Here is a 72,089-nt window from a genome sequence, read left to right as displayed (position 1 = left end):
GCATCTCGTCTAGACCCGCCACACCCTTCCTTGCTAACCTGATGGTAAGAGACACAGGACCACCCTTGCGGTTCAGGTTTCTCAATTCTTGAGTGAGGGATGCAGTGCTTAGAAAATGCTAAGCGCTATCAAAGCTGACTAGGGTTTATTTGACTAACTTAAACTTAAAACAAAACCTAATAAACAAACTAAGAATAAAACTTAGGGAAACCAAGCTTAGCCTAGTTCCCTTGAAACCTATTACAATACATCAAATACTTAAATGATAAGAAAAGAGAGATATATATACACACACACACACACACAAGCAAGCAGGTTAGTCCTATAGGCTACAGTAGCTGTTCTTTGTCATGGGGAGAGAGTTCTCCTGGCGACAAAATAAAACCATTCCCAACAAAGGGCAGTAGCTTCATCGACAGGAGAGAGGCTCCCACCAACGAAGCGCTGTCCACACCGGCGCTTTTCGTCATTAAAACTTTTGTCATTCAGGGTCGTGGGTTTTTTTTTTGTTTTTCATACCCCTGAGTGACAAAAGTTTTAATGATGAAAGTGCCAGTGTTGACAAAGCCTCAATCTCTCCTTAGTGTATTTATTTTTTTACACATGCTGAACAGGAGGGATGACAAAATGGAGTGCTGTAGAATCTTGCAGTGTATGGGCCCTTTGGAAGGATGAATTATGTGCAAAGTGCTTCCACCTTTAAAGAGCACCATCTCTTCCTTCCACCATGCATTTGCAGTATGCACAAAAACTTCCCATTTTCTCCTTTTTTGGAGGGGAAACTGTCAGGACCTTACTCAATCATCCCAGTGTCTCTTGTGCAACTGCTTGTGCTGAACAGTGCTCTGAGCACATGTAAGCAAGCACAAGGCAACATTAGGAATGTACAGCAGAATTCTTTTGACCCAGTAACCATGACAGACAATGAAAGAGATGGAAAGACGTTGAAGCCCCCAGAATAAAAACATAATTTCTTGCCTTTTGTGGTTTAGTTAATGGAATTTGTAATTTACAACTAAAGTTTAAAAAAAAAAAAGAAAAATAGAAATGTAAGAAAGTAAAATTCTTATGAAAACAATCAGTGTAATTTTTCTAACATTTCTAGAGCTGCCCTTCAGAACACACTGAATACTTACCAGCAATTAGCTTTGTACTGATTGCAGTAACATTTTCTACATATCTGGACTATACTGATTATAGAGTACTCTCTGCTGTAGTCTTTGCTGAGAGAAAGGGCCATCTATTGTGTCAGTCATGCTCCTCGTTAGCTGTCCATCCCCACCACTGCACCTGCACAAGGACTCTCTCTCTCTTTTTTCTTATGTTATGTCTTAATTTCCTTATGTGTAAAATAGTAACATCAACAAGTTGGATGCCTGGCTTGGAGTTTCACTTGATGTTACATGATTCATTCTTTTTAGCATTAGATGCTACAGATCCTATCTTTAAATAAACTAGCTCCTTTCATTTCTCTGTCCTGGTGCACTTCTTGAACACTAATACACTGGCTAAGTAGGGGGCCAGCTACCTCTTACCCTTTTGAAGCACTTCCATATGTGCAAAATGCTAATGTAGTATGATTAAAAGGGTGGACACAGTTGTTCCCCCCCCCCCTCTGCATTGTCTCATTATTGTCTCAACATGACACTCCTCTCCTGGACATATTTCACATGTAAATGTCAACTCTCATCCACCTTCTTTCTTCTTGATTACTTAAGACAATTAGCAGCTTCATTATTTATTCAGTTGCCCTCATTTCCCCTCACTTTAAATTCATCACTGCTTTGAACTTGGTTTGGCTAGCCTGGAGATCTTGAAGAATTTAAAGCTTATTTCTTCTTTTTAAATGGCAAGTTTGCTCACCAGGTGGACTTGTTTGAGTCCTCCCAGGTCCTAAATATACTGGAATGTACAGTTTCCATCCAATGGTAGCTTTAGCAAGGGTATGTTCTATGAAAGGGGAGGGGATTCTGCTACACACATCACCCCCCATTTAAATGAATGTTAAAGATGGGGATGTTCATCAACAGAAGGAACCCCACAATTCTAATGCAGTGGTTAGTGGCTCTAGGTCTTTCCTTTTAACAGACAGCTTGTATTTGAGTGCCAAAAGTAAGGCCTGATTACTGAAAATAATAGAATCATAGAAATGTAGGGCTGGCAGGGACCTCTAGAGGGCACTGAGGTAGGACCAAGTAATTTAGGCTATCCCTGACAGGTGTTTGTCCAACCTGTTATTAAAAAAACCTTCAATGATGGGGATTCCACAACCTCTCTGGAAGCCAGTTCTAGTGTTTAACTATCCTTACAATGAGAGTTTCTTCCTAATATGTAACCTAAATCTCCCTAGCTGTAGATTAAGCCAATTATTGGTCCTGCCTTCAGTGGACATAGAGAACAAGTGTCTTCTGGACTCTCGCAAATTTATCCACATTTTCCCTCAAGTGCGACACTCAGAATTGGCACAGTAGTTCAGCTGAGGCCTCACCAGTGCTCAGTAGTGGGACAGTTACTATACCCCAGAATGCTATTAGCCTTTTTCAGAGCTGCATCACACTGACTCATTCAATTTGTGATCCACTATAACCACCAGATTCTCTTTAGCTGTATTACCATGTTGCCAATTAGTCACCATTTTGTAGTGGTGCCTTTGATGTTTCCTTCCTAAGCGTAGTCTTTATTGACTTTCCTTTTGTTGATTTAAGAACAATGCTCTAACTTGTCAAGGTGATTTTGTATTCTAATCCTGTCCTCCAAAATGCTTCCAACCCCTCCCAGTTTGGTGTCACTTGAAAATTTTATAAGCATATTTTCTACTCCATTAACCAAGTCATAAACAAAACTATTGAATAGTAGTAAACCCAGGACTGACCCCTGCAGATACATTCCCCAGAGTCTGACAGTGAACAACTGATAATTACACTTTGAGTAGGATCTTTCAACCAGTTATGCACCCACCCATCTTATCATAATTTCATCTAGACCAGTGATTCTCAAAGCCGGTCTGCCGCTTGTTCAGGGAAAGTCCCCGGTGGGCCGGGCTGGTTTGTTTACCTGCTGCATCCACAGGTTTGGCCGATTGTGGCTCCCACTGGCCGCGATTCGCCACTCCAGGCCAATGGGGGCTGCGGGAAGTGGCGCGGGCTGAGGGATGTGCTGGCTGCCCTTCCCACAGCCTCCATTGGTCTGGAGCAGTGAACTGCGGCCAGTGGGAGCCGCGATCAGATGAACCTGCAGACGCAGCAGGTAAACAAACCGGCCCGGCCCACCAGGGGCTTTCCCTGAACAAATGGCAGACCAGCTTTGAGAACCACTGATTTAGGCCACATTTTCCTAGTTTGCTAATGAGAATTTCATGTGGGACTGTCAAATTCCTTACTAAATATCAAGTTATCACATCTATGGCTCCCTCCCCACCTCCATCCACTAAGCCAGTAAACCTGTCAAAGAAGGAAATTAGGTTGGTGTGGCACGATTTATTCTTGACAAATCCTTGCTGGCTATTCCTTTAACCCGATTATCCTCTAAGTGCTTACATACTGATTGATAATTTGTTCCACTCAATATCTTTCCAGGTGTCAAAGTTAGGCTGACTGGTCCAAATCCCTGAGTCCTTTGTTCTCTTTTGTAAAGATAAATACTACGTTTGCCTTTTTCCAGTCCTTCTGGTACCTCACCCATTCATGAGTTCTCAACGATAATTGCTAATAGTTTCAACATACCCTAGGATGAATTTCATGAGGCTCTGCTGACCTGAACGTATCTAATATCTTTAACTTGTTCTTTGTCTTTGCATTCCTTCCCCTTTTTAATATTAATTGCATTGAGGATCTGGTAACTATTTATCTTTTTATTGAAGACTGAAGCAAAATGGGCATTAAATACCTCAGCTTTCTTGATATCAATTATTAGTTCTTCTTCTCTGCTAAATAGAGAATAAACACTTTCCTTTGTCTTTCTCATACTCCTAATGTATTTAAAGAACCTCTTTTTATTGCCTCTACATCCCTTTCTAAGTGTAACTCATTTTGACACTACATGCTGGTGCTATTCTCTTGTATTCCTCTTTAGCAATTCATCCATGGTTTTCACTTTTTGTATGATTCCCTTTTGATTTTCAGGTCATTAAAGAATATCATTCAGTATCTGACCTGTTTACTTTCAGTTTGACTGACACATGAACCAATGTTAAATACTTATGCAATGTAGTTTTGTGGTGAGGGCATAATATTCAATCTAATAGGAAATCTTCTGTTCTCTTGCAGGAGTTGCATTTGCTAAGTAACATGAATAAACTCCTATTTGACTTCAGTGGGGTGAGGATTACAACCTATGAGACCTAGTCCTGAGGTCCTTACTCAGAAAAACTCATATTGAAATAAAGTGGACTTCTGCCTGCATAGGGACTGGTTGAAGGCTGATGTGTGACTCTAAGATTTGGCCCATGCTTACTAGATATGTGGGTATGAGAAGTTTTTAAAATTTAGGACTAAATCCTGCTTCCACTGTAGTCAAGTTGAAAACTCCTATTGACTACAGTGGCACAGATTAGACCCTTATTCCCATTGTCCAAAGCCAGACAAGAACGAACTAAATACCACAAATAGAAGAAATTAACGTTCATTCTGTTTCAATTTCTCAGATCAAATTAATTTTTTTAAAATTTTGGTTTTGTTTATTCTGGTTTCTGAGCCCTAAATCTCTTCATTAGAGACCTGAAATGTTATCATCCTAGAGGTCCTTTTCATCTTATGAAGTATCACCATATTGAAGCACTACAAATTGTAGTAATTAAGATTGGAAAGGAATGTCTTATCAAAGAATGAATCCCAGGTTAAATGCTGCTCCAACACGCTTAGGACAAGTCAACGTGTACTCATACTTCATGACAAGTTGCAGTGTAAATCCACAGTGCTCCACTGTCCTGCACGCTAAGTGCCCGTGAGGACCCTGCTGATGCACCCTAAAAGTTCCTAGCTTGCTTTGACATACAGCTGTTTGAATCAGCAGTACATCAGCACTGTAGATTTTGCCATGCAGTAAGTGTACATGAAGACATGCCCTTATTTGAATTCATGAACATGCAATGACAAAAATAGGGGACATATCTATTATTGCTTCTGCTGCTGTAAAAATCAAAACACTGAATATTCAAGTTCAGTCTGAGACAATACTCCTAGTGGTTTCTTTTTATTTTATTCTTATGAAGTATTAGATAAATAATGTGAATAATAACACAAATCAGCTATTCCATTTCAGTAGGATGTCTTTACTAGGCCACATCACAGCATGATGCACACAATTTTAATCCAGGGTATTCTTTTAAATGTATAGTATAGCAAACTGTGCTATTGTTTGTGAGAGATATGTATAAATCTGGAATCTTAATTTTTTTTAAAGCTGGGAATTTAGTTATTTAAAAGGAAGCCTATTTTGAAAGGTTTAATTTTTTTGTTATACTGACTTTCTATTACAAGCAAACTACATTTCGCAGTCACAAATTTTAGTTACAATGAATCAATGTACTCTAAATAACTGATTTTTATAAAAAGGAGAAAAAAAAAAAAAAAAAAACTACCCAGGGACCCATTCAGTGCTCAGAGGTCTTATTCTAGCTCACACTGCCAGGTGTTTTGTTAGACACAACCAGCTTGTCCTTCTGTATCAATGATTGCCAGAGGCACTGTTTGCACTTGAGTGGCTTGATTCCAAAGTAAGCTGTAAAACAAAGTTGAGAAGTTCACTCCCATAAATTATAAGCAAGACTTTACCACCTGGTGGGTCTTTTCTGGGTTGTCCCTGGGGAATTCAAGAAACCTGCCTCAGATAGGTGGTGAGGGGAAGGCAGCATTTCTAAAATAATGTAATTCAAACTCAGGTCTACAGGTTATCCAACACTCTGAGCATCTTTTCCTAATAGGATATAGGTTATCTTATACAGCGATCCCTGGCCTACTGTTGTTAGTTACTATTTTAATTTCACGGTGTGACACTCTGTATCTCGAGGGAACACAATGTTCATCCTTATAATATGATTATATGGTATCCAATGCAAAGTTTGTCATGTCGGGTGTCCTTCGGAAGGCTCATGATGCACTGAGCATTGTTGTTATAGTAATGTTATAGATTGTAATTTCATGTATATAGTCATGAGGCTGAAAATGTGTCTTCATGGCTTAAAACAAGCCCAGGCAAAACTCTCCAGGAACAGACGGGCAGTTCACACCTCATCAGGGCATGTATGGGACAAACACAGCCCAGCCTCACAGGAACAAAGGACACTGGCCTAGGCAGCAACAAAGGATCTGCTGGACACTTGAGTGAGTCACCCACCTTCCCTTGGTCAGTTTGGGACTACGATGAGGTAATGCTCATCTGATCCTGAAGGGTTGGGGGACAAAGCCAAGATGGAAGAAAGAACATGATAAAAAGAAGAGATGTTTGCTATGCTCTTCCTCTCTCTTCCACTTCCATCTACAGACACCACCACCAAGCGACTGAAGCATTGATCAAAGGGGAGAGCCTGGCTGAAGGGTAACCAGCCAGCCTGCAGTGAGAAGCATCTAAGTTTGTAAGGGCACCGAAAGTGTTAAGATCGGCTTAGAATGCGTTTTGCTTTTATTTCATTTGACCAAATCTGACTTCTTGTACTTAGATTTTAAGTGATTATAAGTCAATCTTTTGTAGTTAATAAATTGGTTTTATTCTACCTGAAGCAGTGCGTTTGGTTTGAAGCATGTCAGAGACTCCCCTTGGGCTAATAAGCCTGGTACATATCAATTTCTTTGTTAAATTGACTAACTCATATAAGCTTGCAGCATCCAGCAGGCATAACTGGACACTGCACGATGGAGGTTTCTAGGGTTGTGTCTGGGACTGGAGATATTGGCTAGTGTCATTTGGTTGCACAATAGCTGGGAGCAGCTTACATGCCAGAGGCTGTGCACGAACAGCCCGGGAGTGGGGGTTCTCACAGCAGAGCAGGGTAAGGCTGGCTCCCAGAGCCGAGGATTGGAATGGCCTAGCAGATCACTGGTCCAAATAACATCAGGGGAATGTCACACATGGGTTCAATAATGCTTAGCTAGGGGTTGCCTGAAGTTTATCATCAGGTAACAAATAAAGTTCCATTTAATCTATTTGCTTGCTCATGAAACAGAGAAGCCCAATGCAGAATTCCTGCTGATTTCAACGGTTGCCAGTTAGGCCCGCCACCACCATTTCCAAGAATGTGGGAGAAGAGGATTCTGATATTAATCTAATGTGGAATTTCAGGACACATGGAAATTTTTCCACCAGTCTCTGCTTTGGAGATCATGGGTGTGAAACAGCTATCAGAATGTTCACAATTACTAATGTGTGGAACATCACATTTTCCTTTTGCCTTAGGTTGGAAATATTGGTTCTGTCTGTAAAATATCTTCTGTGCTCTTCTTCAAAGATTTGTAATTTATGTACAAAGTTTCTGCTTCTCAGAAACATTGAGGCAGATGCTTCACAAAAGCACATCAATTTTACCAGAATTTTGTTTAGGAGGAAAACTTGGGGGGAAAAAAGTTACAGCAGTGTTAAAATGTCCTGTTTCGACATTTTTTGGAACAAAACTTCTTTTGATTTTTGTTTGTTTCGAAATGATTCTCCTCACAGCTAGTGTTAGGCTGTCCACATGAATTTGCTGAATCACTGCATCACTCAGACATACACCTTTCACATATTGCAGCTCTTCACAGCCATGTGGGACTTCCTGTTTTTAAAATGTGAAAGCTGAGATTCTGATGTAATCACCTGACTCCAGGAACTGGACCCTATGCTGGAGCTGTAGTGCCTCTGGCCTAATCCATCTGTGCAGTCCCTCAAGTCCCTTTGGATTTGGAAGGACCAGTGGCCCTCCCCATTAGAAAATAGAAGATGTTGGAAGCAGCCCAGCTGTAATACTCTTCAGGATTAATACCAAAAGCAGTGGGAGGGGATAAGGCTGTTGGCTCTTCCCTGAAAGATGGCAATAGGAAGTATACGGTCTGGATCTTGGTGAGCAGTGGTAGAGAGAGGAAGAAGAGAGAGAATGGGGGACTTTGCAAAGAAAGGTGTGAGATGCTCCACTGGAGGTGTGTTTAAGAAATTCACACTACTGGAATAGCAGGGTTCAAGCTTGTAAATGCTGCCACCAATCGCACCCTGCAAAGTTCACACTGCTCTACTCCTGAATCCCATAGGTTGTAGCTCTAACTGCTTAATACCAATTCTCCCTTTTCAAATTTATTGATAACTCCGATGGTAATGGTGCAATTACCATGTCAGCTGTAAAGCTGTTAATTGTTGACGAAAGCTTGTAAATTAAAAAGCTTTGAATTCTACAGCTTGTATCAATAGCAATATGAATTAACATGATAGCTAATTAAACCACAGTACTTCAGCATGGTACTGAGTAGTGGATTCATTACCAGATTCTTAACTAAGACTTTGGATAATCCTCACTAAACATATGAGGAAACAAGCATAACTGCACTGCGATTTTTTTTTTATTGCTACCACTCTGACATTAGCATCTATTGAAATTTATGGGGACAATTTTAATAGGCCACCAGATGTCAGTATGACCTTTTGTAATGTAAAGTAATAAAATTAACTCACTTTCCATCAGGCACAACTGGGGAGTTTGTACATACCACCCAGTGTTTTATGAAAAGTCCTATTTTCTGTGAATGAGAACAGCACATATCATCCATTGTTAAATGCATCCTCCAGCTGCCAGCAAGACTTTTAGTTTATGCAGAAGGAAGGGCAAAGAATAAGGCTATGTCTACACTTATGGCAGCGTGTAGAGTACAATGGACGGCAGGCTGCATCCCATACTTGTCACGGAAGTGTGTAGCAACACACTGCTGTGAAAGGCTCTGGCAGGGGGAAGGCAGTGGAGAAATTATGAAATTCTCATTCACTCATTTCAAGAAGCTGGGATATAAAGTAAAATATTTGCTATCTCAAGCTCTGCAATGAAGTCATGAGAGGAGGCCACACTGCTAGAGTTCCAGTATGTAGGAAGCTGTGACATAAGTTGATTCTACAGATAACCTCAGTCTCTTTCTCCCAGTCAGGAAGTGGGAAGTAGTACACTTGCAACCATAATGCCTTGTGTTGAGATGCCATAATCACTTACAAACTAAGTAGACTCTGGCCAAATAAGGAGACATAAAAACAAAATCTAGAATCAGCAAAAGGAATATTGGGGATTTAGTAGGTGGCACTCTTTTAGCAAAGTCATTATTAAACTGGTCACACTTTTTATATTAAGGTTCCATTTATGTGTGGCTTAAAAGTTAGAGATGTTGTAAGCATGGTGTAGACATGAGTAGTGCATGTTTTAGATGATAAGTATGTCAATAGGAGTTTATAGGTGGTTATAAGCTGTGGTTAAAAGCAACCCATTGATCTGTTGGAATCTATAACAATTGATTAACCATTTATTAAAACATCTATTAATAATGTATTAACCCTCCACAATGGTTAAGTATAACCATTAAACCACATTCCCTAGAATCTAATTAGGAAGAACATAAGAATGGCGATACTGTGTCAGACCAAAGGTCCATCTGGCCCAGTATCCTGTCTACTGACAGTGACCAATGCCAGGTGTCCCAGAGGGAGTGAAACTAACAGGTAATGATCAAGTGATCTCTTTCCTGCCATCCATCACCACCGTCTGACAAACAGAGGCTAGGGACAGCCTTCCTTATCCATCCTGGCTAATAGTCATTAATGGACTTAACTTTCATGAATTTATCTAGTTCTCTTTTAAACCCTGTTATAGTCCTAGCCTTCACAACCTCCTCAGGCAAGGAGTTCCACAGGTTGACTGTGCGCTGTCTGAAGAACTTCCTTTTATTTGTTTTAAACCTGCTGCCCATTAATTTCATTTGGTGGCCTCTAGTTCTAATATTATGGGAACAAGTAAATAACTTTTCCTTATTTACTTTCTCTACACCACTCATGATTTTATCTACCTCTATCATATCCCCCCTTATTCTCCTCTTTTCCAAGCTGAAAAGTCCTAGCCTCTTTAATCTCTCCTCATATGGGACCCGTTCCAAACCCCTAATCATTTTAGTTGCCCTTCTCTGAACCTTTTCTAATGCCAGTATATCTTTTTTGAGATGAGGAGATCACATCTGTATGCAGTATGCAAAATGTGGGCGTACCATGGATTTATATAAGGGCAATAAGATATTGTCCATCTTATTCTCTATCCCTTTTTAAATGATTCCTAACATCCTGTTTGCTTTTTTGACTGCCACTGCACACTGCGTGGACGTCTTCAGAGAACTATCCATGATGACTCCAAGGCTTGGTCTACACTACCCCCCTAATTCGAACTAAGGTACGCAACTTCAGCTACGTGAATAACGTAGCTGAAGTCGAAGTACCTTAGTTCGAACTTACCTTGGTCCACACGCGGCAGGCAGGCTCCCCCGTCGACTCCGCGGTACTCCTCTCGCCGAGCTGGAGTACCGCAGTCGACGGCAAGCACTTCCGGGTTCGACTTATCGCGTCCAGACTAGACGCGATAAGTCGAACCCAGAACTTCGATTTCCAGCCGTCGAACTAGCTGGTAAGTGTAGCCAAGGCCCAAGATCTCTTTCCTGATTAGTTGTAGCTAAATTAACCCCTATCATATTGTAGGTATAGTTGGGGTTATTTTTTCCAATGTACATTACTTTGCATTTATGTAAAGGCAATGCACTGCTGGAGGAGCCCTTATTTAGATGAGGGGTCACATTTTCAAAAGGGCTAAAGTGCCTTAGGAGTGTCGGGAGCCTCAGTTATAACAATTTACACTTTCTGTGGATGTGCTCCTGAATCCCATTGAAACTGAGGTCCTGAACACTGGTTAAAAAACCCACTGTTTCCACAAGAGGAATGTTTTTTAACCAACTTCAGGTTCCAGCACAGAACTGTATTCTCCTATCAACACTTCCTCTCCTCTCCACCTACAACATATCTTGACTGGATACAGTATCCTTCACACTTTGTTGTCTTCATTAGGAACTGAGGATGCTCTACATAGGACTGTGCCAATTTTGACTAATATTAGTTAATGACTGTACAGCATTTTCAAAATGTAGTACACTATATATAGGTGCCAAGTATTCATTATTATGGAGAGGCAGTAGCTTCTCCACTAGAGATGTTCAGAGGGTGGAAATACCATTTTATGAAGGATTTCAAGATCTTGAAACTGGGTTTTGTTCCAAATCAGAATAAAACCTGACAACTGCAAAATTCCCTGTGAAGGAAAATTTAAAGTCATTTTGGGTTTGTTTCCTATTTTGGGCACTGGCCTCTCTATCGGGATTTTCAAAAGCATTCAGAGACATCTGGGGTTTTTTTTTTTTGTATGTGTGTCTCCTTACTTGGTCAGAATCTGTCTAGTTTGTGGGACATGATGGTATCTCTACGTGAGACGTTATGACTGCAAATGTAGTACTTCCTACTTCTGACTGGGAGACATCTGCTACATACCAGAATTCTATTTTATTACGAAATCTTGCAATTTTTGATGTTTTACTTTAAATCCCAGCTGCTGGAGACAAGCGAATATGAGAATCTGTTTTCATTGTTTTTAAAAAAGTAAGTTTCTAGCATTCCTGGTTTCAGAAAAAGACTTGAAAATGCACCCAGACGACTCAAAACCCAGAAACAAATAAGAACTCCAAATGTATTATCTTTGGCTTAAAAATAAAAAATATTAATCTTATGATTTTGGGGGCATTGACCTATAACTTCTTGTTTTGTGTCAACAAAATTGAAATGTTTCATTTTGACTTTTGTATTATATCCTTTCTTTGACAGGATAACAAGCCTTGTGGATGGGGGGAAGTGGTAGACGTGGTATATCTTGACTTTAGTAAAGCTTTTGATACTGTCTCGTATGACCTTCTCATAAATAAACTGGGGAAATGCAACCTAGATGGAGCTACTATAAGGTGGGTGAAAAATTGGTTGGAAAACTGTTCCCAGAATGTAGTTATCAGTGGTTCACAGTCATGCTGGAAGGACATAATGAGTGGGGTCCCGCAGAGATCAGTTATGGTTATGGTTCTGTTCAATATCTTCACCAATGATTTAGATAATGGCATAGAGAGTACACTTATAAAGTTTGAGAATGATACTAAGCTGAGAGAGGTTGCAAGTGATTTGGAGGATAGGATTAAAATTCAAAATGATCTGGACAAACTGGAGAAATGGTCCAAAGAAAATAGGATGAAATTCTATAAGGACAAATGCAAAGTACTCTACTTAGAAAGGAACAATCAGTTGCACACATACAAAATGGGAAATGACTGCCTAGGAAGACGTACTGCGGAAAGGGATCTGGGGGTCATAGTGGACCACAAGCTAAATATGAGTCAACAGTGTAACGCTGTTGCAAAAAAAGCAAACATCATTCTGGGATGTATTAGCAGGAGTGTTGTAAGCAAGACACAAGAAATAATTCTTCTGCACCACTCCGCAGCTGATTAGGCCTCAACTGGAGTATTGTGTCCAGTTTTGGGCACCATATTTCAGGAAGGATGTGGATAAATTGGAGAGAATCAAGAGAAGAGCGACAAAAATGATTAAAGGAATAGAAAACATGACCTATGAGGGAAGATTGAAAAAAAAAGATTTTGTTTAGTCTGGAAAAGAGAGGACTGAGGGGGAACATAACAGTTTTTAAGTACGTAAAAGGTTGTTACAAGGAGGAGGGAGAAAAATTGTTTTTCTTAAACTCCGATTATAGGACAAGAAACAATGGGCTTAAATTTCAACAAGGGAGATTTAGGTTGGACATTAGGAAAAAATTCCTAACTGTCAGTGTGGTTAAGCACCTAAATTGCCTAGGGAGTTTGTGGAATCTCCATCATTGGAGATTTTTAAGAGCAGGTCAGACAAACACCTATCAGGGATGGTCTAGATCAGTGGTTCTCAAAGCCGGTCTGCCTTTTGTTCAGGGAAAGCCCCTGTCGGGTTGGTCCGGTTTGTTTACCTGCTGCGTCCGCAGGTTCGGCTGATCGTGGCTCCCACTGGCCGTGGTTCGCGTCTGCAGGTTCAGCACACGTCACTTCCCGCAGCCCCCATTGGCCTGGAGCGGTGAACCGCGGCCAGTTGGAGCCGCAACCAGCTGAACCTGGGGATGTGGCAGGTAAACAAACCGGCCTGGTCCGCCAGGGGCTTTCCCTGAACAAGCGGCGGACTGGCTTTGAGAACCACTGGTCTAGATAATACTTAGTCCTGCCATTAGAGCAGGGGACTGGTCTAGATGATTTCTCGAGGTCCCTTCCAGTCCTATTATTCTAATATATAGGATTATAATAATAATACAAATCATTTATGGCTTTAACTTTAATGTATGCTTACTTTTGACCAACTTAAACAATAGCTGAATAGTACTACTCACCATTGATGTGACGGATGAGGTTGTTCAAGCAAACCAAACACAATGTTTAGAGTGATAGATGTCAAAATCTTGACAGCTCTGTCTGACAATTCGGGCAACTCTGCTCGCGTTTGGATCCAAAACTCAATCAACTGCTTTTGTCGGAATTTGGTCTTGAGTCTGCCATCAATTGAGATGTCCAGAAGATTCTCTTGTTTTTTTATTGACAAGTCTTGTGGCATGGATACTGCAGAAAAATTTGTGGAAGGGTACGGACCCATCTGTTTGCATTTCCCATTGATGGGAAAGTACTCACGTAATTGCCTTGTCAGTTCAGTGAGATGTTGCTTGATGTCACCTTTAACATTGTCCTGCAACTGTAGTTCATTTGTCAGGAATTTATGCATGTTTTGGAAAATTTCAGTGTTTGCCTTCACATAGTGAGCCCAGGATTCCAGCTTTTTTATCATCGCTGTCGAACGCTTTTTCATAATCAATGAAGGCAATGCATAAAGGGAATTTGTGTTCCTTTGAGTGCTCCAATAGGTGGTTTATAGTGAAGATATGGTCCAATGTACTGAAATTCCTTTGAAAACCTGCCTTCTCTCTCCGTTGCTGCTCGTCCAGATTCTGTGAGAGTCGATTTGTTATTATTTTGGTAAATAGCTTGTAGATATATGAGAGAAGTCATATTGGATGATAATTCTTTAGATCTTCGCAATCGCTTTGTTTGTACAGCAAAATGGTGTTGGACTCCTTCCAGTTGGATGGTATCTTCTGCATTTCCAAGTAATGGCTAAACCTCTGCACAAGGGTTTTCCAGAGGTCATGGCCTCCAGCTCTTATAATTTCAGTTGTCAGTCCATCTTTTCCTGGAGCTTTTCCTTCCTTCATTTGGTAAATTGCATGTCAAACTTTGCTGACGAGGACCAGGAGTACGCACTCATTGGTCTGTTGAAGTGTTGGTAGTGGGACATTTATCTGAGACACAATCAGCTTGGTGTAGAAATCTTTGCAAACAGCTTACATCCCTGTTCTATCACTTACTACTTTTCTGTCCCTGTTCTTCAGCGCCATTATTGTCAACCTGTACAGCGTCAATTCCTGTTTGCATTTTTGAGGCTTCTGTGATCTTCAGCTATCTTTAAGAGCCTTTCATTTTGGTACTTCTTGAAGTCCTCCCTTTAGTCTTCTTCTTATCAGCTTGCAGAGGAGGGAGTACTCAAGTTTGTTGCCATCATTTCACTTCATATTCCTCTGCTTCTGTAGCAAATTCCTCGTTTCCGCCAAGATTCTTCCCTTTGCTCTTTTTGTTTTTTCTTTCTTGGCTAATTTCACACATTGCCTCAACTTATCAGCGAAGTTTTTGTAGTCCTCATCACAGTTATCTATGAGACTCCAGTCTTCCTTGGAAATGTTCACTTTCAGGATTGCCTCGTTGAATATTTTCGGCCGCTGTCTTTGATTTGGCATCTGCAGTGCTTTCTTCTCCACCTTTATGTTGAAGTTAAGCCTCACTCTCAGCAAGCGATGGTCACTACCAGTGTTGAATTGTGGCATTACTGAGATGTCTTGTATGATGCGCTGCTTGTCAGTCAATCTTGTTCTTGTTCTTCGCATTGGGCATGATCCATGTCCACCTTCTCTTAGCGTTTTTCTTAAACCAGGTGTTGCCAATGAACATTTCTTTTGTCTCTTCTAGAGTTTCCAGTCATTCTTGTGAATTCTGTTTGCTGATGCCACACCTTCCAATGAACTTTTTGCCTTCTTTCTCTCTTCCAAACTTGGCATTAAAGTCTCCCATCACAATCGTATATGTGAATTTTTGAGTGAGGGTTTCCTCAAGCTCCTGATAGAATTCTTCTACATCATCATCTTCACTTGTGCTTGTGGAAGCCTAGATCTGGATAATCTTGAGGGTACTGTTCTTGTTCAGTTGGAGGTACAGCACTCTGATGCGTGATGACTTGAACTTGCAGGAGATGATTTTTAAAGACCATTCCTTGTTGATGATAAAACCAATTCCTCCAACGGTTCTCGTGCCTTCTCCTTTTCCCAGCATGATGGTGCTTCCGTCTCTCCACTTCATTTCCATTTCCTTTCTTTGTCGTGTTTTGTAGAGACCAAGGACATCACAGGCTCTCCTGGCCCTCTCCTCCATTAGATGGGTGATCGAGTAGTCCCTCGTCAGTGTCCTGCAGTTGTAGGTACACACTGAGAGGGCAGTCCTTTTTCTGGCCCCTGAGATTCTTAGCAACCTCTCATCGATTGAACTCCACGCTGCCACAGAATGGATCAAGGGACATGCAAGGAACTGGGGCCCATTTATTCATGTTATTTTAGCCATTTCTTCAGCCACCCACTGGCTATGCTGTCAGTGACACGTTTACCTCCTCAACGTAGCTAGCACCCAACCTCAAGAAGGAGGACAACTGTCCCCTCCCTGGTTTGGCAGTTTGACACCTTAATAGCATGGCAGGAGCTACTGGAGAATACACTCTGCTATCATCACTGTCAGAAAAGCCAGGGTCACTGCTGCATCACTTTGAGGTATTGAGGTAGGATTTTGCAGCAGGAGGGCACAGAGGAGGGAATCTCTTCAGTGACACTAGGTAGGACAAAGAATGTGTTGCCTATGAGATCTTTTGTTTCCAGACTTCTGAACATATTTGGTTATTTCCCCTATTCTGTATTGCCCGATTCTGCTTATACATGGTAATCAGGAGAAAGTTCCATGTGAGATGGGTACATAATATATATATATTTATATAAGGTATGGAAGGAATCTAATTTGTAAATAGAAATCAAATCTACCTGAGACTGAAGCTGGCAGAGCAGCTGCAGAAAACAGCTGGTGCAGAGGAGGTGAGGGGATGAAATGGGGCTTAGCTGGGGCCAACCTTCCCCTGCAGTACCCCTTGAACACAGAACTGTGCAGGCTAGGAACCCCACCCTACTCCCAGCTGGTATCCATGTGGTGTCCCTCCCTGCCCCCCAGTCTTTTATAAAGGAGGAGCCAGACGGACTGAAGCTGGCAGAGCAGGTGCAGAAAGTATTTTTGAACAGGGATTGAAGGATACAGACTGATTTTTTGCAGTTTTCACTGAGTATTCTCTCCCATGTGCTGACTGGCTGTTTGATCAACCTCTTCTGCCCTCTCAACCCCAGTCTCCAAGCCCTCCTGCCTTCTCCTTCAGTCTACTCTTCCCTCCTGCCTTTCTCTCTTTCCACCTAGCTCATGTCCTCCTAACCTGACTCCTCCAAAATGATTTAAATAAAACAAAATAAAAAAAACCCTGTGTCACAAACATGACACTTCCAGCCATGGCGTCATTCACTATACACTGTTCCCCTATCCTTTGTCTATCTTGTCTATTTCGATTGTTTGCTCCTTGGGGTGCAAGGTCCTAGCCTTTGTTGGCCCTTAACACAGTACTGCAATAAATATGAGAAAATAATAATATTACCTAATATATTCATTCTTGTAGCCACATGTTTTTAATATCTGTCTGTAAAGTAAAACTTAAACTTTAAATTGTCCATTAATGGTTCTGAATACGGAATCTGATACATTTGAATTGGTGAGTGCCTTAAGTTGGTGTAATATACCCCAGGATGTACTGAAAACAAGATTTTCTCAAGGGTACTGGTAACTGTGCAAGGTATGGTAATATTAGTCTGCAATGCACCAAATGGAGTTAAGTCATTTTTCTATGCTGAGAGAACCATTTTACAGTTAGGCAAATGTGAAAGGCTAAGCAATATAGGTCCCATCCGAAAAAGTGGGCTGTAGCCCAAGAAAGCTTATGCTCTAATAAATTTGTTAGTCTCTAAGGTGCCACAAGTACTCCTGTTCTTTTTGCAATATAGGTCCAAATCTTGGAAACCCATTCCCTCTTTCTTCCAGGCTCTCATTAGTTTGCGGTGGTAGAAGCTTACCTGTCTTTGCTTCCCTGCATCCCTCCCAAACAAAACTCAAAATGCTTTTATTTAAGCATTTAAAGGTAGTGGGAGAAAATATCATAGGTAACATTCCCATTAAGTATGTTTATTTCCTGTGTTCATATCTGTAGTTTCAGTGTAGCTCAAAAGACGGGTTGTTCAAATTCTTTTCATAATTTAAAAAGATCATCTCAAATAACATCACACAATTTTACTTCTTGATACATGATTTCTGTCCATGTTCGATGGAAAAATGTTGGCACTGGGTGGAAGCTGGTCTTTTTCACTATGTCTATTAAATTAAATGTGGTCCAATTAACTTTAAGTAAATGTCCAAATTTCATGATTAGATTATAAAGTAGAGGAATAGATGTAGACTGCTTCTAACATATTACTATACCATAAAAATAAATGTTTATTTATATCACTGTAAATGAGTAGAATTAGGTCCAATGTATATGTTCTTAAACTATGTTAGGAACAATGAAACAATTATACAGAGAATCACTGTCATATTTATCCAGTCCCACAGTGTGCTTAATATCCCTGGACAAGGTAAAGATTATTCACTAAAGAGTCATTTGGTTAAGAAAAATGCTGAATGCTGAAAATCTCTGCGTGGTCCTACCTGCATTAATTTTTGGAATTGTACTATTTGCCTATACAAAAAACCAAAACAACAAAAATGTTATATTTTAACACTTAGGCTGTGTACCTGGTGGGAGTATGTGCTCTTTTCGAGGGTCGCACAGAGATTTTTGGGGTCCCTGGGTAAAATCTGAAACTGAGGCCTCCCACCCTTCCAAAAATCAGGGGTGCAAAAAACTCCGAGGTGAGGCCCTGGGGAGGCTGGAGAGTGAGCCTGCCCCATAGTCACCCTATTGTAGTGAGTCCTGTCCCACAAGTCTGGGCCTGGTTCCCCACTCCAGACATTGCGACCTGGCACATGGGGTCACGGCACCAAACCTGAATGACTGTTGGTGCTGTCAGTATTTCTATTACAGTAGCACATAGATATCGTAACAGAGAATGGGGCTTCATTATGGTAGGCAGTGCAGAAACACAGTAAGAGACAGACCCTGCTCCCAAAAGATTTTGCGCTCTAATTATCCAATAGATAAAGGATGAGAGGAAGGTAGTGTTATGCCCATTATACAGGTGAAGAACTGAGGCTCCGAGACCAAAGGCTGGATTATTGAAGGCATTTGGGTGTCGAGTGGGATTTTCAAGAGGGCTTAGGTGCCTAACTCACATTGAAATCATTTGAAGTTAGGCACCTTGGTGCTTTTGAAAATCCCATTAGACACCCACTTGTATCTTTAGGCACCTAAATGCCTTCAACAATCTGGATCTGAGTGACTTGTCTAAAATCACACAGGAAACTTATGGCAGGGCCAGAAATTGACCCAAGGACTCCTGAGTCCCAATTCAATGCCTTTACCACAAGACCATCCTTTTTAAAAATTCGATGTGTTGATGTATCCTCATTTGTGGACATACAAGGTACAGGAACTAGGAAAGTGCACAAACCTCTTATCCTATTAAAAATACATAGGACTAGATTATGACTTTGGAACCACAGCTCTGAGTAGCTAGTGGAGGGGAGCAGCACCTCCCAGGAAGACACTATCTTTCTGGTGCTGTTCCTTTAGCATGGGCTGCACAGTTGGAGAAGACTGTCCGCCACAGAGTGTTAACCCCACTCTGCAGACCAGCATGGAAGATGGGCACTTCCCTGACCCAGTCCTCTGCTCTCACTTTCCTCTTCACCCACTCTTTGGCAGCCAGGAGGAATAGGCGCAAGCAATCTCTCAACATCCAAGAATTCAGGGACTGAAACTGTGAGAAACCTCTGGGCAGCCATGCAAAGGGGAGCTTCTAGTTCTCTCCCTCTGGGCAGGGACACTCAGTCTGGCCTTAGAGTGCCATTAACCTGGACAACTTACCTACAAGAGATACACAATCAGGTGTAAATCATTCTGTAGATAACATCATACTAAAGCACAACAATTCGAATTACAGGTGCAAACTGAATTCAACTCCAAATTCCCCTTTATGTGTTAAAATATTGTCTGGGCTCATTCTACTCTGCAGCCCTAACTTCATAACAACCTACCCCAATGTGCTTTTCCAGACTATGTGTCCCTTCTTAACTCTTGGTTCCCCTCCCATTTACTCCCCAGGATTAATAATCACTCGTGCACTTCATAAGTCCTATAGGGAACTTCCCCCTCCTGCTCCAAGAGTCACTTCCCTTCTTTAAATCACTCCTTAAAAGCTTTCTTATCTCTTTAGCACAGGATTGACTGTGTCTGTAAAAGCATTTTGTGATCCCATGTATGAAGGCCACTATATACAAATACATTGTTACTGTGTCTGAAATGATATTTATTACTTGACCAGTTCGCCACACAACTGAACAGTAGTGCAGGGTCTGAGTTGTGTGGAGATGGCACATTACATAGATTAACAGCAAGGTATCAGGTTGAGTATGAGTTTGAAATGCAGGAATACTACTAATAGGGTACTAAGTCAGTGCATGATTAGAAAGCTCAGCTTGGAAGCTGATACAGCCAACTGTATTAAAAATTGAACTCTCTTTTCTATGCTTCATGAACACTTTGTCCTTTTGGATTTCTTCCACTGAATTTAATAAGGGCTAACTTTTCCCTATTCTGTCACTTCAGTAGGAATGTAATTGACATATTTTGTCAGATAAGCCCATAATCAAAGCAGGTTGGCATACTTTAATATTTTTGGATTTAAATAATATTTCCCAGCTTGACTCCAAATTATGTTTCTGCAGAATGGAATCTTGCAAAAGTTCCAAGTAACAGCACCATGTACATCAGAGGGAAAAGAGCAGAATCATGCAACCAGAAATAAAAACCACAAAGCAATTCAGTGTCCAGTAATGGAGTAAAATTAATGGGAAAATTTCTCCTACAAGATGTATCTAGTAGTTCTCCACTCCAGTATTTTGCTCTTCCTATATCTACCAAACTCTTATTCCTCTGTGATGCAGTGTTATGTTGCAACCTTCGAGCAAGGGTACTTAGATTAAAAACAAACTTTCTGTGTATATGCACATAAATTAGACCAAAAGGTGCAGCTTGCATCTATCAGGTACCCATGTATCATGGTGATGAACATGGTATAAGACTCACTGAAGTTAATAGGTGTCTTTCCATTGGCTTCAGTGGCCATTGAATCAGGTCCTAAATGCTGAAATAATTACACAATTGTGAGTGGGAGATGTGGACATGAAGAGAGTACGTGATATCAGAGCAGAGAGATTCCAGAGGAGAGGTTCTCTTTAGCAATCCCTGTGACAGATAGGGCAATATCCTGGACAAACATTATTGAATTAAGTTTATGTATCATTGTGGGCCAAGGATTGTACGTAATTTCATGGGAGAACAGGACCATAGCCCTCAAGAAACTAAGAACAGTAGGAGGTGATAGGCATATGCACTCAGGTTGTAACTCCTCCAGAGAGCTACCACTACCTGGAGAGAGGCTCAGATATATTGGTCCAAACTGAATTCTCCAGGGACCAAGAGACAAAGAAAGGGCTTTTGGTTAAATAGCTTGAGTTAAAATTGACTCTGCCTTTGATCTGATCCAAACTTCTATCCAAAGGGCCCCCCAATCCTTCCTTGGAATGGTAAGAAGGACTTGGCCCAGTCTGAGCCAAAGTGGTTGTGAACTGGTAAGCATAGAGAAAACTCTCACTGTGATTTGAAGAACTGCTCACTAGTCAGAGCCTGGAGTTTCAATGATCTCTGGTAAGCTTATTAGCATGCATGTGTAACCTACACCAAGGAAAGTAAGTCAAGTTACTTAGCAACTCTGTGCTATAGAATTCCTCTGACAAAATATTTGCAGAGACCATTAATTCATATTCTTGCAAGAGACTACAGCTGTTATTTTCTATAGGAATCCTCTAAATACTAAAAGCAGAAAATTATAATAGGAGTTACTTTCTTGTTTTTTCTTCTGGAATCCATAAGACAGTCTCTCTCACTCACTCTCACTTACACACACTTAGCAATTTCAAATATCTTTTTACTGACTAACACTCCAAAGATTACAGCACAGTATTTACAATGAACCCCAGCTAGACTAACAACACCAATTAGAGATTTGTTGTTTCTCATTTACAATAAAACAAAACAAAACAAAAACCCCACAGGGCCTAAGCCTTAAATATCTATCTATCTATCTATCTATAGATATTTAAACCTCACAAAATAAGTACACGAATTGGGACTTCTGACAATTGGAGATCTTCTGCTTTCACGCAGGCTTACCCAGGGTTTTATACTGGCAATTAGATAAAACATTTAGTTGTATCACATAACCAGGTGTTTCTGCATCCACAATATTGAGCACAAACACAGCTTTAAATATGAAAATCTGACAATTACTTTAGCTGCTAGGCTCCCACACTCTGGTTCAATGATGTAATACAGCTCACATTTGGCTTCCAGTCTGTGATTCCTCCTTATGGTGTTTTCCAAGTCTCAACCCCACTGACTTCTGTAAAATGACAGGAAACTGTACTGAGATCCAACCCACAGGTTCAGTCTGAGTTACCCCTGGCAGCTCTATGTTCTCCATGAACAAATTTGCACAAATACAAGTGTCCTACTTACTAAATCCTAAGCTTTTTTTAGACGAACAGGGTAAGAAAGCAGACTTTTAGGCAAGTGGCAAACGTCACTGTCCCCTTAACTATAACACACCGTGTATGTGTATCTGCATGTATTCTCTATATCTATCTATCTATTGCTATATAAAATAAAATTTAAATAAAATAATTTTTCTTCTTGAGAAGGAGGACTTGACAGATACCTTAACATATAACTGCTGCAGACCAATAAAGTCCAACTAACCTATACAATTATAGGAAACTGCATTGAGATCCAATGCATTGATTCAGTTTGGGATACTCCTGGCAGCTCTATCTTCTCCTTGCTGGGCTGGTCAGGATCTGACTGGTGCTCAGAATGGTTGCCAGTTTTGTATTACTCATCAGTCAGCAGCTTCCAGCTCCTAAGGAAGGGGGTATGTGTGTACATGCAGGAATGCCTGCCCTTAATGAAGCCTTCAACTCCAGCTTCAGAACAGCTACTGAGCATGTTTAACAGCTTCCCTTACTTCCTTTAGTGTGCTGAAAAAGCAACTACTTCTTTGCAGTCATTCAAGCCTATATACTGCCACCTTGTCTTGGAATCATAGGACTGGAAGGCACCTCAAGAGGTCATCTAGTCAAGCCCCCTGCACTCATGGCAGGATTATGTAATAACTAGACCATTCCTGACAGATGTTTGTCTAATCTGTTCTTAAAAACCTCCAATGATGGAGATTCAACAGCCTCCCTAGGTAATTTGTTTCGAATGTTTCCATATCGACTCAGAACAAGTAGAAACAGCAGCTATAATTTCACCAGTGAAGTTTTTGGCTGAATACCAAAAAATAAGGGGAAAAAAGAGAGAAAAGGGGATTACATGTTGTCATAACTATAAAGGGAAGGGTAACAGCTGTCCTGTGTACAGTACTATAAAATCCCTCCTGGCCAGAGACTCCAAAATCCTTTTCCCTGTAAAGGGTTAAGAAGCTCAGGTTACCTGGCTGGCATCTGACCTAAAGGACCAATAAGGGGACAAGATACTTTCAAATCTTTGGGGGGGAAGGCTTTTGTTTGTGTTCTTTGTTTGGGAGTGTGTTCGCTCTCGGGACTGAGAGGGACCAGACATCAATCCAGGTTCTCCACATCTTTCTAAACAAGTCTCTCCTATTTCAAACTTGTAAGTAAATAGCCAGGCAAGGCGTCTTAGTTTTCCTTTGTTTTCTCAACTTGTAAATGTACCTTTTACTAGAGTGTTTATCTTTGTTTGCTGTACTTTGAACCTGAGACTAGAGGGGAGTCCTCTGAGCTCTTTAAGTTTGATTACCCTGTAAGGTTAATTTCCATACTGATTTTACAGAGATGATTTTTACTTTTTTTCTTTAATTAAAAGCCTTCTTTTTAAGAACCTGATTGATTTTTCCTTGTTTTAAGATCCAAGGAGTTTGGATCTTGATTCACCAGGAGTTGGTGGGAGGAAGGAGGGGGGATGGTTAATTTCTCCTTGTTTTAAGATCCAAGGGGTTTGGATCTGTATTCACCAGGGAATTGGTGAAGGTTTTTCAAGGCTTCCCAGGGAGGGAATCCATTGAAATGGTGGCAGCGGAACCAGAGCTAAGCTGGTAGTTAAGCTTAGAAGTTTTCATGCAGGCCCCTACATTTGTACCCTAAAGTTCAAAGTGGGGATACAGCCTTGACACATGTATAGGTTCTAGTTGTTATTATTTCAGTGTTTTTTTTTCTGTAGTGTTTTTATCATATGAATAAACAGGCTTGCTTAGAAAGAGCTGTGTGGTAACGTAACTGTGGGCATTACACTGTTTACCATCTCTGAGATGAAAAGTAAAACAGGCTTGTTAAGGCACTCTGACTTGGTTGGGGAATTCACAGTGTAGGCAGCCTGAAAATACCTTAGTCAGCAGGGAAAGAGATGTGTGTCTCCACCTGATAGGTGACTGCTGGGAAGCAGGAAGCCTAAGAGTGGGTGCCCTTGCTAGACCATTTTTCCTCATTTTTTTTGCAGACAATAAAATCCATCTTTGGATATCTATTCTATTAAGTAAGTAAGTCCTGAAATAAGGACTGCAGCATCCTTTCTTGTGACCAAAGTACTCATATTATGGTGATGAGGGCCATGTGAGTCACAAGCTAGAGAAACTTTTTATTGTCCTATCTACGTTTTATGTTACTTAAACACTGAAATGGGTGTTGCAATGTCAGACTTGTAACAAGTCTGGGATCTGGACTGTGTTGACAACTTCTAATTATTATTCTTCCTGTGCCAGCTTCTCAATATAAGACCAGAACTTGCACTTGGGCTCTCTCTCTTTGACTCCCTGGTGGCTGTGACTCTTTAGCTGCTAATACTTTCCATGGAATTGCTTTAACACACAGCAGCACCTGCTGCCTGTACATGTCAGTGAATTGATAGGCCTCCTTTATGAGTTTCTCAGCCATCAGCTGTAATCTATCTTGAGGTTTTTTGGCAGCTGTGAGTACCCCCAAATGACCAAGTCATCTTTTATTTATTCCGTTTGTCCTATACATGTTCACAACCAGGATCAAAGAGGCTTGTAGCACCAGTGTGATACTGCTGTCACAGAGGAATGAATTCTTGCAGATGAGCTGGTCGGTGTGATGTTATATAGACTCCTGCCTAAGCCCCTCTCTGCCTGGCTCCTCTGCCCTTGTACAACTGGCATGCTACTTTGTCAAGGGGCACAATGCCATCCTAACAGATGGACATGAATGTATGTAGCTGCGAGAACATGTTTGGTTGTCAAATGTATTTGTTGCAAGCAGCATTTCACAGCCAGAAATATTATAACAGCCATTCAACCTGAGCTTCTGTACTTATGGTGAAGACTGACAGTCCAATCAGAGCTGCATTAACTTCCAAATTATTTTTTTTAAGTTTGTATTTCCTGCTAATGTGAGATTTTTGGCTCTGGAGAATTAACATTTGTATTTCTTAGAGGGTAGGTATGGGGAAGGAGTAGTATAACTAAGGGCACGTCTACACTGCAGCCCTTACAGTGCCCCAGCTGTACCGCTACAGCTGAGCTGCTGTAAGGTCTCCCATGTAGCTGCTCTATGCTGGCAGGAGAGAACTCTCCTGTAGGCAGAATTAAAACACCCCCAATGAGCACTGGTAGCTATGTCAGTGGGAGAGCATCTCCCGCCAACTTAGTGCTGTCCACACTAGCACTTTTGTTGTTGAAACTTATTCCAGTCAGGGGTGTGTGTTATTTTTCACACCCCGGACTGACAAAAGTTTTACTGACAAAAGTGCTGGTGTAGACAAAGCCTTAGTCTTCAGCTCCTGGGTCTATTTCTAAAAGACTTCTGTGAAGCAGATTAGTAAAATGTCTCAGTGTAGGGACCAAACTACATTGAACAGGTAAGAAGATGGTGAGGAAGCCTGTTCCATTGTAACATTTCACCTGAATAGAGACCATTGTCCTTATAGAGCAAATCATTAAATTTTATTATATTTTTAATTTTGTATCTTGGACTCAATCAGCTATATTTAGCGGAAGCTGGAATCTGGCTTATTTGTTGAGATATCACGAGATATGCATTAATCAGTATTTTTAACTGTTTTTCCATCTCTGCTCCAGCAGAGAATGAGTCACAGGAATAAAACTTCTGTTTGCTCCTATTAGACTGCACATGCTTAATAATTAGCTCTAAATGTTACGATTCTCCTACATGAAATACTTAATCTGTGAATTTTGCTACAAAGTGTTGCACTACATGATATTAAACAAGATGGTTAGCTATATTGATTAGATGTGGGGTGAAAAGTTGCTCCTGCTAGGTGTTAATGTCTTGGATATTTCCTATAACCTATTTATTTCAGCTTGCTGAAATATTTATTACTAAGCTGTGGAAAACCTATTGGAAGTGTACAGTTAAACTGCATGTTAAGCGACTTTGCGCGTATTCTGTGATAATCTTTCCCCCCTAATCAGAGTCTCTCTCTCTCCTCCTCCTCCCACTCCTTTTTCCCAGGATCTTTTTGAAGAAGGTTTTTAATGAAGTAGGGATGTGTGGGACAGAAGATCATTGTCCCATGCTGAGTAATTTGTCCTTAGAATCAGATTCCAGAATAAGGCTAAATATAGTCCCTCTTACTCACAGATGATTGTTTTATTACTTCCAACAGTTGTTATGCAAAAGAAACAATGTTATGTTGTTCAATGGTCAGAGTACGTCCACTTTGCACAGAGTATTTCCCTGTGACAAATTAGCAGGCACATAATTAATGAGGGTTCCCATAATAAAATGTTGGTAACTATTTTTTAACCTGAGCATCTTTACTATGGAAAGAATACTTGTGTATTGCTGCAATTGTAAGTAGAAGATTCATTCCTTTCAACCAGTTAACAGCCTCTCCAACTGGTTACTCAGTTAAATGTCGAAGTCTGAAAATATTTTGGCATCTGTTATAGAAAGACAAAAGTCCATAGCTTTTACCTTTTTGATAACCTAGTATTTATTTACTTTTAGGGTTATTTTTCATCCTGGGTAAAACCTTAGGGTCCAGGTCAGCTAGGGTGACCAGACGTCCCGATAAAATTGGGACCGTCCCGATATTTAAGTGTTTGTCCCGTGTCCCGATCGATCTTCGGTCGGGACGCTGCACTCCCCTTTTTTTTTTTTTTCTCCACTGGCAGCACTTGGCTATTCTCGGCTTTTTTTTTTTTTTCCCCCTGCAGCACTCAGCTGTTCTCGGTTGGTTTCCCCCCTGCCCTCCTGAAAACCAGAGGCTGAAGGTATACATAGTAGCTAAGGGAGGGTGCATAATCTCCTGTGACTGCCCGCAGCACTCGGCTGTTCTCGGCTTCCCCCTGCCCCCCACTGCCAGCAGCACTGGGCTACAATAGGGAATTGGGAGCGGGAGCTGTTTGTGTCGTTACACCGGCAGCACTCGATTTTTGTTTTTTTTGCTCCGCCGGTGACCCCCCCCCCTTGTGTCCCGATATTTTATTCCTGTCATCTCGTCACCCTAAGGTCAGCAAGGTATTTGGCACATGTGTAACTTTGAGAATGTGAGTACTCCCATTGAAGCTGCCAGAAGCTGGGAGTGGATGACTTGATAATTGCCCAGTTCTGTTCATTCTTTTTGAAGCATCTGGTATTAGCCACTGTTGGAAGACGGGATAGTGGGCTAGATGGACCATTGGTTTGACCCACTATAACTGTTCTTATGTTCTTAAGTTGATCGGACTACTTGTACTTAAAATTAGGCACATGCTTCACCACCTTGATGAATCAAAGATATTGTCATAAATATGAATCTCAATATTTTTGACTGATATTATTGTTCTTGAATTCTGGAGTCATGAGGGCTAGTCAACATTTCTAGATCTTACTTTCCTACCTCAAGCAGTAAGTTGTAATGTTTTGAATTATAGACAGGCATATGAACCCCATTCTCCTAGCACAGCAGTTCTCAAACTGAGGGTCCTGACCCAAAAGGGGTCATGATACTATTGTGGGGGGTGGGGTTGCAAGAGTAGTGGCCGCTGTCTGGGTGCCCAGCTCTGAAGGCAGCACCCGCCACCAGCAGCGGAGTAGAAGTAAGGGTGGCATGGTATGGGGGAAGGGGGGTCATCACAGTCTGAAATATTTTCAAAGGGGATCCCAGCAAAAAAAATTTGAGAACCCCTATCCTAACATCTAGAGACCTGACTGAGAACTTCTCAGTGGCTTCCGTCTCTCAACTGTTGAGGTGCTAGGGAAGCCAGAGAGCTATGACAGAATGCCCCTGCCTCCTGTTCTCCATTTACATGCATTCTACCATAGGCCCTGAGCACTACTTATCTTAGCTGTTTTCTAGTTTAAAAGACTCATGGCCTTCTGTTTTCCTCCCTTAGATGCTCTTTGAACTTTGATCTTCTTCCCCTTCCTTGCACTTAAAGTATGAGTTTTTCCCGTTTCATTCCAAAATCAAAATTACTTAAAAAAAAAAAATTGTGCACATTTTCCACTCAAAAATAGTTTCTTTCGATGAAGAAGAGCCCATTTTCAAGGGAAAAAAAGGTGAAGTTTGAAAAGCAAGGGAGAAACTTGCAATGAAAGCACATGAAAATTCATGCTACAGGTTTTTGATGCAAACAGCCCAGTACACAAAATATCACAAACAAACTATATTTAGGAGGTGCTAAGAAATCACTAAACATTTCATCAAACCACTCTCCTTGGAATGTCCTTTGTAGTTGTCTGTTACAGCTGTCCCCCTGTTGGATTCCTTTTCCCCCTTCCTTTCTGTTTGTGCTGAGTGGCCGCCCCCCGGCCATGGAACTGACCAAAGTCATAGCCTGGCCCTGCTCATGGAAATGGCTTGTGCAGACTGACTGGAGCCATTGCTCTGCTCAGGGAGGTGGGGGCTTTTTCGCTCCTTTGTCTAGCTTCTTTGTTCGGTCCCAGCTCGGTGTAGGGTGCTCAGCCCAGGTATGCAAGACCTAAAATGGCCACATAGCTAAGCATATGAGTCATACCTGTGGCTCAGAACATGCCCAGGCATGCCTATGCTTACCTGCAGTTTCCCTGCCTTCTCTCCTCCCCTGGATTAAGGGGAACCAATCAAAGTTACTGGTGGGAAACTGCCTGAGTTTGCCTATAAAAACAGACATTTTCTGATCAGCCCCCCGGAGAAGGTCCTTGCTTTGCCACCTGGTCTGATCAACTAGGGCTCTTTGGGGGGCCCTCTCCCCGCTCTCGTTTGTTTTTGAGCGTACCCCCATTTTTAAACTCCCCTCCCATGAACAACGAATTTGTGCCTGGAGATCTCCTAATTATTGTAAGCGAATCAAGTCCTGTCTGTGTCCTCTGATGTTGAAACTGCTGTTCCTGCTGCTGCTTTGGGGATTGGTAAGGAAAAACCTCTTGCACACTCCCCTTGTTTTACCTGATAGCTTTCTTTCCCCCAGCAGACAGACCCAAGCTAACTCGTTGGTCCGTATCTGTGATCGGTGGTTCGGGACTATTTAGAAAAACTGGACGTGCACAAGTCCATGGGGCCGGATGCGCTGCATCCGAGGGTGCTAAAGGAGTTGGCGGGTGAGATTGCAGAGCCATTAGCCATTATTTTTGAAAACTCATGGCGATCGGGGGAGGTCCCAGATGACTGGAAAAAGGCTAATGTAGTGCCCATCTTTAAAAAAGGGAAGAAGGAGGATCCGGGGAACTACAGGCCAGTCAGCCTCACCTCAGTCCCTGGAAAAATCATGGAGCAGGTCCTCAAGGAATCAATTATGAAACATTTAGAGGAGAGGAAAGTGATCAGGAACAGTCAGCATGGATTCACGAAGGGGAAGTCGTGCCTGACTAACCTAATTGCCTTCTATGATGAGATAACTGGCTCTGTGGATGAGGGGAAAGCAGTGGATGTGTTATTTCTTGACTTTAGCAAAGCTTTTGATACTGTCTCCCACAGTATTCTTGCCACCAAGTTAAAGAAGTATGGGCTGGATGAATGGACTGTAAGGTGGATAGAAAGCTGGCTAGATCATCGGGCTCAACGGGTAGTGATCAATGGCTCCATGTCTAGTTGGCAGCCGGTTTCAAGTGGAGTGCCCCAAGGGTCGGTCCTGGGGCCGGTTTTGTTTAATATCTTTATTAATGATCTGGAGGATGGTGTGGACTGCACTCTCAGCAAGTTTGCAGATGACACTAAACTAGGAGGCGTGGTAGATACACTAGAGGGTAGGGATCGGATACAGAGGGACCTAGACAAATTAGAGGATTGGGCAGAAACAAACCTGATGAGGTTCAACAAGGACAAGTGCAGAGTCCTGCACTTAGGACGGAAGAATCCCATGCACTGCTACAGACTAGGGACCGAATGGCTAGGTAGCAGTTCTGCTGAAAAGGACCTAGGGGTCACAGTGGATATGAAGCTGGATATGAGTCAACAGTGTGCTCTTGTTGCCAAGAAGGCTAACGGCATTTTGGGCTGTATAAGTAGGGGCATTGCCAGCAGATCGAGGAACGTGATCGTTCCCCTTTATTCGACATTGGTGAGGCCTCATCTGGAATACTGTGTCCAGTTTTGGTCCCCACACTACAAGAAGGATGTGGAAAAATTGGAAAGAGTCCAGCGGAGGGCAACAAAAATGATTAGGGGTCTGGAGCACATGACTTATGAGGAGAGGCTGAGAGAACTGGGATTGTTTAGTCTCCAGAAGAGAAGAATGAGGGGGGATTTGATAGCAGCCTTCAACTACCTGAAGGGGGGTTCCAAAGAGGATGGAGCTCGGCTGTTCTCAGTGGTGGCAGATGACAGAACAAGGAGCAATGGTCTCAAGTTGCAGTGGGGGAGGTCCAGGTTGGATATCAGGAAAAACTATTTCACTAGGAGGGTGGTGAAACACTGGAATGCGTTACCTAGGGAGGTGGTGGAGTCTCCTTCCTTGGAGGTTTTTAAGGCCCGGCTTGACAAAGCCCTGGCTGGGATGATTTAGCTGGGAATTGGTCCTGCTTTGAGCAGGGGGTTGGACTAGATGACCTCTTGAGGTCCCTTCCAACTCTGATATTCTATGATTCTATGATCTGTTTCTTGCTCCGCAGTGCCTTTGCTGCTAGAAATAAGCCTGTCTCTTCCTGGACTGTATCCTGGGCTGCCAGCTTGCAGCCACCCCACTGCTGCAGCCACCACTAGTGAATCTCCCTCCCCCCGCTTGGAGCTGTATCCTGGGCACACACCAGTCTGCCCTCTGGAACTACCCCTAGTATAAGGTGCACCCATTAGGTTAGATTTAGCTTTTAGTCTAGATAAGTTGTAATTTCATTTTGCATAGCTGTGGTTAAGTTAGGTTTAGGAAATTGCTTGCATTGTACTCTATAAGTTAGGCTTAAAGAATTGTTGCATTGTGTTTTGTTACTTGCTAATTTGTGTAGTCTTGGTTAAGTTAAATCATAGATAAGATTTTACTGTGTTCTGTATAATTGTCTCTCTGCTGTTTAAACTTGCAGCCTGTCTGCTTTCTCTCTCTCTCTGCTGTTTAAACTTGCAGCCTGTCTGCTCTCTCTGTCTCCCTGAGTTTAAATCTCCCTCTGCCTTTGGCCTCTGCTCCACCACGGGCTCCTCTTCCCCCATCCTTCTACCTCTTTCTTTCTTTCTTTCTCTCTCTCTCTCTCTCTCTCTCTCTCTCTTTTAATCCCTTCCCCCACGTGTTCACCCCGTTCCCACTGCTGCCAAACCTCAATTGTATTACTGAAGTCTAGCATAAAACCCCATTGGTTACCCCTTTTCTCTCTAACACACCTCACATTTTACATTTACACCACTGTGACACATTTTTTACCTAAAGTTGTTGGTTATTTAACACATTTTACCCATACTGTTAGTTGGTTATATGCTGCTGTGACACACTCTTTACATAGAAATTGTTAGCTACCTGTTACATTTATACTTCAGTGTTAATTGGTTACCAACTGTATTGTACCCCACTATTGAAACCCCCTATCCTATTTACTAAAAGAAACCCCTCCCCAATTGTCTACCTTAACAAACCTCAGACCCCTCACTATTGAATTTTCCCTGTTTTTGCATTTTCTTAATAAAGTTTATTTTGCACCCCACCAGTGCAGTAGTTGTCCCCCAAGATCCCCTACCTGGTGGCAGGGACAGTAGTCAGAAAAAAGGAATAGCCATGAACTCATTATTATCAAGTGATTTCTTTCTATTGGAATAAGTAGCCATTCATGCCAATTGCGCAGTTGGAAAAAACAAACAAACCCTAGTTAGTAGTAGAAAAGTGGATCCTGTAGGCACTTTCTTTTCACAGACCTGCAGAAGTTAATGCAGTATTTAAAATTACACACAAAACTGTCTTTGAACTGCAAAGTCTTGGGCTTGTGTCTGCCTTATCAGGAGCCAGTTGTCCTCTTGTTTTTATATCTTCTCCATTACATTTGCAGCAGTGAAAATAATCTCCTAAATTCAGGCATAAAACCAGCTTGAGTGCCTTTTGTGAATCACTCCAAGCCCGGTACAAACAAGGGCTCATCTAAATGAGTTTAGATATTAGATATCTCTCTAGAAATCATTGACATATTGGAAAATGAAAATGACTGTCTGAGTCCCTTTTTTAGGGAATCAAATGATTCAGAACACCTAAGAAGAAAAGTCAATATTTAAGTCAATCCAACACTGATTTTAATTAATCTTGCCTTTGGTTTCAGTGGACCTGATTCTGTTCTGGTGTATGAGGAGTTACTCCATTAAAATCAAAGAAGTTGCTCTGGTTTGAGGTTAAAATCAGGTCCCAAATCTGGGACCTTATTCTCCCCCTGTACAGGGACAGGAAACAGAAAGTCCTGGCAATTCTCCTGATAGGGTGGGGTACCCTTGGTCTCTCCCACAGAGGCCAAGGGTACCCATAATCTGTGAATGAGCCAAGTTCTATGAGACTCTTCCTTCTCTGGTGCCCCAACCAACAGGCAACATGCTCTCCAGCAGCCATAGTTTCAGCACTGCCATGACATTGGCTACTCCTTGAATCCAGTCTAAAGGGATGTAGAGACTGGAGGATCCTAGCTGGCTTTCTTGTCCCATGCTCTGTTGCCTTGGTCTGCAGAGCATGAAGCCCAGGGAGTTCCCCCAGGTCTTCTGTGGGGTTGTAGATGAAGAGCAGAACAACATCTCCTTACACAGGGGAAGGACCCTCCTCCATTCACAGACAAAGAAAGGAGCACAGGGTCTTCAGTTTTCAAGATTGAGTCCAGCCAGCAATTTTCCCACCTCCACCCCCCTCTGTTTTCAAGCCATATTGTTTTCCCCTAAATTGATAGTACTTAGAAAATTCCAGCTGGGGACGGGAATTGCAACAAAAAAATAAAACTCAAAATCTTTAATCACTTCGTCAAATCTTGGCCTTTCAGCAACTCCTGCCTATGGAACTAACAACATAAACACTGATCAAATATCCTCATGCTCACTGCCAATGCATACACTACATTGCAAATAACCAATGCCAGGAAGTAGAAATTCAATTGTCCTTCTCTTTGGAATAATATGTCTCAGCATATTTAACTTTGGCTTTCATTGGAAAACGTGAGGTTCTAACTCAAACATAACTATAGATCTAAACAGATCATAACTTTGGTGAACATGGGATCTGGATTTAAACTTCACAGCTGTCTCTAATCCCAGTGTTAACCCCAAGGAGTTTACCTTGATTCTTTAGGGTTACCATACATGTAACATGTCCGGCTTTTTGGTCGTCAAATCCCCGTCCAGGGGGAAATTCCAAAAAGCCGGATATGTCCAGGAAAATAGAGAGGAGTCGTGGGGCTTGGATCCGCACTGGGGCAGGAGCCGGAGCTGCTGGGGCCGGCGGTGCTCGGCCGCTGGCCGTCACTGCTCGGCCGGGGCCAGTGCTGGACGGGCTGGTGCCCCGGGGCCTGATCTGAGCTGGAGTGGCCGGGGCTGGAGCCGCTCAGCCGGTGCCCCGGGGCCGGAGCCGCTTGGCTGGAGCCGGTGCCCCTGGCCGGGGCCCGAGCCAAGCTGGAGCCACCGGGGCCAGGGTGGGCCGGAGCCGGACGGCTGGGGCCAGCGTGCTCGGCTGGAGCCAGGGCCGGTGCCCCGGGGCCCGAGCTGAGCTGGGCCGGAGCCGCTCGGCTGGGGCTGGTGCCCGGGGCCCAAGCCGAGCTGGAACCGCCGGGGCCGGGGCGGGCCGGGGCTGGCGCGCTCCACTGGATCTGGGGCTGGCGCCCCAGGGCCCAAGCCGAGCTGAACCGGGCTGGAGCCGTCGGGGCCGGTGCCTCGTGGCCCGAGCCAAGCTGGAACCGCCAGGGCCGGGGCAGGCCGGGTCTGAGGTGCTCGGCTGGAACTGGGGCTAGTGCCCCAGGGCCCGAGCCAAGCCGGGCCCGAGCTGCTCGCCCAGGGGGCCTGACTGGGCCGGGCCTCCTCACGTCCCCCCACCCCAGCTTACCTGCTGCCTGCCTCCCTGTTTCAGGCTTCCCGTGAACATTTGATTCGCGGGAAGCAGGGGAGGGGGAGAAGCGTTTGGGGGGGGGTGGAGTTGGGGCGGAGACTTTGGGAAAGGGGTGGAGTTGGGGTGGGGCCGGAGCGGGGAAGGAGGCGGAGTTGGGGCGGGGCCCCTTGGAGTGTCCTCTTTTTGTTATTTTAAAAAATGGTAACCCTAGATTCTTGGCTCTGTGTGCTTGTAACCCAGGGGAGGCACTGTCCCTGGGAGGAAGAGAGGCCAAGGGCAGATTCACGGTCTGCTAGACAGCCTAGAGGATGAGAGGACAAGCACTACTTGGAGCAACAGGGGCCCCCATTGGCTATGGGGAGGATAGAGGATGCCTGGATGGCCACCAGCCCCCTGCTCAGAGGAGGGGCAGTGCCTGAGAGAAAGGAGGAGAGCAGAGTCAAATGATTGACAAGTAAAACCCTGGGAAGAATAGCTATCCTGACCAATAGGAAGCCCCTGGGAGCATTGGCGAGGGGAGAAGCCATTTTGGAGGGGTCTGGAGCCAGTCACTGAAAGGGCAGGAATTGCTGTGGGTAGGGTTGTCAATTTTCTAGTTGCACAAAAGCAAACACCCCTGCCCTGCCCCTTCCCCCTCCCTCTGTCGCTCGCTCTCCTCACCCTCACTCACTTTCACCAGGCTGGGACAGAGGGTTGGAGTGTAGGAGGGGGGTGAGGGTTCCAACTGAGGGTGCGGGCTCTGGGTGGGGCTGGGGATGAGGAGTTTGGGGTGCAGGAGAGGACTTCAGGCTGGAGCAGGGGAGGGGTGTGGGCTCTGGGTTGGGGGTGCGAGCTCCAGGCAGGGACATAAATGAGGGGTTTGGGGTGTAGGAGGGGGCTGTGGACTGGGGCAAGGGGTTGGGGTGTTGCGGGAGGTGTGGGGTGCAGGATCCAGGAGGAAGTTTAGGTGTGGGAGGGGACTCGGGGCTGGGGTAGGGGGTTGAGGTGCGGGAAGTGATTAGAGTGCGGGGTACTGGCAGCGCTTACCACAGCTCCCAGGAAGTAGCCACCAGGTCTCTGAAGCACCTAGGTGCATGGGTGGCCAGGGAGGCTCTGAGCGCTGCACTTGCGCCTGCAGACACTGCCCCACAGCTACCATTGGTTGTGGTTCCCGGCCAATGGGAGCGGCAGAGCTGGCATTCAGGGCAGGGGGGAACGTGCGAAGCCTCCCTGGTCGCCCATCCGCCTAGGGGCCACAAGGACCTGGCGGCCGCTTCTGGGAGTCCTTGGAGCTAGGGCAGGCAGGGAGACCTGCCTTAGCCCCAGGCCCCTGCTGTGCCGCTGACCAGTCTTTTAATGTGTTTGCGCTCTCCTGCTGCTCTGTTGGAGTTGGTTTGCAGGTGCACCTTGCTTTACCCAAAGACCACCTGAGCTTCAGAAAGCAGTGGTTCTTATTTGATGCTCCCACAAAGAGCTGGGTGGGATAGCTGTTACCTGGTGTCCCCTATGAACCCTGGGGAAGAGGTACTTGGCTCAAGGAGTGTGTGCATGTCTATATGGAGCAAGTCACTGCTCACCACACTGTTCTTAGGAGCAAATCCTGTAGGACCCAGATCTCAAGCAAACCCACAAGGATTTGCCTAGCTAAAGCTTTAAATATTTTGTCCCAGACTTTATTTTCCTGGTACAAGGAAGTTTATATTGCAAGGAGGATAGGAGACTTCAGCCTTACTGTTTCCAAAATATGCCTTGTTAAATGTGTGTTTTCAAGTTTCCACCTGATTAATTTCAGTAAGGGAGGCAAGTAGCAGGATGAAACTAAATCATAAAGCACTGTGTAACCAAAGGTCACTTTGCTCTCCTCGTGTCTCCTACAGTTCTGGAAAATGTTTCCCTATAGGCTACTTGGATGCTATACTTGGGCTTGCCTCAGGGCCTGTTTGGGCCTTCAAAGCCAGAATATTTTATTTTGGGTCTGTCATGCATTTGGGGATACTCCAATTGCCTCTGGTATTTAATCTGGTTCAAGAACAGACTAAGAAGGTTTCCAGTAAACTGCTTGTGATTTTAAATGCTCCATTGCTGAATGAATACATGAAAGTTTTCAGCAACTTTTTTTTTAACATTATAAATCTGTTTAGAAGATTTTTCCTGGATTTTCACTTATGCTACCGCATGCAGTTACAGGATTGCCACTGTAGAAGGATGTTCACCTCAGCAGAGGACAACTATGTTTATGTTTCTTCCCTGGACTTGAGGAGGATACCTGTTCTACTTTGCCACACCAGCTCAGACCAGGGGTCCATCTAATTTAGCAACAAGACTTTGATACTAGCCAGGGCCAGATGTTTCTGAAGTAGTTATAAGAATTCCTGTGGCAATGAGTTCCCCAAGTTAATTGTGTGTTGTGTTTAAAAAAACAACCTAAAACAAAAGCTTCCTTTTACCTGTTTGCCTTTTTATCCTTTGAATTTCATTGCTCCTCACTTTGTTATTATGTTATATAAACATGTGTGTACCTAATTTATATTCTCTATACCATTCATTATTATAGGAGGGCTGATAGTGCCACCTATTACTAAGGTTGGATTGCACTTCCCATAATAAGACCTTGTTTTAATTGCTTTATTACTTTGCAAAATTTTAACAGTTTGGGCAGAAAGTCTACTTGCAGGTATCTGCCTCAGCCAATGTTTTTGAAATTTGAGCCAAAACAATTTAGCTGTTGCTGAGAACAAGGCTAGGAAAAAATACATTGTTTTCCCCAATTTGAAAATTCTGGTGGTCTTTTCATTGAAATGCTCTAGCTCTCCCATGCTCTAGAGCAGTGGTTCTCAAAGCCGGTCCACCGCTTGTTCAAGGAAAGTCCCTGGTGGGCCGGGCTGGTTTGTTTACCTGCCGCATCTGCAGGTTTGGCTGATCGTGGCTCCCACTGGCCGTGGATCGCTGCTCCAGGCCAATGGGGGCTGCAGAAGTGGCACGGCCCGAGGCACGTGCTGGCCGCCCTTCCTGAAGCCCCCATTTTGACATGGAAGTTTTGAGAAAACTCATGTTATTTTACTCCATTATAAATAGAATTATTATGAGTTCAAATCTCACTTATGGGTATTTAACATTCCCTATCAGGGTCCACTTCTGCATTTCTTGCATACCCAAACTCCCATTGATGCCATAGAAATGGTACTCATGTTAGCAGACAAGGAATAAACTAAAATAAATAAATACCTTGGATTAACTTAAAAGAAGCTGTTGAGAATCTCTCACTCATCAGGCAAAGGGAATAAATACTCCTTGTTTACTGCCAGTTTCTGTTCAAGTTTCAGTTGTTGATTATTGAGATTATATTATAGACTGTGTGACTATGTAGTCATTCTTCTTTCTTTAGTACTGGTTAGGTATGTTCCCCTAGTAGTTTTCTGGTTTCAGAGTAGCAGCCGTGTTAGTCTGTATCCGCAAAAAGAACAGGAGTACTTGTGGCACCTTAGAGACTAACAAATTTATTTGAGCATAAGCTTTCGTGGGCTACAGCCCACTTCATCGGCTGCATAGAATGGAACATATAGTAAGGAGATATATATACATAGTTTTCTGAATCTCTTCAAGCAGGGAGTTCTATATCATGCCTAGGATCATTGCATGTTTTTAGCCTTTCATGTCAGAGCAGATATTACAAAATAGTTTTTGGAAGAAGGAAGAGTGTTCTTCCCATTCTCCCTATACTTGATCCCAAACACATTATTTCTTTCACATCCAAAATCCCTGATGTAAATGGTTTAGTTCTTAGTACATGGTGTATTGAATCTTGTGGTGGAAGTAATATGGGATTTTATATAAGTTACTTGTAGGTGGCAACCAGGGCAAACAAACAAAGAAAAACCTGCAGCGTGGCCGGAGTGCGGTTGCAGGGGGACTGGCTAGCAGGGAGGAGGAGGAGGGAGCGGGCAGGAGAGAGAGAGGGCTACAGAGAAAGGCTACAGCGGAGGCGCTGCCACACGGCCCTTCCAGCCGCGCCGCCTACTGCCGCCTGCCGGGAGGGCTCCACTCCGGTCAGCGGGGAGGGAAGGATGAAGACTGCCCTGCTGGGCTTGCTGTAGGGCGCTCCGGTCCTCTGTGCTGCCGCCCCCTACAGGGCGGCTGGAGCGGAACAAACAAACAAAAAAAGCGGCCGTGCTGCCCTAGGATTGGGTGGAATGCCACCTCGAACAAGCTGCCGCCCCAAGCACCAGCTTGCTCAGCTGGTGCCTGGAGCCGACCCTGGTGGCAACATTAACTGCATTCTCTGCAGTCCACTTAAACAGCAGTTATACACAAGTGTATTGCCTTGTATGCACAGTTTTCTATCACTTGGATTTGCCAAAATTTATCCAGAGAGTATATAGCTGTAGTAATTATTTCATGTCATGTATTTCCAGAGATAAGTTTTTCACCGCTTCTAACATTGCTGCCATCTGAGACAAGTGCTCACAAATCATCATTTCTTATTAGGCACCTCTGAATATTCACACTTTTCAAGACCTCTGAGATTTTTTTAGGCTGTCTGCATCTTTCAAGCTCTTGCATTTATATATTGATATAGCATGGACCTGACTGTCTTGGCATACTGGTGTAAATCAACAATAATTCTGTTGAAATCAATTGTTCTACCTGAGCATAGCACTTATGTAAGGGATGGAAGAATCTACCCCATATTTATCTGATTTACTCTTTGGGAGAGAAACGCAGGACGAGCAGCACTATTGTAAATTAAATTTTGTATTCATTGTTTACATGTGATGTTTCCATGTTTACTAGTGATGAGAACAGGCTTTCTGCCTACTTTCACATTGCGGAGCACACTGTGAAAGCAAAGGGGCTGTACTGTAATTAGTATCTTGCTGCAGAAATATGTGTTATGTCCAAACCTTGCCTCTCCCTATGGAAATATATCTAATTGGTGGAGCATCACTAATGAACAATGCACTTATGCAGCCCTCAGCCACTAGATGCTACTGTTGCTCACAAGCCAGCTTCCCTAAAACTCAATATTTGTCCTTACTGGTCACATACTATTGTCATGATGGAATCAGTCCGCAATCATTCCCTGCAGCAATAGAAATGGGATGGTAGAAAAAAAGCCTACATTTTAAAATGAAATTATTTTAACCCCTAGGGAAAATTATACCTATGGTCGTGCACCAAAACATATAAGGATGGAAGCAAACTAAAACTGAACATTCAGAATGATCCTCTACTTAGTGCTGAAAACATTATATTGGCAGGGAAAATGCAACCACATCATTTTAGTCCATCAGAGTGGCTACAAGATACTAAAGCGGAGGCTCATTGATGGCATTGGGCTAATCCAGGTGAGATGGCAGAATTTTTAGAAGATTTACTATTTTCAGAAAAGCTTACCAAATAATTATAGAAACATTATAGGGTCCCAGGGCCAGACACTATAACAAAGTGGTGATGTGAAAGTAATTGACAGCAAAAGAAATATAATGGGGTTGTAATATTGCCTTAAAACGGTTACAAAATTGTATAGTGTCCTTTACATTGCAGTCCAGAACTGTGCAATTGATTCCAGCAGACCACTAGAGTTCCTTAACGTTGATGAAGTTCAGGGAGCAGTAGGAGAAGGTCATTTAATTTGTCACCTGTGTCATTCTCAGACTAGAGAAGCACTAGTTTCCCAGGCCAGTGGTGAGAAGATTAAAAAGCAGGTGTAATGTAGGAGGAAATATACAGACTTGGCAAGAGAAAGCACTAAAGTAGGTGTGGGGAGCGGCAACTCTGTCACTTCAGCTACTGTGGAGAGAGAGAGAGAATTTCTCTCCTTAGCCCAGTGGGCAGAAGAGTGCAGACTTGGCTGGAGAATGCATCAACAATATAAATGAGCTTGGCTGCAGTCTTGAGAGGTGCAATAATTGCGCTGGTTCTCAAAATGAGCGGATAGGCATTTTATATGCATATATAATTTTAATGACACTAGGTACACATTGCAGAAGGACTCTAAATAAAACAGAAAACTACAGAGGCAATAAAGGAATAAAATGAAAATGAGGAAAAAACGTAGTAAATTTGTCAGCATTATTGTAGTTAAAGATTCTTTCATAAATAGTATTCACAGGTACCAATCCTACAAACACTTACAACTGGAGTAGGGGTTAATCCTGCAAAAATCTGTATGTGTACTTAACTTTAACATGAGTAAACTAGTGTATGAAGTTAAGTATGTATGTCTTTGCAGGATTGGGATTTTTAACACTTATTGTCATGAGTATTCCCACTGAAGTTAATACAACTAATCTCAGTAATAGTCATTACCCTCCAATAGCAAGTGTTTGAAGGACTGGATTCATACTGTAAATAAATGATGTATCAGCCAATCAATGCTGGCTAGGTTGTGTGGACATCAGAGGCAGCTAATTTTAGTTAATTAATTAAAAAAAAACTAAAATCTTCATTAGTTTTGGAACCATTAAGAGACATTAAGTTATATGATAGCTACATAGGTAACCATCTTCTCTTAACCCCTTCTCTCTTTTTAATTGTCATATTCACTTGGGTCATGCTTCAAATGAGCTCTTTGGAGCAGGGACTGTGTCTGTCTGTGTTTGTACAACACAAAGCATAATGGGGCCCTGATCATATAGATTATTGTACTGTATTACAAATAATTGATTATAATTGCCAATAATACCCCTAACATTACAGCACAGCCCATAAAAGTTTGAGTGTTCTCTGCACTGTAATGCTCAGTGACTCTTACCCATGATCTCTTTACAGATGTTTGCTTGTATGGCCATTGGATCCATCATGGTAGGCCAGGTGCAGGCTCCAAAAATGAATATCCATAGAGTGAAATCCTGGCCCCATTTAAGTCAATGGCAAAACTCCCATTAACTTCAAAGGGGTCAGGATGCCATGGAACCCAAGCAAGAGCATCATAAGTCTGTTCTCCATCATTACTCTTCCAACTTTGTGTCTCCTCCCCCCCACAAAGTGCAGTTGGGCAAAGTGACTAGTGATTTGGGGTGTCTCAATTTTGGGGTGCAAAACTGGACCCTCTTCAAAGGGGCTGATTTTCAGAAACCGGTGAGTCCTCACCCCTCTCACTGAAAACTAGGCTCCTTTAAGGTGTTTCAAAACCGAGGCACCCAACACCACCAGTCACTACTGAAAATTTAAGTTGATGAAGGACTCATGTTGTGGCATTTCTGATCTTCTGGTGTTTAGCAGTTTGCTACATGTACACTAGCAGTCTTGCTTTCACTCACAGGGATGAAGGGATACTCAAGAATTTAATAGAAAAGGTTTATAGATGGATCCAGGGAGAATATGTCAATATGATCAAACTTCTATGAAGAGAATGTGCTACTAATTCAGCTTCTCCTATCCAGAGCACTCTTCTTTTCCCTTGGGTTCCTGTATGGGAAAATGTTTGTTCTCAAATGAAACAAAGGTGAAAGTAGTGGGAGGGTGGCATTAAAGGGTAGCCCGTGAGTTGTCTTCTCAACCTGTCCCATGGCTTGTTGTAGATGCGCTGCAGCAGCATCATTATCCGCTGCTCTAAATGCTTAGTACTATAACATAGCACTCCAACACAGCAAGATATAAATGCCTTTTAGACTTGTCCGAACAACAGACACCTAAGAGCCATGTTTAAAACTGGTTTTTAGAGTTACAGCTTTCCTTAGTACAGGACATGGGTGTCAGACTGTTGGCATGATTAGCAGACTCATTCAGTCCTCACATAAATGTAAGATTCAGCACTGCCAGCAGCAGCTGATGTAGCATTCCAGCGCTGGGCACACTGAGCCTTCTGCTAAAGGAAATGGACTAGGACTGGGTGATCTGAGTTTTTCTCTTTTCATCCAAGAGGGAAACTGGCTAGGATTAGCTTCTTTGTACACAGGGAAAGAGAAACTAACTGGGATTGTGCAAAGATTCATGGTCTCACAGAGAGCTGGAGAAAAGTACTTCCACTGTCTGGTAGGGGCTAAAGAAGTAGGTGGAGGAGGCACAAAAGTTAAAATAGGTATGAAAATAGAAGAGTTAAAAAGGGAGGGAATGTGCCAAAAAGCCAGAGACAGAAGAGTGATAAAATAAAGAGAGAGGAAAAGAGAGCGAGAGAGAGAGAGAGAGAGAGAGAGAAGAGATGGAAAGAAATGATGGGAAGGGAGAGGAGGAAAAAAGACCGACAGAAAAATAAAAAAGGACGTGGAGATGGAAAAAGAGAAACACAAAGAGAAGGAAGGGGGAGAAATGCACAAACCAAGGTGGGGAAGGCAAAGAGAAAAGGATAGGAGAAACACAGAGCAGAAATAGCTCTGACCCTGAAGCTGCTAAGCATTAGGTGTTCATGGAATTACACCATTTATTTATTTTACAATCAGTAAGGACAGTGCCTTGCTGGTCTCAGCACTGAATGAGGGGACGGAGGACACAAGGAACACCCCCATCCTTCCCCTGTGCTGAAGTGGGGCACAAGTGCAATCCCTGTGTTCTTCACACCAAACAGGGGGACAAGGAGGTAGGCCAATGGCCCCACCACACTTAAACACTGTCCGTGCAAGGAGCAGCATGCAGTACCCCCTGAAATGGTGAAGCAGTATTCTGACATGCTTGGGAAGTGAGATCAGGGTGGAATCCTGTCTCTCTAGGAGAATTCCTCCTGGAGGTGCAGAGAGACACTACCCCCAGCACAGTGCCATGCCTTACAATGGAGCTTTAAGGGCTTGATTCTCAACTGCTTTGCCCCTTGTGTGGTCACTTGTGCAGAGTGAGTGTAAAATGTTGCCATTCTAATTACACTCACCACACAAGAGAAAAAGTAAAAGGTGCAAGGCTTTGGGCACTCTGTCACTAAACTGTTAAGAGCTCTTTACTGAGAGGTGTTGATTACTGACAATTTCTATTGCAGATGAATCCTTTGTTCTGAGCAGTTAGAACTTGACCTGATTTCTGATCTTGTGACTTCCCCTAGGCAGTGTCCCACTGTTGCCATCTGGTCCTGGGGATTTCCTTTGATCTCCATATTGGCCTTTTCCAATTGGCCTTTGTTCCAGATATAAGAGCTTGGAAAGTGGATTGATCCTTTGATACAACCCAGTCTTTGGACTTTAGTAATCATCTTTGATCCAGCAACCATTGGCAGGGACAATTTTGCCTTCTTGGTTTTGGCAGTGATCCTCTCTACATTCCAATCGTGGTCTGCTGGCAGACAATTTTCAGTTCTGGTTTCATTCCCTGTGGCTAGGCTTTTGTGTGAAACTGGGATTTTCTTGTGAGTATTTCCAGGTTAAGGAGAAAGGAGCCAGACAAAAGACAGAGAAAACTTCATGGTGAGACAACAAAGAAAGACAGAGCTTTAATGGAATCTTTGGTACCATCTCAGTGTACTGGGAAATGCTAGCTGGAAAATTTTGCAAGCCTGTTCAGACAGAGTGCTGCAAAGAGTTTATAGAGAGCCCAACACAAAATAGATCATTATTTAAAATGGCTTGTTTATGGTTCTAGCCGTTGCTCATTTTTATTTTCCTGTGATTTATCAAGAAGATAGCATAGAAATGTGAAGAAATTGCTTATCAGATAAATAACATCTGGACAGAAAAAGAAGTGGATGATTTCAGAGTCAAGCATAAGCCCACTAGTGGAAAGAAGCTCATCTGAAAGATGGCACCTTCAGTGGAAAAGTGGCCCAAAACATAGCACTGGGGCAGTGCTCCAGCACTGACTGAGGGAAACATGCTGCCGGCTGAATCATGAGCACCATTTTGGTCAGCACCTGTTCATGGATGAGATGTTCTCCTTGTACTATAAATGAATGGAGCCCTGGTTTCCAAGAAGGAAATGGTGGCTGCTCATCTAACTGAAACACCACTTGTGATCTGTGTTTCAAAGGGCATGTGTATCTTGGGGGATTTATTTCTTGGGTGAACCTATATTTCTTGGAAACAACAAGGAATCTGGTGGCACCTTAAAGACTAACAGATTTATTTGGACATAAGCTTTCGTGGGTAAAAAACCTCACTTATTCAGATGCATGGAGTGAAAGTTACAGATGTAGGCATTATATAATGACACATGAAGAGAAGGGAGTACCTCACAAGTGGAGAACTAGTGTTGACAGGGCCAATTCGATCAGGGTGGATGTAGTCCACTCCTAATAATAGATGAGGAGGTGTCAATTCCAGGAGAGGCAAAGCTGCTTTTGTAATGAGCCAGCCACTCCCAGTCCCTATTCAAGCCCAAATTAATGGTGTTAAATTTGCAAATGAATTTTAGTTCTGCTGTTTCTCTTTGAAGTTTGTTTCTGAAGTTTTTTTGTTCAAGAATAGTTACTTTTAAATCTGTTATAGAATGTCCAGGGAGATTGAAGTGTTCACCCACTGGCTTTTGTATGTTACCATTCCTGATGTCCGATTTGTGTCCATTTATTCTTTTACGTAGGGACTGTCTGGTTTGGCCAACGTACATGGCAGAGGGCCATTGCTGGCACATGATGGCATATATCACATTAGTAGATGTGCAGGTGAATGAGCCCTTGATGGTGTAGCTGATGTGGTTGCATCCTCTAATGGTGTTGCTAGAGTAGATATGGGGACAGAGAGGGCAACGAGGTTTGCTACAGGGATTGGTACCTGGGTTGTGTTTCTGTGGTGTGGTGTGTAGTTACTGGTGAGTATTTGCTTCAGGTTGGGGGGGTTGTCTGTAAACGAGGACTGGCCTGCCTCCCAAGGCCTGTGAGAGTGAGGGATCATTTTCCAGGATAGGTTGTAGATCGTTGATAATACACTGGAGAGGTTTTAGCTGGGGGCTGTACATGATGGCCAGTGGTGTTCTGTTATTTTCCTTGTTGGGCCTGTCCTGTAGTAGGTGATTTCTGGGTACCCATCTCGCTCTGTCAACCTGTTTCCTCACTTTCCCAGCTGGGTATTGTAGTTTTAAGAATGCTTGATAAAGATCTTGTAGGTGTTTGTCTCTGTCTGAAGGATTGGACGTTTAAAAGCTCACAGGTGCTGTTTGCTGACTATTTTAGACCTCAGCGCAACCAACATTCTCATTGTTATTGCTCCTTGCTGTGTGCTCCATAATATCTGTGAGAGTGAGGGGGAGACCTTTATGGTGGGGTGAGAGGTTGGGGCAAATCGCCTGGTGGCCGATTTTGAGCAGTGATTAGAAGAGCACAGCTAGGTGCGCAGCGCATCAAAGAGGCTTTGGAAACCAGTTTCATGACTGGCCAGGCTACGGTGTGACAGTTGTGTGTGTTTCTCCTTGATGCAAATCTGCCCCCTTTGCATTCTTTCTTTATTAATTAAAAAAAAAGTGAGATAACAGACAAGGTAGCCCGAGTGGGGCGGGGGGGGGGGGGAGGAGGGAAGGACAAGGCCACATTGCTTATTGTAGCCACACTACAAATCAAAACTGTTTCAATGACAGCCTTCTGTTGCTTAGGCCATCCTCTGGAGTGGAGTGGCTGTGTGCCCGGAGATTCCCCCCCCTGTGTTCTTGGGCATCTGCGTGAGGAGGATATGGAACTTGGGGAGGAGGTCAGGTGGTTATACAGTGGATGCAGGGGGAGTCTGTGCTCTTGTTGGCTTTCCTGCAGCTCCACCAGATGCCTCATCATGTCCGTTTGCTCCCCCATTAGCCTCAGCATCGCCTCCTGCCTCTGCTCATTGCGCTCACTTAGTGCTCTCCTGGCCTCTGCCACTGAATGCCATGTGCCCTGTCAGTGCAGGAGCTTGGAAAACATGTCATCGCGAGTGCGTTTTTTTTCGCCTTCTAATCTGCGATAACCTCAGGGATGGAGATGATAGGGGGAGCATAGAAACATTTGCACCTGCAGGGGGGATAAAAAGGGAGAGTAAAATTTAAGATGATACATTTCTGAGAACAAAAGGGGGACTCTTTCACAGTGAATCAAGAAATTCACAGCAGACAGCACTTGTGCTTTAGGTACAAGGTCGCATTTTGCCTTTTATATTGAGCACCTGTGCCTGAATGGTGACCCGTCACACACGGCTGGACAACAGAATTCGGTTTCCAGGCAGCCATGGTAAGCCAATGGGTATGTGGGGTTGGCTTCTTACTCCTTCATAACATGTGGGAATGGTTTCAAACTGCAGCACCCTCCTTTCCCATAGCAAACAATGTCGGCTGGGTTTCACATTTAAAAGGAGGGGCTGCTTTTTTCGGCTGGATGTGCAGCACACATGTCCCCCCACCCCTCCGTGTGGCTATTCTCCAGGATGATCCCTATTAGCCAAGCGCAAACAGCCCAGCATGAATGGGGTCCTTTTACTGTTCCCTTACAAAAATTTCCCTATTTCAACCAGGTGACTATGAATGATATCACTCTCCTGAGGCTAACATAGAAAGATAAAGACCGAATGCTGCTTGAATGCGACCAAAACCCAGGACCATTCACTGCCATGCTTTGCGTTGCAATGATTCCAGACTATTTGCTACTGGCTTGACGTGGTAAAGTGTCCTACCGTGGAAGAGGAAATAAGGCAGCCTTCCCCAGAAACCTTCTGCAAAGGCTTTCAGAGACCTCCAGGACAGCTTCATGGAGATGTCCCTGGAGGATTCCCGCTCCCTCCCCAGACACGTTAACTGACTTTTCCGGTAGCTGTACTGGCCGCGAATGCATCCCAATTCTTCAGGGCAAATCAAACATTAAACTCTATTGCTTTTAAACCCTGTACTGTAGTTACAAATGTGCACTCGCCAGAGGTGCCTTCTCCAGCTTCAGGGTCGGGGATCCTGCCTTGGGAGGGTATTGGTTCAAGGGGGGATGAAAAGATACTGGCTGCTGGGGAGAATGGATTCACCGCTTGCCTGCTGCGCATTCTCCTCCTCCTCCTCTTCCTCATCCACAAAATCCTCCTCCCTGTTGCGTGAGATTCTCCCCTTACTGGTGTCCATGGACAGTGGTGGGGTAGCGGTAGGGTCCCCCCCAGAAAGCCATACTGCTGATCATAGAAGCGGCATGTATGGGGCTCTAACCCGGAGTGACTGTTTGCCTCCTTTGTCTTTTGGTAGGCTTGCCTGAGCTCCTTAACTTTCACATGGTACTGCTGTGTGTCCCTGTTGTAGCCTCTGTCCACCATGCCCTGTGCAATTTTGGCATATATATTAGCATTTCTTCTTTTTGATCGGAGTTCGGCCCACACAGATTCTTCTCCCCATACAGCAATCAGATCCAGTGTCTCCCTTTCTGTCCATGCTGGAGCTCGTTTGCAATTCTGGGGGGACTGCATGGTCACCTATGCTGCTGAGCTCGCCACGCTGACCAAACAGGAAATGAAATTCAAAATTTCCCAGGGCTTTTCCTGTGTACCTGGCTAGTGCATCGGAGTTCAAAGTGCTGTCCAGAGCGGTCACATTGGAGCACTCCAGAGCACATTGGGATAACTCCCGGAGGCCAATACCGTCGAATTGTGTCTGCACTACCCCGAATTCAACCCAGCAAGGTTGATTTTAGCGTTACTCCCCTCGCCGGGGAGGAGTACAGATGTTGATTTTAAGAGCCCTTTAGGTCGACGGAAAGGGGTTGGTTGTGTAGACACATTCATTTTAAAATTGACCTAACCCAGCTAAATTCGACCTAACCCCGTAGTGTAGACCAGGCCTGAGAGTATAACTGTTGAACATTGTAAACTGGCCTGTACCTGTAAAACAGTATAATACATAAATTACTTAAGATGCAGTATACATTCTACTATTTTTCCATAAATATCATAATCTTTGACTTTTTCTAGTTACATAATATTTAGCCAGTGGGAACTTCTTGTAATTGCTACTGTTTTGCCTGTAGTAACAGTTCTTTTGCTATGTTTTTATTAGTAATTGCATTTGCTGTATTTAATCTTCATGATAGGATTATAGCTCTACCGTTTCTCTCCACTTTTTGACCAATATGTACTACTTTTGAGGTGCTGGTGAGGAGGAAGGAATGAGCTGGATAAAACTCCCTCTTCTTGAATACTAGACAGGCTAAGCTTTTCAAAACTGTCTGGGGATTTTTGGTTCCCTAATTATTGTGTGCCCAACTTGAGGCTTGTCTGACTTGTCTGATTTTCTGAAAGTGCTGAGCACCCATTCACTGAAAATTAGGCTCCTTTGCAGTGTTTCAAGTTGGGCTCCCTAAAATTAGAGCAGCCAAATTTGGGCCATAGGACATGTGAAAATGAACTCATGACAGGTTTGATTCTGCCCTCTGTTGCATCACTGTAAATCAAGACTAGCTATTGAAGCAATGGCAGGGGTGTTAGGCATGATGTCCTGAGCCTAATAAGGCAATTACATTCTACCTAGCTAACCCCCCTCTATATTTGCAGCTGATTGAGCTATATTCAGTTTTCTTCCCTGTATTATTGTGCAGTGTTGCAAAGAGCTTTTCAAAAGCTATCACCATCCACCCAGGAGACAACTGCATTTCATTAACAGGCCAGTTCAAGTAAAGCTGCCTCCATGTGAGAAGTCATTCAGAGGTGGTGGAAGCAGTAAGCTCCCAATAGGAGTTATGGGGGCAAACAACTTAATTAGTTTTAAGAGACAGTTGGACAAGTTTATGAATGCAATAGTGTGATGGGGTTACTTGCGATGGTAGGGGGAGGGCTCAACAGCCTTGGGACTCACTTCCAGTTTATGTCTTATGTTCCTAAAAGCTCATCCTTCAGGGCTTCAGCCAACCACCTACAGGGGTCAGGAGGTGATCCCCCTCCCAATGCATTGTGTTTTTTTCCTCCTTCCTCTGAAGCATCAGGGATGGGCACAGTTGGAGATTGGACACTGTAAAGGGTGGGCTGATGCTCTGAGTTGGCACCGGGCATTATCACTCAGAGGTGTTTAGCTGTCTGGTTCTTGCTCACATTCTTAGGGTCTAACCAATTGCCCCATGTGGGGGCAGGATGGAATTTTCCACTAGGTCAGACTGGCAGTAACCTAGAGAGTTTTTCACCAGCCTCTGCAATGTATGGGTGTGGATCACTTGATAGGATTAGCTCACTTAATCATTTCCCTGCCATTGTACCGAGGGATGGGGGGAAACTTGGGCATTGGTGCACCTCATTCCTTTCTGTTCTCTCCCTGGCACTGTAACAGGGTGGCTTGCCTGTGGGCTGGAGGAACCTGAAGCCGAGTCAGCCTTGATTACAAGATGAGCCACACCTGAGAGGAATCAGGTGATTCCTATATAAAAGGCTGCAGGGGCGTGATGTAGCTGAGAATGCCACAAAGACAGTAAGAAAGTTCAGGAGACTGGTGGAAGGTGCAGATAAGAGGAGTAAGTTTGGCTTCTGCAGAGCCCTAGCTAGATAAAGCCTGTGAGTGGGAGTTAATGGGGGGGGGGATAGCTCAGGGGTTTGAGCATTGGCCTGCTAAACCCAGGGTTGAGAGTTCAATCCTTGAGGGGGGCCATTTAGGGATCTGGGGCAAAAATCTGTCTGGGAAGTGGTCCTGCTTTGAGCAGGGGGTTGGACTAGATGACCTCCTGAGGTCCCTTCCCACCCTGATATTCTATGAAGGGAAGATGAGCTGGAAAACTTTTCTTTGTTTTGGACTTTTCAGTTCTGCTTTTTTGGATGACCTCTGTTACTAGCCTGAGGAGAACTGGTGAGGTGTGAATTAAAGGATTGGAGCTTAGAACGTCACTGGGGACTGAGTCCTTAAAGGGAACTTGGTGAAGGGGAAATAGAGACAGGACAGCCACAAAGCCAACCCTAGCTATGAGGAGGTACTGGAAAGGCAGTAGGCAGCAACTGTATTACAGGCACTTAAGAGTTAAATCATCTGTGGGCACTAATACTTTGATCCAATTTTAGGGGTTGGGTTTAGTGTGAGGATGCTGGGTGATGCAGGTGCCCTGTGATCTGCAGGAGGTCAGACAAGATCAGTGGTGGGCAACCTGTGGCCCATGAGAGTAATCTGATTACGGGCTGCAGGACATTTTGCTGACGTTGACCATCCACAGGCATGGCCCCCTGCAGCTCCCAGTAGCCACGGTTCACCATTCCCAGCCAATGGGAGCTGCAGGAAGTGGCGGGCCACAGGGACGTGCTGGCTGCTGCTTCCCGCAGCTCCTATTGGCTGGGAATGGCGAACCACGGCTACTGGGAGCTGCAGTGCGCCATGCCTGTGGATGGCCAACATCAGCAAAATGTCTTGCGGCCTGCAATCAGGTTACCCTGATGGGCCGCAGGTTGCCCACCACTGGACTAGATGATCTGGTGGTCCCTTTTGACCTTAAACTCTATAGCCAGAATGGGGCATGTATCTGTAGAGGAAATCAGAAAAGTAATAAATGGAGACTTCCTGTTAAGCAGGAAGGGGTGGATGAAATCTATGCTATGACCCATTGAGGGCTGTGATGACTAGGGTGGCGGGGGAGGTGAGGAATCTATATTAGTCAAGGTAGTCAAGCTGTTATGACAGAGTTCTCAGTGATCACAAAGCAGACAGCATTCCACATAATGAGGCACTGTGACATGAGCAGTAATAGCCCAGTAGCATTTAGGCCTGTCTCTGGGGGATAGGGCTCCAGCAGGTGCATGTAGCAGTGCACATTATTGTCTGAACTGACTAAACTGCTCTCTGCACTGTATGTTTAGTTTTTGTTTCTTGGGTAACTTCAGATCCTGAGATGAAGATGATGATTAGCCATTGTACTAGGGACAATACAAACACAACAAATCCCTGCCCTAAATATAAGATATGATTTTGATTGCAAAAAGTGGAAAAGATTAAGCAATTCTTAATAGGGCATTCCCCATCTTGGGATGAATACTTCAGTTTTTTTCGCCACCAGGTTTGGGCCAGAAGGAGGAGTTCAGGGTGCAGGAGGATGCTCTGGGCTGGGAGGAGGGGTTTGGAGGGCAGGAGGGGGATCAGGGCTGGGGCAGGAGATTGGGGTTTGGGAGGGGATCAGGGGCGCAGGCTCTGGGCGGCGCTTACCTCGGGAGCTTCCAGAAGCAGCAGCACGTCCCCTCTCTGGCTCCTACATGGAGGCACGGCCAGGTGGCTCTGCACGCTTCCCCATCCACAGGCACCTCCCCCACAGCTCCCATTGGCAGCAGTTCCAAGCCAATGGGAGCTGCGGAGCTGGCGCTTGGAGCGGGGGCAGCACACAGAGCCCCTGGCTGCCCCTATGCCTAGGAGCTGGAGTGGGGACATGCTGCTGCTTCCTGCCTTAGCCCACGTGCTGACCGGGTCTCTTTTCAACCATGTGTTCCGATGGAAAACCAGACACCTGGCAGCCCTAGCTCTACTGCACACTGATTAGGCCTCAAAAAATTGGGTTTGTTTAGTCTGGAGAAGAGAAGACGGAGAGGGGACATAACAGTTTTCAAGTACATAAAAGGCTGTTACAAGGAGGAGGGAGAAAAATTGTTCTCCTTAACCTCTGAGGTTTGGGTAAGAAGCAGTGGGCTTACCTTGCAGCAAGGGCGGTTTAGGTTGGACATTAGGAAAAACTTCCTAACTGTCAGGGTGGTTAAGCGCTGGAATAAATTGCCCAGGAAAGTTGTGAAATCTCCATCATTGGAGATTTTTAAGATCAGGTTAGACAAACACCTGTCAGGGATGGTCTAGATAATATCTAGTCCTACCTTGTGTGCAGGGGACTGGACTAGATGACCCCTCGAGTCCCTTCTAGTCCTACTATTCTATGAGTTCCAAATGCTTTCTTGTCTATAGACTCTTCTGGGAGCAGTATCCCCCTTCCCTTCTATAGAGGGGAAAGAATGGCTAGAGCTCAGGCACCCGGGACAATGGAGTCCCAACCTGATTGGGGCATTTGTGTGTTACTGCAATATAAATGTTTAACAGCCGGACTTTGTACAGCATTGGCACTTAACTAGTTGACTCCTGTAGTAATCAAGGTTGTAGGCTGTAGTCCATACTATTTTCTCTTTATCCTAATGGACATACAAATTCTTGTTCCGGCACTCCAAAGTCAAATTAAGTTTTGGTAACAAAACCTACTGGGGCAGAACATTCCATATTTCTATGAAGTATTCGTTCACTTTTGAACAACTGATATTTTTCCTTCTAATTTGACACATGCAATTTTGCTTTCAGTGTTTATATATTGTTTGTACTTTTGACAAGTAACAGTGTATATTAAACTGTTGTTATGCTATAAAACAATGACAGCATATTTAAAAGGAACAGAAAACTCTGCATTAATTAGGTAGTATTTTTCCGTTCTTGGCAGCTTTCTGAGAATGGAAATGTAAGTATTTGAGGGGTTCATTGCAATGGAAATTGAAATGATGGCATTTTGCTATTCTCCAATCTGGGACAGCAAAATTTGTGGCAGAACAAGTCATTTCAGGTTTGTGACTGAGCCAGTACTAGAACTGTCTCTATTTTCTCTTTAAAGGGCAGTTCTACACTGAAAATTGACTGTAAAAATGGCTTTTTGGGGATCTCATTAATGATCTGGAGGATGGCGTGGACTGCACGCTCAGCAAGCTTGCAGATGACACTCAACTGGGAGGAGTGGTAGATACGCTGGAGGGTAGGGATAGGATACAGAGGGACCTAGACAAATTAGAGGATTGGGCCAAAAGAAACCTGATGAGGTTCAACAAGGACAAGTGCAGAGTCCTGCACTTAGGACGGAAGAATCCAATTCACCGTTACAGACTAGGGACCGAATGGCTTGGAAGCAGTTCTGCAGAAAAGGACCTAGGGGTTACAGAGGACGAGAAGCTGTATATGAGTCGACAGTGTGCCCTTGTTGCCAAGAAGGCTAACGGCATTTTGGGCTGTATAAGTAGGGGCATTGCCAGCAGATCGAGGGACGTGATCATTCCTCTCTATTCGACATTGGTGAGGCCTCATCTGGAGTACTGTGTCCAGTTTTGGGCCCCACACTACAAGAAGGATGTGGAAAAATTGGAAAGAGTCCAGCGGAGGGCAACAAAAATTATTAGGGGGTTGGAACACATGACTTAGGAGGAGAGGCTGAGGGAACTGGGATTTAGTCTCCAGAAGAGAAGAATGAGGGGGGATTTGATAGCTGCTTTCAACTACCTGAAAGGGAGTTCCAAAGAGGATGGATCTAGACTGTTCTCAGTGATACCTGATGACAGAACAAGGAGTAATGGTCTCAAGTTGCAGTGGGGGAGGTTTAGGTTGGATATTAGGAAAAACTTTTTCACTAGGAGGATGGTGAAACACTGGAATGGGTTACCTAGGGAGGTGGTGCATCCGAAGAAGTCGGCTGTAGCCCATGAAAGCTTATGCTCTAATAAATTTATTAGTCTCTAAGGTGCCACAAGTACTCCTGTTCTTTCTCCTTCCTTAGAGGTTTTTAAGGTCAGGCTTGACAAAGCCCCGGCTGGGATGATTCCCTTCCAACCCTGATATTCTATGAGTCTATGGTTGGTTCACAATGATTCCAGATCAAATGTGTTCATTTAATAAAAGTAAGCGTTTTTCTGCCAGCCCTGCAAACTAGCCCCTGGTACTTTACTTCTTGCCCATCATCAGCTGTAACAAACTTTCTGCTGCAAGTTTTGCCTTCTGGTACAACCCCATTCTCTTTAAGTTCTGCTGTCACTGACATATGTGAACACCACTGCCTTCAATAGGCTTGCACATCTGTAAATTACTGGCCCTTAGTAAACAATTGTTTTAATGATTCACAAGAAGGAATAGGATGCAGGTCCAGCTCTCTCTGTGATATGTTTGATCTGTAAGGCTAAAGGACCAAAAGCAGTAAAAATATAGTTTGCCACTACAATGGGCAGATGTGACCATGAATACCAGCAGGGAACAGAAGTGAATAAGAACAAGGTGCCATTTTCAAACAGTCACTTTTCTGAGCAGAACTGCCCATTGAGGTAACTGGTATGTGAATGGCTGTTTGATTTCTGGATGCTCTTCATACACTATCACTTTCAAAGGGAAATCTCTCCTTACAGTTTAAATGGGATCTCCTTATCATAGGATTAGTTCACTTGGACTCATAAATGGAGCGTGAATTTTGGTGAATAACAAAATCTTTGTAAACCTTCAAGCTGCTCCCTCTCCACTTTTTCATTTCCTGCTCCCCATCTCATACAGGTTATGTCTACACTTGCAGCTGAGGATGTGATTCCCAGCACATGCACACATATTTGCACAAGCTCTCATCAAGCTAGCATGCTAAAAGTAGTAGTGCAGCTGAGGTAGGATGGGCAGCGGTGAGCAGAGGCACAGGCTAGCTGTGCCCAATACAAACCTGCCTGAATGTCATGTGTATATACTTGGCACAACTGCCTGTGCTGCCGTTCCTGCTGCCCATACTATCCTGGCTACTCCTCTCAATGAGAGCTAGCAAAAGTATGTCTACATGAGATGGAAATAACAACGTATAGTTCCCAGTGTAGACATAGTCAGAGATATTAGTCCCACATAACTCCTACTGCAAACACTCTGCCTCCTGACGACAGATGGGTTCTAACCCCAGACCTAGCACTTCATAAAGTTGCTACAGAAGTTACGTCTCCCTCTGTTTAGTAAAATATTAGTGAAAATACAGAGATGAAATGTAAGAAAAGGGTCACAGCAGATGCTGGAAGGCAGAGTAAGAGAGAAAGCACTAGGGAAAGGAAGGATGGAAAAAGGAGGGGGAGGATCAGGAGGAGCAAGGGATTAAGAGATTGAGATGGAGGAGAGAGACACATTTTCCTTTCCTGATTCTCCCTAAGAGCCTGATGAGAAGAAAAGAGAGAAATGAAGAATGAAAAAAGTAATGAATGTTGTTAGAAAGAGACTGAGCAAATTCACTCCTGAAACAGCAAGATGGAAGGAAAAAACAAGGTGGAGTGAAAGAAGCTGCGGGGGCGTGGGGGGTGGGGGGAGGAGGAGGTGAAGGGAGGAGGAGAGAAGGAAGAATAAAAATTAGTCTGCTCTCATGAGTTGTCTGTGCTGCCGTGCAGGGAGCTAATTCACAGCTCTATGCTGGAGATTTTGGTCCCCTCAGCTGAAGCCCACAGCCACTTCAGGAAGTACCCTTGGTGATATCAGGCTGTGGAATGGGCTTCTGAGTATTCTAGATAGTGTTTAGCTTGTTGTGGGAAAAGAATAAAACACTCCTAGGGGGCATCACAATGGGGAAGGGCAGAGAGAGCCACACAAGGAAGCAGTGAGGATGATACAAAATGATAAGAATTGGAAACAGAAAGGGAAGGCTAGATAAGGCAAAGGAGGGGAGAGGGAGTCAATTCCATTGTTTGTTCCTTAAAAATGTAGGTGTGGAAAAAGTTACCAAAAAAAAAGATGCATCGTGTTTGACTGTTACGCACACACGTGGGACTTCTGCTGTGAGGACCACATGTGGCGCTTCTACCTCCTTTGAAGAGAGAGTGTCCTCTTCTTCTGCACCAGGCTCTGCTTAGCTAGGATACTCTGTCCTATCCTGGTGGATGATGACCTAGGTGGATGTGTGTAGTTATTCACACATTTGTCACCTGTTGGCTGGACTACAACAATGGAGCAATACCTGGAGATAACTCCTTCAGCACTTAGAAAACTCCAGCTGGTGCACAATGCTGCATCACGTCTCTTCAGCAACACAGGTTACCATGAGCATATCACATTTGTCCTCTGCTCCCTACACTGTTTTCCCATAGAATATTGATTCAAGATCTTGGTTTTTATCTGTAAGGTGCTTTGTGGCCTGGGCTCAGGGTATCTAAAAAATCATGTAAAGCTCCAGGATGAAGATTGTGGTCAACAACTTCACTGCTGTGGAACAGTAGAACTCTGTACAATAAAGGCAAAACAAGAGACCCAACTTTATTAGGGGTTGGCCCAAGACAGTAGAATGAATTCCACCAGGAACAAAGGACTATCACAAATCTCACCACTTTCTGCTCCAATTGTAAGGCGTGCTTCTTTGACCTTGCATTCTCTAACATACATACATAGAAACCTGTATATTAAAAAACAAAACAAACTATCAAAACAAGACTGTCCTCTGAACATAATTTTTCTGGAGACAGGATGACCTAGTGACAGATGATGTGGAAAAAGCTGAAGTATTCAATGCTTTTTTTGCCTCGGTCTTCACAGACAAGGTCAGCTCCCACACTGCTGTCCTGGGCAACACAGTATGGGGGGGAGGTGAGCAGCCCTCAGTGGTGAAAGAACAGGTTAAGGATTATTTAGAAAAGCTGGATGTGCACAAGTCCATGGATCCAGATCTAATGCATCTGAGGGTGCTGAGGGATTTGGCTGATGTGCTTGCAGAGGCATTGGCCATTATCTTTGAAAACTCATGGCGATCAGAGTAGGTTCCGGACGATTGGAAAAAGGCTAATGTAGTGCCCATCTTTAAAAAAGGGAGGGGGGGAAGGAGTCCAGGATAGCTGGCTGTATTTTAAAGAATCCTTATTGAGGTTGCAGGAAAAAAACATCCCGATGTGTAGAAAGAATAGTAAATATGGAAGGCGACTAGCTTGGCTTAACAGTGAAATCCTTGCTGATCTTAAACGCAAAAAAGAAGCTTACAACAAGTGGAAGATTGGACAAACGACCAGGGAGGAGTATAAAAATATTGCTCAGGCATGCAGGAGTGAAAGCAGGAAGGCCAAATCACACTTGGAGTTGCAGCTAGCAAGAGATGTTAAGAGTAACAAGAAGGGTTTCTTCAGGTATGTTAGCAACAAGAAGAAAGTCAAGGAAAGTGTGGGCCCCTTACTGAATGAGGGAGGCAACCTAGTGACAGAGGATGTGGAAAAAGCTAATGTACTCAATGCTTTTTTTGCCTCTGTCTTCACAAACAGGGTCAGCTCCCAGACTGCTGCACTGGGCAGCACAGTATGGGGAGGAGGTGACCAGCTCTCTGTGGAGAAAGAAGTGATTCAGGACTATTTAGAAAAACTGGATGAGCACAAGACCATGGGGCTGGATGCATTGCATCTGAGGGCGCTAAAGGAGTTAGCGGATGTGATTGCAAAGCCATTGGCCATTATCTTTGAAAACCCATGGTGATCAGGGGAGGTCCCGGATGACTGGAAAAAGGCTAATGTAGTGCCCATCTTTAAAAAAGGGAAGGAGGAGGATCCGGGGAACTACAGGCCAGTCAGCCTCACCTCAGTCCCTAGAAAAATCATGGAGCAGGTCCTCAAGGAATCAATTCTGAAGCACTTAGAGGAGAGAAAAGTAATCAGGAACAGTCAGCATGGATTCACCAAGGGCAAGTCATGCCTGACTAACCTAATTGCCTTTTATGAGGCGATAACTGGGTCTGTGGATGAGGGGAAAGCAGTAGATGTGTTATTCCTTGACTTTAGCAAAGCTTTCGATACGGTCTCCCACAGTATTCTTGCCAACAAGTTAAAGAAGTATGGGCTGGAGGAATGGACTATAAGGTGGATAGAAAGCTGGCTAGATCATCAGGCTCAATGGGTAGTGATCAATGGCTCCATGTCTAGTTGGCAGCCGGTTTCAAGCGGAGTGCCCCAAGGGTCGGTCCTGGGGCAGGTTTTGTTCAATATCTTCATTAATGATGTGGAGGATGGCGTTGATTGTACCCTCAGCAAGTTTGCAGATGACACTAAACTGGGAGGAGTGGTAGATACGCTGGAGAGTAGGGATAGGATACAGAGGGACCTAGATAAATTAGAGGATTGGGCTAAAAGAAACCTGATGAGGTTCAACAAGGACAAGTGCAGAGTCCTGCACTTAGGACAAAAGAATCCCATTCACTGTTATAGACTAGGGACCGAATGGCTAGGAAGCAATTCTGCAGAAAAGGACCTAGGGGTTACAGTGGATGAGAAGCTGGATATGAGTTGACAGTCTGCCCTTGTTGCCAAGAAGGCTAACGGCATTTGGGGGTGTATAAGTAGGGGCATTGCCAGCAGATCGAGGGACGTGATCATTCCCCTCTATTCGACATTGGTGAGGCCTCATCTGGAGTACTGTGTCCAGTTTTGGGCCCCACACTACAAGAAGGATGTGGAAAAATTTGAAAGAATCCAGTGGAGGGCAACAAAAATGATTAGGGGGCTGGAGCACATGACTTATGAGGAGAGGCTGAGGGAACTGGGATTGTTTAATCTCCAGAAGAGAAGAATGAGGGGGGATTTGATAGCTGCTTTCAACTACCTGAAAGGGAGTTCCAAAGAGGATGGATCTAGACTGTTCTCAGTGGTACCAGATGACAGAACAAGGAGTAATGGTCTCAAGTTGCAGTGAGAGAGGTTTAGGTTGGATATTAGGAAAAACTTTTTCATTAGGAAGGTTGTGAAGCACTGGAATGGGTTACCGAGGGAGGTGGTGGAATCTCCTTCCTTGGAGGTTTTTAAGGTCATGTTTGACAAAGCCCTGGCTGGGATGATTTAGTTGGGAATTGGTCCTGTTTTGAGCAGGGGGTTGGACTAGTTAACCTCCTTTGGTCCCTTCCAACCCTGATATTCTATAAAGTCATGCCTGACCAATCTGATTGCCTTCTATGATGAGATAAATGTCTCTTTGGATATGGAGAAAGCGGTGGACATGATATATCTTGACTTTAGCAAAGCTTTTGGTATGGTCTCCCACAGTATTCTTGCCAGCAAGCTAAAAAAGTATGGACTGGATGAATGGACTATAAGGTGGATAGAAAGCTGGCCTGATCATCGAGCTCAACGGGTAGTGTTCAATGGCTTGATGTTTAGTTGGCAGCCGGTATCAAGTGGGGCCGGTTTTGTTCAATATCTTTATTAATGATCTTGTTGGTGTCACTAGGCATAGCTACCAGGTAACTCGGGGGGAGTGGAAGGCCATAAGTGCCGATGAAACTCCTGCGCTCTGGGTCTAAGTGAACCACAGTGACTCCATTTTGTGAACTTTCACCTACTTCTATGCTAACTGCTTACATGCTGAAGCAGACTGAAGCGGAATATGTAATGGTCAGCTTTTTCTAGCAGACAGCTGCAAATTCGTTCACACTAGCAAAACTTTTAGTGATAATGCGGGGGAAAGAAGGAGGGGGAAAGACTGCGTGCGCATGAATCTACAAGGCCATAGATAAGCATGCTAGTGGGAAAGTTTCTAACATGCACAATGTGTACCTGCTGTAACTTCTATTGGGTAGGGAGGGGTATGAGGGAGAAACCAGAACAAAAGGCTTACAGAAACTGCTTGGAATATAAAAGGGAAAACTTGCTTATATGTGCTGTGCTTGATTTGAGACGTACCTGTCTCCCTGTACCACTTTGAGATCTCAAATAAAGTTGGTTTGCTTCTCCACACCTGGTGTGTCTATTAGTGCAGTGCACAGCGGGCAACAAACCCTGCTGCTGCCTCCTTGGGCCCTTTGGGCTGGCAACAATCTGTATATGGGATGGATTGCACCCTCAGCAAGTTCGCAGATGACACTAAGCTGGGGAAAGAGGTAGATACGCTGGAGGGTAGGGATAGGATACAGAGGGACCTAGACAAATTAGAGAATTGAGCCAAAAGAAATCTGATGAGGTTCATCAAGGACAAGTGCAGAGTCCTCCATTTAGGATGGAAGAATCCCATGCAACTCTACAGGCTGGGGACCAACTGGCTAAGCAGCAGTTCTGCAGAAAAGGACCCGGGGATTACAGTGGATGAGAAGCTGGATATGAGTCAGCAGTGTGCCCTTGTTGCCAAGAAGGCTAACTGCATATTGAGCTGCATTAGTAGGAGAATTGCCAGCAGATCAAGGGAAGTGATTATTCCCCTCTATTCAGCACTGGTGAGGTCACATCTGAAGTATTGAGTCCAATTTTGGGCCCCCCACTACAGAAAGGATGGTGACAAATTGGAGACAGTTTAGCAGAGGGCAACGATAATGAATGTAAGGATTTTTAGGGAGCCTGTCTGACCAGAAGACTTCAGGGAGCCTTTCAGTATACCTCCCTCTGGGTCCCATTTCAAGCCAGTCTTTCAGAGCTGGAATAAAAGAAACCACCACACGGATATGGACCCAGAACAACAATTTATTTACTAAAGGAGAAGGAAGGAAGGGGAGGGATGGATTAAGGACACTGAAGATTTGGAATATAAGCATACACATGCGCACACACACACTCAATAAGCAAAGATGTTTTTCTACCTCCTTCTGGTACTGCTGGTGGCAAGGCTGCAGAATCCGGACTGGTGAGATCAGCGATGGCCACCAATAGTGGATCATAGGTGTCAAAGACAGGTAAGTAACCTTATCTCAGACACACCCTATCCCTTGCTGCGTCGTCTATGGGTGAGTGTCAGATCTAACTAACTGTATCTAGTCCAAGAGTACACATCTGCTTCCCAAAGGAAAATAACTAATAAACCCCAAGATGACAACTTTGTTCAGTGAGTGGCTACTGCAGGCCAGTAACCAATGTGGAAGGAGTACCACACCACAGAGAGAGAGCTTTTAGACACCTGAGCCCCAAAGATTCCAGGGCCCCTAGCCCCTCCCATCATTTGTTTATATAGAAACCGGTTACTTAGCAACAATTGATTCCCACTCTTTTCACTTTCCCACCTTTTTCCCAGAATAGGGGAACAAGAAACTGTCACAACATGGAGGTCACCTTGTTCTTATCCAGACCAAGATGGCCACCTAATAAACAATGTCCTAAAATCCAACTGGGTGTGTGCCTTCCCCAAAAATTTGGCAGGGCTGTAATTAACAGTGGCACATGACTTATGAAGAGAGGCTGAAGGAACTGGGCTTGTTTAGTCTGCAGAAGAGAAGAATGAGGGGGGATTTGATAGCTGCCTTCAACTACTTGAAGGCGGGTTACAAAGAGGATGGAGCTAGGCTGTTCTCAGTGGTGTCAGATGACAGAACAAGGAGCAGTGGTCTCAAGTTGCAGTGGAGGAGGTCTAGGTTGGATATTAGAAAACACTATTTCACTAGGAGGATGGTGAAGCACTGGAATGGGTTACCTAGGGAAGTTGTGGAATCTCCATCCTTAGAGATTTTTAAGGCCCGGCTTGACAAAGCCCTGGCTGGGATGATTTAGTTGGTGTTGGTCCTGCTTTGAGCAGGGGAGTGTACTAGATGACCTCCTGAGGTCTCTTCCAACCCTAATCTTCTATGATTCTATGAGAGAACAAACAACAAATGGCCGATGTTAGTCCTATTGTTTAATACATTACTGGAAGGTGCTCAGATACTATGGTGATGAGCATGGGTGGCGCGGTTCCGCCAGCTGTGGGAGGCTAGCCCCATCCCCCGCCCCTTCTTCCCCAGCCAGAGCCCAGCCCCCCCGACAGCCACTGGCCAGGTTCTGCTCCAGGCTAGACCCTCACAGTCCCGGAGCGCTGGGGTGGCGGGTGGCCCCAGCCTCCCCAGTCAGGGAGCACCAGGAAGGCAAGCAGCATATGGCCGCAGTCCCCCCAGCCCCGGAGTGTGGGCAGCACACGGCCCCAGCCTCCTCAGCCATTGAGCATGGGAGGGCGGGCAACGCAAAACCCCAGCCTCCCAGGCCCTTGAGTGCTGGGAAGGTGGGCGGTGCACAGGCCAGGTTTCCTCAGCCCCAGAGCATGGGAGGGTGAGTTGCCACAGTCCTCCCAGCCCCAGAGCATGTGAGGAGGGCGGCGCACAGCCCCAGCCTCCTGAGTTCCGTAGGGCGGGCGGCACGCGCTGCAGCCTCCCCAGCTCTGTAATGGTGGGAAGGCGGGCAGCGTGCAGCCCCAGAGCACTGGGGGCTGGAGCAGGACTGGAGCCACCATACACAGGGAGCAGGTCGGGGGCACGCCTTGCTCTTTGGGGAGGCACAGCCTACTACAGCCTATGTGACCCGCTGCCCGTGGTGTTGAGCATGGTACAAGAAGCTATATAGAGTGATCTGACCTATGTCCCTGCTCTTAACCCCCCCCCCCTTTGAGAAAGACTAGTGCTCAGTGAGTGCAAGCACAGGGATTGTGACAGGCATGTGGACCAGAGTGTAAGTAGGCGAAGGTTTCTTGTGCCCTCTTCCTCCCCTCTCCCCCCCCCAAAAATCTCCTTGTGTACCGTCACAGGGCTAGTCAAACACCAGATCTGATTAGAGTTTCATAATTACAGTAATGATCGTTTTTTGATATTGAGACATAGTGTCATGAGGCTTTTTTAAAAAGTCAAAAGAATAAAAGGTGGGTCAAAATGTCTTTCTAGCAGATATTCAGTTTCCCTAACATTGACTGTAACTGTATATATGACCAGTGAATGAATGCTGTTTCTCCAGACCACAGGAGAGGGTGACGACTAAAATTAATATAATTTCCTCTCTGCAATATGACCTAGCTACATCTTGGAATAGGGATAGATTTCTGCAATCTTTTTTGTCAAAAAGACAAAATCTTTCTGCATTATTTATACTATTTTTAACCATCATTGCTGTGTATTTGGCCAATGGGGGTCAATCAATGACTTACTCAGTTTTGAGTGAATGGAAAAAATAGTGATTATAGTGATTCATTCATGCTGTTATATACTTGGAAGTTAGCACATATATTATTTTCCCTCACAGCTCAGGGAAGCTAAGATTCCATCCAACCCTGCAGTAAATATTTTAGAACAACAAGTATATGGATATTTTCTTTCATCTTCTTTATAGTTTTTTTTCCCTATGGAAGGACATTTATCATAATGTAATAATAAAAGGTTTCAATGGTAAGAAGTATTGAAGTTCATGCTAAGGAGGTTTTATTTTTTTACATTAGGTTTTGGAAATGAAAACAAACACATCAGTGATTTTATGTCATTCTCTGCAAGACAGGAAAGAAATGTGCAATTAACACTGCAAGTAGTTTTAAAAGCTTCTTTTCTAACAAGAAAAACAAGTAATAAAATCAACTGCTCAATTTCTTATGAACTAATGCATTTCCAGTTTTAAGGTTTTCTGGCATAATTTTTAATAATTAAAAGAATTCAGAAACTGCTGCAGTGAACAGCTCCAACACCTTTATGATACCAGGACACAGCGGCACGCAACATCCTTCATGTAGCAGCAATATGAAATGTGTTCAAGTTTTCCCCTCCCTCAGTATTGTTTTAATTGCTTTCTATCTCATCTCCCTCCAAATCATTTTCAGGCTAAATACAGTATTTACTACAACTATATATTACCAGGCTAGAGTCACCATAGATCAAGTTTTCTGCTATTGCTATTTTAATGTGCTCTTTGACCAAGAAGGATTTTAAAATGTTAGCAAAATATATTTAATGAAGACTAGTATAGGTATAAAATAAGTATTATGTATGGAGAAAATTGCAACCTCATATACAAATAAACAAACAACCCTTTCCGCCCCAGCAGCCCACCAAAACTAAACTCATCAGCAACAAGGATTTTAAGTGTCTGAAATAATGTATTGTAAACATGCAACTTTTGAAAATGAACACTAGGGTTCTACTTATTAAAAAGGCATGCTCCATTTGCAGAGGTCTCCCTTACGCTTTCATGAAATGAGAAAGAGAACATACCAGGAAAATGAAAGGTCCCCCTTTTTCGCTATACATTAAACTCTCTTCACCAATAATATAAATCTCTCTGAAGTACTATGGATGCTTGAGGTAGACAGTTGACATAGGGAAACAGTTTATTGAAAAAGCAAGATGTTTTTCTTAGAAGAGGAAAAATAAAAATATTTGTAATACAAAGCTACAACACAGTGAACCCCAAATGAACACAAATGGCAGCCAGTTGCCTTTGACAGACTCCTAGACGTGTAATGTTGCAGCAGTCAGAAAACAAAATCCTAGCAATCACAAGTAGCTGCATGCAACACACTGGGACCCAGGGTGAGAATTAAGGATCAAATGGAAGAGGAGGTTGGTGGACCCAAAGAAAGAGGTTGGTAAGGTGGGACCACCAAGCATTCTGGTTGAGAAAATGGCTGAGTGGAAGATCAGGTGCCAGTACTGAGTGGCTTTGGCAAGGATCTGTCAGGTCAGGCCATGCTATAAACATCCTAGAACATCCAGATGACAATAGATACCTTCCAAAGTGGAAAGGAAGAAGATTGGTTCCATGTGAATTAGCTTCCCATAAGATGTTATGAGACCTGGGAAGTCAAATTGATGTAATGAAGATCTTTGTGAGAAGGGACCTATGCTAAATTCTTCCTTTGGGTTAGACCTCCTTAATGCTGGTCTTATATGATAACAATTATTGGCTGGAAAGACCAATATGCTATATATTGTTGTTAATCATTTGTGTATTATATCAGTGATCTTTCTAGTCAAAGTAATGACATACAAACTACTTATTATAGTGGATTCATTGTTTGTATGCAAAGACTTCATTATATGTTTCTTCGTATTTGGAAGAGCCTTCATACTGCCCCTTTTTTTCCACTCATCAGCCAGGGGAACATTGGCAGCCATCTCCTCTTCATTTCCTTAGCTGGAACAACAGCTGTTGCTGAAGTGTTTATGAACATAGAGATTTCAGCCACAGAACTCAGTAGCAAAACTTCCTTATAAACAGAGTAAATCTCCATTCTGAGTGGCATGAAAGTCCATGGAAATACATAGGAGCAATTTGGGACTTCTACTCTTCTTTATCAGAGGGGTAGCCGGGTTAGTCTGGATCTGTAAAAAGCAACAGAGAGTGTTGTGGCACCTTTAAGACTAACAGATGTATTGGAGCATAAGCTTTCGTGGGTGAATGCCCACTTCGTTGGATGCATCCGACGAAGTGGGCATTCACCCACGAAAGCTTATGCTCCAATACATCTGTTAATCTTAAAGGTGCCACAACACTCTGTTACTCTTCTTTACTTTAGAGTAAAATCTTCTCCCCTTTCCATAGAGGCAGAGGTCCCCAGATGTACTGAAACTAATGTGGTTCTGCTGTGTGTGGCTTGTGCCATGGGAAAGGATGGGGGCAGAAGTAGTGCCATGCTGTGGAGCACAGTTTTTTAGGGGTTCCCTGTAAATTATCACACAGGGAGTTTTGGGAGGTATGTGAAGGACAGGAAAGGAGTGGGGATGGGGTTGATGTGGAGTCCCATGAGTCACTATAGCAGCTCAGCCAGGGAGGAGACTATGGTGCACCACAGGAAATGTAGTCTGTCCAGGAAGCTCATCCCCTAGAGGAGAAATGGGGCATAAATAACCCACACTACAACTAGCATGAGGCTTTTCTTATTTCAAAGCATCGGTTCTTAGCTGAAAATTTTGATTTTTTTGCTGAAAAATCTAACTTTTCCATGGACTAGCCCACCCCTCCCCAATTTCCCCACCAGCTCTAATCCATTCATAGAGCAGAGAAGATTTGCAGTGCACAACCTAGCTGATCGGTCGCTTGCTGGTTCCCAGAAGTTGGGACCTTTGCCAGAACATCACTACGACTGAGCTCTCTGTGATTGGGCTCCCCTCTCTAGTTTACCCCGTCTACTAACCTGAACATCAGAGAGATGGTGATATAGCATTGTCATACATTCTGGCTGTGGCACAGATCTGCACCCAGGCCTGGCCAGTCTCCTGTTGAGATGTGAGGAGCCTGTGTTTGGCTGCTCTCTGAATTGCTCCATCCTAGTCCCTTAAATCTGTAAATGATGTAGAGAACCGAGAAGATGCTGTACGCTGCATTTGTATGTGTAGGATTGCTCAGTGCAGGATCCCTGTCAGTAGATGACGCTAACCATAGAGAAATAGTTTAGAGCATAGTCCCCAAACCCACCCAATGGGCATAGACTTGGAGCTGTGGCTAGAATGACTGTCATTCTAGCCATCTAATCCTAGCCATGGGGCCTGGAGCAGTAACCAACTAGGGAGTCAAGGGGCAGGGTGTAGTGAAAGCTAGGCATTCAGTAAGGGTCAGCAGCACACCCAGATTATCCCTTGGCTACTGTTTGGAAGCTGTCAGGTCCTGTTCCCAGTCCAGGGCCAGCAACCGAACCACAGCTTTCATCCAGCCCAGGACCAGGAGCAGCTTCAAGGAGTCACCAGAGTTACTTAGATGGTAGTTCAGGGTAATTCCAGAGCTAATCAAGAGCATAGCAATTCCTCTGTTCGTGAAGCTCATTTTGTCTGCAGCCTTGTTGGACTAATTATCAGGATATCTGCAGACAATTGTGTAAATAAAGTGATATGTATTAACCAAATATGCAGATGAGGACATCAAGATGTATGCATAAAATCTCCAGATTTCTAAATTTTGAGCTTTGGTGGAGATACTTTAACATTACCCACAGATAATCACATATCTGCACAAAAAGCATATGCAATCCTAATTATTGTAACTTCCAGGCTCCACTGTATATCATGAACAAACTCGTCCAGAGGTGAAATCCAGTTTCTTCTATTCCTTTAATTCTCACCAAGATAGCTCTCAAAAAGTCCTCACAAATATAAACTATCAAAATAACAGATCATACCAAACTTTCCCAACATGTTTTATGCACGTCTCTAGTTCTGGTCATTGTAAGTCACAAAGAGTATTGTAACATTACAAAATAGCAGGGAAATTGTATGAGAAAGCTCTTCCCAGAATATTATATTTTTAAACATAGGACAATTATTGCAGAGTGCCACAAACTAAAGTATGCCCAGAACAGACAAAACATCTTTATTTTTATGGAGATTATAAAAATTACTAAATTGATATTTCATTGAACCAAATGTTCTATTAATTTAAACCTTCTGCCTATGTGGACAGATGTTCATTCTCTTTCTCTCTCTCATATGCTTGTACACACAGTGGTTTCTGTATAATATGCACTACCCTACCTGGTAGTTACTGCAGCACACTGACCATTGGGCTAGAGCACAGCCTCTATCCAGTTAGATCACTCTTCCCCTTCACATAATGCTATGCTGTAGCATAGATTTAGTTCCCAATTAATTTGAGTTCTTTTAGCGATAAGAGCAAGTACAATGGATTTTAATTGTCCTTAAAGTGGGTTGTCATTAGGCTTGAAGTTCAGTTTATTTCTCCTAAAGTACAAAACAGTTGTGATACAGTTGGATAGACACTCAAAATACCAAACTGCTATAAAGCCTTCTCTGTGCCAAAATGAAGACCATGTCATTCTCCTATTCCTCTTGTGCAGTAAATGGCGCTGATTTTTAATGTACAGTAGCAAACATCTCTTAAAAGAGAGTCATAAGCCTATTCGTTTATAAGCCGACCGCTGCCCCAAGATGGATAAGTAAAAATGGAAATTTTTTATAACCCGTTCATAAGCCGACCCTATAATTCAGGGGTCAGCAAACTTTGGCTCCCGGGCCATCAGGATAAGTCGCTGGTGGGCCGAGATGGTTTGTTTACCTCGAGCATCTGCAGGCACGGAGGTAAACTTAAATAAACAAAGTGTCCTGGTGCGCCAGCTGCTTACTCTGACGGGCCAGACAGCAACTGGTGGGGAAATTTTTGGGGCGGGGAGAAGCTGGGAGTCAGGGGAGTAATCCCTGTGACCAACCCCCCACATGATCCCACCCCTAGCCCAGGACCCCCACATTCTACCCATCCCATCCCTCCTTATCTGGGGAGGATGTCTCTGGCCTGGCTGGAGCTGCTCTGGTGGGCCAGACCAGGCGGTGCAGCCGCAGCATGTTCCAGTGGGCTGGGCTGGGCGGCACGGCCGCAGCATTCTTCAGTGGGCCGGGCAGTGCGGCCACAGCCTGATCTGGGGGCAGGGCCGAGCAGCACGGCTGCAGCCTGCCAGCCCCGGAGCTGCAGCTGCTTCAGAGGCTGGGGGGAGAGCAGCGTGGCCAGAAGTGGAGAGACTCTGGCCCCACCTCTTCCCTTCTGGCTCTGCTGGCTGTGCTGCCTCTCCTTGCCCCCTCTGTTGGGGGGAGGGGCTGTGTCCCACCTCTCCCTCTCTATACCCATTCATAAGCCAACCCCCTTTTCTGGTGCTTCTCTTTTTTACTAACAAAAAATTCGGCTTATGAACGAGTATATACTGTGACAAAGTTCCTCCTCTATCTTGGTGGGTCCTGCCCTTATTGGCGGATTTTCTTGCCTCAGAGATTCACCATGTGGGTTGGGGAACAGCCCAGAGACCTTCCCATCTGGAAGAACCCACAGTCCAGGTCAACTGCAAGGTCTGGGGGGAACCCAGGCCCGCCCTCTACTCCGGGTTCCAGCCCAGGGCCCTGTGGACTGCAGCTGTCTATAGTGCCTCCTGTAACAGCTGCATGACAGCTACAACTCCCTGGGCTACTTCCCTATGGCCTCCTCCAAACACCTTCCTTATTCTCACCACAGGACCTTCCTCCTGGTGTCTGATAATGCTTGTGCTCCTCAGTCCTCCAGCAGTACACCCACACCCTCTCAGCTCCTCATACTCCCACCAGAAACTGAAGTGAGCTCCTTTTAAAACCCAGGTGCCCTGATTAACCTGCCTTAATTGATTCTAGCAGCTTCTTCTTAATTGGCTCCAGGTGTCCTAATTAGCCTGCCTGCCTTAACTGGTTCTAGCAGGTTCCTGATTACTCTAGTGCAACCCCTTCTCTGGTCACTCAGGGAACAGAAAACTACTCATCCAGTGACCAGTATGTTTGCCCTCTACCAGAGCCCTGTACCCCACTGGTCTGGGTCTGTCAAAATACGGTATATGGTTATTTTGTATAGAGCTAAAAATAATAGCTTGAAGGAATAACACTACTGACGGGTAACTTTGTATGAAGTTGCTTCTCATAAACAAGCCGTCTGATAGACTTTTTAATAGCTAACTTGTAACTATATAAGTTAGACTTTTAAACATAGAAAACGGAAGGCATCCCTTTGTGATAAACACAGTTGGGTGGAAAAACACTCCAAGTGTAGCTATTTTATTACTCAAAGGCAACAGAATCTTCCAACTACTCAAACTACCAACCATGCTTTGTGTATTCATCAGCCTTTCTCATCCTGTTAACTCTGACCCCTGGGGGTTGATAAGCTGAGTCTTGATTTCAGAGGGACGTAAGCACATATTTTCAGTATGTGCTTAAGTGCTGTCCTGATTAGGAGTGCTCACCTGGAATGGATCCATATTCTTGTCATCTGACTATGAAGCCTAACTTCCTTTAAACATGCAGAGAGACAAGATAGGTAAGGTAATATCTTTTATTGGACCAACTTACATGCATGAAGTTGAGAGACAACACAGACAAGTTAGTAGACTAATTAAGATGGAAATTACAGGTTTCAGAGTAGCAGCCGTGTTAATCTGTATCCACAAAAAGAACAGGAGTACTTGTGGCCCCTTAGAGACTAACAAATTTATTTGAGCATAAGCTTTCGCGGGCTACAGCCCACTTCATCGGATGCGTAGAATGGAACACACAGAAAGAAGATATGTTCTCTGTATGTATAAATATCTTCTTTCTGTGTGTTCCATTCTACGCATCCGATGAAGTGGGCTGTAGCCCGCGAAAGCTTATGCTCAAATAAATTTGTTAGTCTCTAAGGGCCCACAAGTACTCCTGTTCTTTTTATGGAAATTACAGTTCATGTTGGGCAAGAATTCAGGAATTCAAATTTTTAAAAGATATAATCAAGGAAAAGATTTGCATTAGAGTTTCACATTGATCATCACCCTGTTGCTCATTCAGCTAGAGGTTCTCTACTGTGCTCTAATATGCCATATGTAAACAACTTCTGACAGCTGCTATTTCCTTTACATTCAGCCTCCAAACAATGGTTTTGGTAGTCAAGAACCAAATTAGAACTGTATTAGGGAAAAGTTTGTTTTTAAACGTATTTTTAAAGATATCACCGGTAGTTATATTTTGCCACAAACATATCTCAGAAATGTTTGTTCTTCCAAAAGTTTAATCATTTTCCAGTATGCTCTGTTAGCATGGAATACTCTGATATGTGATTTTGTTTGGGAGAATTTCTATTATTCTATATTGTTTTAATCTCTCAATTATTTTTGATAATTTGATCAGTTTTGAGTTTGTATGTATTTTTGTCAATATTAATGTGGGATTTTCACGGGTGACTTTGTTGAAAACAAAGGAAATAAAAACATTTTAAATATGTTCACAATCGCACAGACATCTCTCAGTTGTTTAGTTTATGCAAATTCAAGAGCAAAGTGCTACAGAGAGTGCTTTCCAGTAACTCATTATAAAACCACTTTGCAATTACATAGTACCTTCAATCAAAGAATCTCAAACTACTTAACAAATATTAATTAAACCTTACAACCCCTCATGAGTCTACTTCTTAAAAGAGTACCACCACATTTTGTAGGACACCGTAAGTTGTATGAGCAATGGCTGTGATGCAGGGACAAGGGGGAGACAATGGGGATATTTCTAGCCTAGGGAGGTTGTAGACGCTTCTTCATTGCAGGTTTTCAAAAGGAGATGGATATTTATCTGTTCTGCATGATTTAGACCCAACAAATCCTGAAACTTGGCATGGGGTAAACTAGATGACCCTTGTGGTCCCTTCTAACTCTATCATTTGGTGGGCAATGGAGAATATAATGATGGGAAAGTAATGTTCCTGAATGGATCCCTTATTTCAGAGGAGCTCACTGTCCCTTATTGTCCTTTATTTTAGAGTCTGTATCCCCCTATTGTGATATTGGTATCATATCCATTTTACAGATAGGTAAACGGAGACACAGATAGGTTTAAATGACACTCTTCAATTGACACATTGACTCAGTAGCATAGCTAGGAATGGACCCTGGCAGCCTGCATCTCACTGTTACATCCTTTAACTATTAGACACCATTCCCTGCCCTTCTTAAATATTCAAAGACCTGGCTTAAGTTTTGGTGCATAATTTGAACTATGAACTAAGTACCTTTGTATATGTATAAAATGGATTCAGACTTGTAAACTTGTTTTTTCACTCTCATGTATATGTACAATGGGCTTTGTGCTTTTGGGGCCAAATTTGGACGGCTCCTACTTAAGAGCTTTGAGGAGAGGGTATAGGGAAACCTTTTCCTTCTACTGCATCTGAACAAGTGTCAGCCACATTATTGAAGCAAATGCTGCCTGCGCATAAAAGGGCGCTAACATGACTGGTGGTGCGATACACTCCCGTTCATGATGCCTTTGGAATGTAAGCAGGTGGGGCTCATCCGTTAGCTGGGGAAGGTGAAATCATGCTCCTAACTGGCATAAAATACTCTCAATTCTCATCAGGCTCTTGTCTCCAAAGCTTCCCAGCTGAACCCCTTCTACCCCACAAGCTGTTTCTTCCTCCCTACAGGAATCCTCCTATCAGGCCTATCATCTGAGAAGTGTGGAGCGATTTCCGTCTCTGGTCCTTACTTGACCCTGGATCTCTCCTGTCTCACATCTCTAAGAGGATGGAAGCCCTGCATGTGATTTCTTGTGGGGCACATGCCTAGTAACAAATATGTGGCTTGAAACTATGGCTCCCAGTTTTAAAGGATTCAAGGGCTGTAATAGGTGCATTGGAGGGCAGGCAGCCACCTTAAAGCCCAGTGACCTGTTAAACAAGTGTTTGGGACCATGGTAATAGTGCCACTATCCCTGTGAACTGCTAGTGCCCTGAGGTTGGCCCTGTTGAGGTGAACATAGTGTAGTTTTCTAAAGGCATAGTAAGTGCCTGGAGACATTCCACTTGCTTCTGCGGGCAGAATGCCTCCAGCCATTCTTGGCTCCTACCCTTCCATAATCCTGCATCATAAAAGTGTCTGTTTGCACAAGCCATAACTGAGCCCTGAGATGTCAAAACATAGAAATCCCAATCTGTGTACTCAACAATGCCCTTTATGTATACACAACTCAGGTCATCATTTGGAAGTAGGGCAGTCAACAAATTGCATTTAACTCATGCAATTAATGCAAAACAAATTAACTAGATTAAAAAGTTAGTCATGATTATTTGCAATTTTAATCACACTGTTAAACAATAGAATACCAATTTATGTTTATTATAAATATTTTCAGATGTTTTCTACATTTTCAGATATATTGATTTTAATTACAACACAGAATACAAAGTGTACAGTGCTCACTTTATATTATTACTTTTATTACAAATATTTGCATTGTAAAAAAGATAAATAGTATTTTTCAATTCACCTCATTCAGGTACTGTAGTGCCATCCCTTTATTGTGAAAGTGCAACTTACAAATGTAGAATTATTTTTTGTTACATAAGTGCACTGAAAAACAAAACAATATAAAACTTTAGAGCCTACAAGTCCACTCGGTCCTACTACTTGTTCAGCCAATCGCTTAGACAAACACATTTGTTTACATTTACAGGAGATAATGCTGCCCACTTCTTATTTATAAGGTCATCTATAAGTGAGA

The sequence above is a fragment of the Malaclemys terrapin genome, chromosome 1 (assembly GCF_027887155.1).
Source record: "Malaclemys terrapin pileata isolate rMalTer1 chromosome 1, rMalTer1.hap1, whole genome shotgun sequence".
NCBI classification, from domain to species: domain Eukaryota; kingdom Metazoa; phylum Chordata; order Testudines; family Emydidae; genus Malaclemys; species Malaclemys terrapin.
This window is presented reverse-complemented; position numbering follows the sequence as displayed.